This window comes from Triticum aestivum, chromosome 6B (assembly GCF_018294505.1).
Source record: "Triticum aestivum cultivar Chinese Spring chromosome 6B, IWGSC CS RefSeq v2.1, whole genome shotgun sequence".
NCBI classification, from domain to species: domain Eukaryota; kingdom Viridiplantae; phylum Streptophyta; class Magnoliopsida; order Poales; family Poaceae; genus Triticum; species Triticum aestivum.
In genome coordinates, this window is record NC_057810.1 from 495,914,096 (window position 1) to 495,986,184 (window position 72,089).

Below are 72,089 nucleotides of genomic sequence, written 5' to 3' on the forward strand. Positions count from 1 at the left end.
CGTGGGACATCCTGCCCACCATGGCGCCTCCGCACTCCGCTTGGCTGCCCTTCACAACCTTCGGCTTGACGCTGAAGGTCTTGAGCCACAAACCGAAGTGGGGCTGGATGCAGAGGAAGGCCTCGCACACGACGATAAACGCCGAGATGTTGAGGATGAAATTCGGGGCCAGATCATGGAAATCCAGGCCGTAGTAGAACATGAGCCCCCGGACAAAGGGATGAAGTGGGAAGCCCAGTCCGCGGAGGAAATGGGGAAGAAATACTACCCTCTCATGGGGCCTGGGGGTGGGGATGAGCTCTCCCTCGTCGGGGAGCCGGTGCGCGATGTTGCTGGACAAATATCCGGCGTTGCGCAGCTTCTGGATCTGCCCCTCCGTGACGGAGGAGGCCATCCACTTGCCTCCCGCTCCGGACATAGTTGGAGAAGGTTGAGGTGAGAAGTGCGGACTTGGGCGCTGGAGCTCGAGTTCGCGGAGATGGATAAGCCAAGGAGGAAGAAGGCGCAGGTAAAAGGGTTGGATCTTTATCCCCTTATATGGGCGGACAAAACATGCGTCCCCACCGGCCTGATAAAACTCGCTTATCCCCCAAGCGCCGCAATCAATGGCGCGGTTGGGTTACCCACGTCCGTATTGATGGGAATCCCGGAATAAGGGGAACACGATCTCTGCTTCGACAAGACGTGCCAAGGAAACCGCTTCGCTAAACGCGCTGAGGTGGTACAATAAAAACAATTCGAGTAAAGGCTTGGTAGTGGTGTGACGTCACGCCACAAATACGTCAGCAGATTGAACTTGTGTAATATTATTCTCTCTACGGTGGTACGTGGAATTTATTTTTGCAGAGCCGGACACTATCCTGGTGTTCACAATCTTCTATAAATTATTCGGAGGAAGAACCCGCCTTGCAATGCCGAAGACAACATGCGCGCCGGACTCGTCGTCATTGAAGCCTGGTTCAGGGGCTACTGAGGGAGTTCCGGACTAGGGGGTGTCCGGATAGCCGAACTATCATCATCGGCCGGACTCCAAGACTATGAAGATACAAGATTGAAGACTTCGTCCCGTGTCCGGATGGGACTTTCCTTGGCGTGGAAGGCAAGCTTGGCGATACGGATATGTAGATCTCCTACCATTGTAACCGACTCTGTGTAACCCTAGCCCTCTCCGGTGTCTATATAAACCGGATGGCTTTAGTCCATAGGACGAACAACAATCATACCATAGGCTAGCTTCTAGGGTTTAGCCTCCTTGATCTCGTGGTAGATCTACTCTTGTAACACACATCATCAATATTAATCAAGCAGGACGTAGGGTTTTACCTCCATCAAGAGGGCCCGAACCTGGGTAAAACATCGTGTCCCTTGTCTCCTGTTACCATCCGCCTAGACGCACAGTTCGGGACCCCCTACCCGAGATCCGCCGGTTTTGACACCGACACCCATCGTATTCGTTTGACACGTGGAGGCCGGGGCAATGGCAGCATAGAAGCTGAAGGATATGGTATTTAATGTAAAAGCCAAACTATACGAAGTACAATGGAGAACCCGCCTTACACAACCGAGGACACGAAGCCGGGTACAACATCGTCATGAAGGCAAGTTCTGGGGCTACTGAGGGAGTCCTGGATTATGGGTCCTCTAGGAGACGGCCTATGTGACATGGGTTGGACTGATGGGCCATGAAGATATAAGACAGAAGACCTTCTCCCGTGTCCGGTTGGGACTCTCCTTTGCGTGGATGGCAAGCTTGGCGTCCATATGTGTAGTTTCCTTCCTCTGTAAACTGACTTTATACAACCCTAGTCCCCTCTGGTGCCTATATAAACCGGAGGGTTTAGTCCGTAGAGGCAATCATAACCATACAGGCTAGACATCTAGGGTTTAGTCATTACGATCTAGAGGTAGATCAACTCTTGTAGCCCTTATACTCATCAAGGTCAATCAAGCAGGAAGTGGGGTATTACCTCCATTAAGAGGGCCCGAACCTGGGTAAACATCGTGTCCCCTGTCTCCTGTTACCTTCGATCCTCAGACGCACAGTTCAGGACCCCCTACCCGAGATCTGCCGGTTTTGACACCGATAACACCCACTTAGTTTTCTTTTTGAGCTTTCATACACTTATAGATCTTAGTGCATCCATTGCATGGTAATCCTACTTCTTGCATTGACATCAAGTGATGGGCTTCTCCGTCGCCCATTGATTAGCCTCGTCGATGTGATACTTTCTCCTTTTTTGTATTCTCCATATTATCTCTATCACCATAGTCTATCCACCCATATTGCTATATGCATGGCTTGTGTATGTATTGCATGAGAGTTGAAAGAGCTGAAGCGCGTTAAAAAGTATGTACCAATTGATCGGCTTGTCATCGGGGTTGTGCATGATAAATACTTTGTGTTAAGAAGATGGAGCATGACAAGGCTATATGATTTTGTAGGGATTATGTTCTTTAGCATTGATATTTTGAAAGACATGATTATTTGTTATTATGCCTTATTATTATTATTATTATTATTATTATTATTATTATTATTATTATTATTATTATTATTATGTCAAATTATTGACTACTACTTTGAATCATTCAGATCTTAATATTCATGCCACAAAAGAGAGATTACATGATGAACATTTTAGATAGCATTCCACATCAAAAAAATTGTTTTTATCATTTACCTACTCGAGGACGAGCATGAATTAAGCTTGGGGATGCTTGATACGTCTCCAACGTATCTATAACCTTTTATTGCTCCATGCTGTTATAGTATCTGATGTCTACTATGCACCTTTTCTTCTTGTAGACTCGTGCTTGGCCTCCAAGCATAGAGTTTTGTAGGATAGTAGCAATTTTCGCTCAAGTGGATGACCTAAGGTTTATCAATCCGTGGGAGGCATGTTGGGGAACATAGTAATTTCAAAAAAATTCCTACGCACACGCAAGATCATGGTGATGCATAGCAACGAGCGGGGAGAGTGAGTCCACGTACCCTCGTAGAACGAAAGCGGAAGTGTTAGCACAACGCGGTTGATGTAGTCGTACGTCTTCACGATCCGACCGATCCAAGTAGCGAACGTACGGCACCTCCAAGTTCAGCACACGTTCAGCTCGATGACGTCCCACGAACTCCGATCCAGCAGAGCTTTGCGGGAGAGTTCCGTCAGCATGACAGCATGATGACGGTGTTGATGATGCTACCGATGCAGGGCTTCGCCTAAGCACCGCTACGATATTACCGAGGTGGAATATGGTGGAGGGGGCACCGCACACGGCTGGGAGAGATCAATAGATCAACTTGTCTATCTAGAGGTGCCCCCTGCCCCCGTATATAAAGGAGTGGAGGAGGGGGGAGAGCCGACCCTCCTATGGCACGCCCTGAAGGAGTCCTACTCCCACCGGGAGTAGGATTCCCCCCCCCCCCCTTCCAAGTAGTAGGAGTAGGAGTCAAGGAAAGGGAAAAGACAAGAGAAGGAAGGAGGGGGCACAGCCCCTCCCCCTAGTCCAATTCGGACTAGGCCTTGGGGGGGCGCAGCCTCCCCTCTCTCTTTCCCCTAAAGCCCAATAAGGCCTATATACTCCCCGGCGAATTCCCGTAACACTTCGGTACTGCGATAAATACCCGAATCACTCGGAACCTTTCCGATGTCTCAATATAGTCGTCCAATATATCGATCTTTACGTCTCAACCATTTTGAGACTCCTCGTCATGTCCCCGATCTCATCCGGGACTCCGAACTACCTTCCGTACATCAAAACACATAACTCACAATATAAATCGTCACCGAACATTAAGCGTGCGGACCCTACGGGTTCGAGAACTATGTAGACATGACTGAGACACATCTCCGGTAAATAACCAATAGCGGAACCTGGATGCTCATATTGGCTCCTACATATTCTACGAAGATCTTTATCGGTCAAACCGCATAACAACATACGTTGTTCCCTTTGTCATCGGTATGTTACTTGCCCGAGATTCGATTGTCGGTATCTCAATACCTAGTTCAATCTCGTTATCGACAAGTCTCTTTACTCGTTCCATAATTCATCATCCCGCAACTAACTCATTAGTCACATTGCTTGCAAGGCTTATAGTGATGTGCATTACCGAGAGGGCCCAGAGATACCTCTCCGATAATCGGAGTGACAAATCCTAATCTCAATCTATGCCAACTCAACAAGTACCATCGGAGACACCTGTAGAGCACCTTTATAATCACCCAGTTACTTTGTGATGTTTGGTAGCACACAAAGTGTTCCTCCGGTATTCAGGAGTTGCATAATCTCATAGTCATAGGAACATGTGTAAGTCATGAAGAAAGCCATAGCAACATACTAAACGATCAAGTGCTAAGCTAACGGAATGGGTCAAGTCAATCACATCATTCTCTAATGATGTGATCCCGTTAATCAAATGACAACTCATGTCTATGGTTAGGAAACATAACCATCTTTGATTCAACGAGCTAGTCAAGTAGAGGCATACTAGTGACACTATGTTTGTCTATGTATTCACACATGTACTAAGTTTCCGGTTAATACAATTCTAGCATGAATAATAAACATTTATCATGAAATAAGGAAATAAATAATAACTTTATTATTGCCTCTAGGGCATATTTCCTTCAGTCTCCCACTTGCACTAGAGTCAATAATCTAGTTCACATCACCATGTGATTTAACACCAATATTCACATCTGTATGTGATTAACACCCATAGTTCACATCGTCATGTGACCAACACCCAAAGGGTTTACTAGAGTCAATAATCTAGTTCACATCGCTATGTGATTAACACCCAAAGAGTACTAAGGTATGATCATGTTTTGCTCGTGAGAGAAGTTTAGTCAACGGGTCTGTCACATTCAGAGCCGTATGTATTTTGCAAATATTCTATGTCTACAATGCTCTGCACGGAGCTACTCTAGCTAATTGCTCCCACTTTCAATATGTATCCAGATTGAGACTTAGAGTCATCTGGATTGGTGTAAAAGCTTGCACCGATGTAACTCTTTACGACGAACTCTTTTATCACCTCCATAATCGAGAAACATTTCCTTAGTCCTCACTAAGGATATTCTTGACCGCTGTCCAGTGATCTACTCCTAGATCAAAATTGTACTCCCTTGCCAAATCAGAGCAAGGTATACAATAGGTCTGGTACACAACATAGCATACTTTATAGAACCTATGACTGAGGCATAGGGAATGACTTTTCATTCTCTTTCTATTTTCTGCCATGGTCGGGTTTTGAGTCTTACTCAACTTTCACACCTTGCAACACAAGGCAAGAACTCCTTCTTTGACTGTTCCATTTTGAACTACTTCAAAATCTTATCAAGGTATGTACTCATTGAAAAATCTTATCAAGCGTCTTGATCTATCTCTATAGATCTTGAAGCTCAATGTGTAAGCAGCTTCACCGAGGTCTTTCTTTGAAAAACCCCTTTCAAACACTCCTTTATGCTTTCCAGAAAATTCTACATTATTTCTGATCAACAATATGTCATTCACATATACTTATCAGAAAGGTTGTAGTGCTCCCACTCACTTTCCTGTAAATACAGGCTTCACCGCAAGTCTGTATAAAACTATATGCTTTGATCAACTCATCAAAGCGTATATTCCAACTCCGAGATGCTTGCACCAGTCCATAGATGGATCACTGGAGCTTGCACACTTTGTTAGCACCTTTAGGATTGACAAAACCTTCTGGTTGCATCATATACAACTCTTCTTTAATAAATCCATTAAGGAATGCAGTTTTGACATCCATTTGCCAGATTTCATAAAATGTGGCAATTGCTAACATGATTCGGACAGACTTAAGCATCGATACGAGTGAGAAAATCTCATCGTATTCAACACCTTGAACTTGTCGAAAAACTTTTTGCAACAAGTCAAGCTTTGTAGATAGTAACATTACTATCAGCGTCCGTATTCCTCTTGAAGATCCATTTATTTTCTATGGCTTGCCAATCATCAGGCAAGTCCACCAAAGTCCACACTTTGTTCTCATACATGGATCCCATCTCAGATTTCATGGCCTTCAAGCCATTTCGCGGAATCTGGGCTCATCATCGCTTCCTCATAGTTCGTAGGTTCATCATGGTCTAGTAACATGACTTCCAGAACAGGATTACCGTACCACTCTGGTGCGGACCGTACTCTGGAAGACCTACGAGGTTCTGTAGTAACTTGATCTGAAGTTTCATGATCATCATCATTAGCTTCCTCACTAATTAGTGTAGGAATCACTAGAACTAATTTATGTGATGGACTACTTTCCAATTCGGGAGAAGGTACAATTTCCTTATCAAGCTCTACTTTCCTCCCACTCACTTCTTTCGAGAGAAACTCCTTCTCTAGAAAGGATCCATCTTAGCAACGAATATCTTGCCTTCGGATCTGTGATAGAAGGTGTACCCAACAGTTTCCTTTGGGTATTCTATGAAGACGCACTTCTCCGATTTGGGTTCGAGCTTATCAGGTTGAAACTTTTCACATAAGCATCGCAGTCCCAAACTTTAAGAAACGACAACTTGGTTCTTGCCAACCAAGTTCATAAGGCGTCGTCTCAACGGATTTTGATGGTGCCCTATTTAAAGTGAATGCAGCTGTCTCTAATGCATAACCCCAAAACGATAGTGGTAAATCGGTAAGAACATCATAGATCGCACCATATCCAATAAAGTGCGGTTACGATGTTCGGACACACCATTACGCTGTGGTGTTCCATGTGGCATGAGCTGTGAAACTATTCCACATTGTTTTTAAATGAAGGCCAAACTCGTAACTCAAATATTCTCCTCTACGATCAGATTGTAGAAACTTTATTTTCTTGTTACGATGATTCTCCACTTCACTCTGAAATTCTTTGAACTTTTCAAATGTTTTACTCATATCTGCTCAAATCATCTGTGAAGGTCAGAAAATAACGATACCCGCCACGAGCATCAACACTCATTGGACCGCATACATCGGTATGTATTATTTCCAACAAGTCAGTAGCTCGTTCCATTGTTCCGGAGAAAGGAGTTTTAGTCATCTTGCCCAAAAGGCACGGTTTGCAAGCATCAAATGATTCATAACCGAGTGATTCCAAAAATCCATCTTTATGGAGTTTCTTCATGCGCTTTACACCGATATGACCCAAACGGCAGTGCCACAAATAAGTTGCACTATCATTATCAACTTTGCATCTTTTGGCATCAATATTATGAATATGTGTATCACTACGATCGAGATCCAACAAACTATTTTCATTGGGTGTATGACCATCGAAGGTTTTATTCATGTAAACAGAACAACAATTATTCTCTGACTTTAAATGAATAACTGTATTGCAATAAGCATGATCAAATCATATTCATGCTCAACGCAAACGCCAAATAACATTTATTTAGGTTTAACACTAATCCCGAAAGTATAGGGAGTGTGCGATGATGATCATATCAATCTTGGAACCACTTCCAACACACATCATCACTTCACCCTCAACTAGTCTTTGTTTATTCTGTAACTCCTGTTTTGAGTTACTAATATTTAGCAACCAAACAAGTATCAAATACCCAGGGGCTACTATAAACACTAGTAAGGTACACATCAATAACCTGTATATCAAATATACCCTTGTTCACTTTGCCATCCTTCTTATCCACCAAATATTCAGGGCATTTCCACTCCCAGTGACCATTTCCTTTGCAGTAGAAGCACTCAGTTTCAGGCTTTGGTCTAGCTTTGGGCTTCTTCACGGGAGTGACAACTTGCTTTCCATTCTACTTGAAGTTCCATTTCTTTCCCTTTGCCCTTTTCTTGAAACTAGTGGTCTTGACAATCATCAACATTTGATGCTCTTTCTTGATTTCTACCTTCGTTGATTTCAGCATCACGAAGAGCTCGAGAATCATTTTCGTCATCCCTTGCATACTATAGTTCATCACGAAGTTCCAGTAACTTGGTGATGGTGACTAGAGAACTCTGTCAATCACTATCTTATCTGGAAGATTAACTCCCACTTGGTTCAAGCGATTGTAGTACCCAGACAATCTGAGAACATGCTCACTGCTTGAGCTATTCTCCTCCATCTTTTAGCTATAGAACTTGTTGGAGACTTTATATCTCTCAACTCGGGTATTTGCTTGAAATATTAACTTCAACTCTTGGAACATCTCATATGGTCCATGACGTTCAAAACGTCTTTGAAGTCCCGATTCTAAGCCGTAAAGCATGGTGCACTAAACTATCAAGTAGTCATCATCTTGAGCTTAGCGAAACGTTCATAGCGTCTGCATCTGCTCCTGCAATAGATTTGTCACCTAGCGGTGCATCAAGGACATAATTCTTCTGTGCAGCAATGAGGATAAACCTCAGATCACGGATCCAAAGTCCGTATCATTGCTACTATCATCTTTCAACTTAGTTTTCTCTAGGAACACATAAAACATAGGGAAGCAACAATGTGAGCTATTGATCTACAACATTATTTGCAAAATACTATCAGGACTAAGTTCATGATAAATTAAAGTTCAATTAATCATATTACTTAAGAACTCCCACTTAGATAGACATCCCTCTAATCATCTAAGTGATCACGTGATCCAAATCAAATAAACCATGTCCGATCATCACGTGAGATGGAGTAGTTCTCAATGGTGAACATCACTATGTTGATCATATCTACTATATGATTCATGCTCGACCTTTCGGTCTCAGTGTTCCGAGGCCATATCTGCATATGCTAGGCTCGTCAAGTTTAACCTGAGTATTTTGCGTGTGCAAGTCTTACATCCATTTTATTTGAACGTAGAGCTTATCACACCCGATCATCACGTGGTGTCTCGGCACGAAGAACTTTCGCAACGGTGCATACTCAGGGAGAACACTTATACCTTGAAATTTAGTGAGAGATCATCTTATAATGCTACCGTCAATCAAAGCAGAATAAGATGCATAAAAGATAAACATCACATGCAATCAAAATATGTGACATGATATGGCCATCATCATCTTGTGCCTTTGATCTCCATCTCCAAAGCATCGTCATGATCTCCATCGTCACTGGCATGACACCATGATCTCCATCATCTTGATCTATATCAATGTGTCGTCACATGGTCGTCTCGCCAACTATTGCTATCGCATAACGATAAAGTAAGGCAATTATTTGGCTCTTGCATCTTATGCAATAAAGAGACAACCATAAGGCTTCTGCCAGTTGCCGATAACTTCAACAGAACATGATCATATCATACAACAAATTATATCTCCTCACGTCTTGACCTTATCACATCACAACATGCCCTGCAAAAACAAGTTAGACGTCCTCTACTTTGTTGTTGCAAGTTTTACGTCGCTGCTATGGGCTTAGCAAGAACCGTTCTTACCTACGCATCAAAACCACAACGATATTTCGTCAAGTTAGTGTTGTTTTAACCTTCAACAAGGACCGGGCGTAGCCACACTCGATTCAACTAAAGTTGGAGAAACTGACACCCGCCAGCCACCTATGTGCAATGCACGTCGGTAGAACCAGTCTCGCGTAAGCGTACGGGTAATGTCGGTCCGGGCCGCTTCATCCAACAATACCGCCGAACCAAAGTATGACATGCTGGTAAGCAGTATGACTTGTATCACCCACAACTCACTTGTGTTCTACTCGTGCATATAACATCTACGCATAAACCTGGCTCGGATACCACTGTTGGGGAACGTAGTAATTTCAAAAAAAATCCTACGCACACGCAAGATCATGGTGATGCATAGCAACGAGCGGGGAGAGTGAGTCCACGTATCCTCGTAGACCGAAAGCGGAAGCATTAGCACAACCCGGTTGATGTAGTCGTACGTCTTCACGATCCGACCAATCCAAGTACCAAACGTATGGCACCTCCAAGTTCAGCACACATTCAGCTCGATGACGTCCCACGAACTCCGATCCAGCAGAGCTTTGCGGGAGAGTTCCGTCAGCACGACAGCATGATGACGGTGTTGATGATGCTACCGACGCAGGGCTTCGCCTAAGCACTGCTATGATATTACCGAGGTGAAATATGGTGGAGGGGGGCACCGCACACGGCTGGAAGAGATCAACAGATCAACTTGTGTGTCTAGAGGTGCCCCCCTGCCCTCCTATGGCGCGCCGTGGAGGAGTCCTACTCCCACTGGGAGTAGGATTCCCCCCTTCCAGGTAGTAGGAGTAGGAGTCAAGGAAAGGGAAAAGAGAAGATAAGTAAGGAGGGGGGGCAGCCTCTCCCCCTAGTCCAATTCGGACTAGGCCTTGGGGGGCGCGCAGCCTCCCCTCTCTCTTTCCCCTAAAGCCCAATAAGGCCCATATACTCCCCGGTGAATTTCCGTAATTCTCCCGTACTCCGATAAATACCCGAATCACTCGGAACCTTTCCGATGTCCGAATATAGTCATCCAATATATCGATCTTTACGTCTTGACCATTTTGAGACTCCTCGTCATGGCCCCGATCTCATCCGGGAAACTTTCGGTACATCAAAACACATAACTCATAATATAAATCGTCACCAAATGTTAAGCGTGCGGACTCTACGGGTTCGAGAACTATGTAGACATGACCGAGACACATCTCCGGTCAATAACCAATAGCGGAACCTAGATGCTCATATTGGCTCCTACATATTCTACGAAGATCTTTATTGGTCAAACCGCATAACAACATACGTTGTTCCCTTTGTCATCAGTATGTTACTTGCCCGAGATTCGATCGTCGGTATCTCAATACCTAGTTCAATCTCATTACCGACAAGTCTCTTTACTCGTTCTGTAATGCATCATCCCGTAACTAACTCATTAGTCACATTGCTTGCAAGGCTTATAGTGATGTGCATTACCGAGAGGGCCCAGGGATACCTCTCCGATAATCGGAGTGACAAATCCTAATCTCGATCTATGCCAACTCAACAAGTACCATCGGAGACACCTGTAGAGCACCTTTATAATCACCCAGTTACATTGTGACGTTTGGTAGCACACAAAGTGTTCCTCCGGTATTCGGGAGTTGCATAATCTCATAGTCATAGGAACATGTATAAGTCATGAAGAAAGCAATAGCAACATACTAAACGATCAAGTGATAAGCTAACGGAATGGTCAAGTCAATCACATCATTCTCTATGATGTGATCCCCTTAATCAAATGACAACTCATGTCTATGGTTAGGAAACACAACCATCTTTGATTCAACGAGCTAGTCAAGTAGAGGCATACTAGTGACATTGTGTTTGTCTATGTATTCACACATGTACCAAGTTTCCGGTTAATACAATTATAGCATGAATAATAAACATTTATCATGAAATAAGGAAATAAATAATAACTTTATTATTGCCTCTAGGACATATTTCCTTCAAGGCATTGGATGAAGATGGTCTGTCTCAAACAACCTTACAATGAAATACAAGAAATCTCCTGTGTCCCCAACACACCAAATACAATGGTAAATCGTATAGGTGCACTAGTTCGACGAAGACATGGCGATACAAGTTCAGTATGAATAGTAGATATAGGTTTTTATAATCTGAAAATTAAAAAACGGCAAGGTAGCAAATGATAAAGTGGAGCACAAACAACATTGCAATGCTTAGAACATGGCCTAGGGTTCATACTTTCACTAGTGCAATCTCTTAGCAGTGCTAACATAATTAAATCAGATAGAAATCCCACAATATGCGACAAAGAGTCACTCCAAAGTTCTTATCTAGCGGAGAACATAAGAAGAAATTGTTTGTTGGGTACGAAACCACCTCAAAGTTATTCATTCCAATCAATCTTTTGAGCTATTCCTATAAGTGTCACAAACAGCCCTAGAGTTCGTACTAGAATAACACCATATGAAAACACATCAATCAACCCTAATATCACCTAGATATTCCAATATCACCACAAGTATCCATGGGTCAATTATACGATATGCATCAAACAACTTCAGATTCATAATATTCAATCCAACACAAAGAACCTCAAAGAGTGCCCCAAGATTTCTACTAAAGAAACAAGGATGAAAACATGCATCAACCCCTATGCATAGATCACCTCGGGAATCCACGAGTTGAGTGCCAAAATATACATTAAGTGAATCAATATGATACCCCATTGTCACCACAGACATTCATAATCAAGACATGCATCAAGTGTTCTCAAATCCATCAAAGTATTCAATCCGATAATAGTGAAACCTCAAAGGTAAAAACTCAATTCATCACAAGTTCACAACAAGATAGAGAGGGAAGAACACCATAAGATCCAACTATATTAACAAAGCTCGCGGTACATCAAGATCGTGCCAAATCAAGAACACGGGAGAGAGAGAGAGAGATCAAACACATAGCTACTGGTCCATACCCTCAGCCCTGAGGGTGAACTACTCCCTCCTCTTCATGGTGGCTGCCCGGATGATGAAGATGGCCTCCGATGATGATTTCCCCCTCCGGCAGGGTACCGGAACAGGGTCCCGATTGAGTTTTCATGGATACAGAGGCTTGCGGCGGCGGAACTTCTCATTCCGGGTTCTTTCTGGGAGTTTCGGTATTTATAGGAATTTTTGCCATCGGTCTCATGTCAAGGGGGTCCACAAGGCAGAGACAAGCTCGGTCGCCCCTCCCTGGGGGGTAGGGCACGCCTAGCGATCTTGTCATGCCCTCATGGGTCTTTTGGTCCTCCCACGAAGTTTCGGGGCTCTCTTTTGATCCACAAAAAATCGCCGTAAATTTTCAGCCCATTCCGAGAACTTTTATTTTTGCATAAAAAACGACACCACTGTAGTTCTGCTGAAAACAACGTCAATCCGGGTTTGTTCTAATCAAAGCATACCAAAACCATATAAAATCGTTGTAAACATGGCATGAATACTTCATAAATTATATATACGTTAGAGATGTACAAGTATCAATCTTGCATGTTTTATATGCAATTATATATCATTTTTTAGGACTAACCTATTAACTTAGTGGCAAATGCCATTGTTGTTTTTTGCCTATTTTTGGTTTTCCAGGAAATCAGTACCAAACGAAGTCCAAATGCCACAAAACTTTTTGACGATTTTTTTCTGGACATAAGAGACACTAGAAGCTTTGGGAGGGAGGCAGTCAGAAAATGAAGGGTGTGGCCACGATCCATCAGATCGCGCCTTGGTGCCTCGTGGGCCCCTCATTGCTCTGTTTGACGTAATTCCGCCTCTATAAATCCTTTAAAATCAGGAAACCAAGAGAGAGCCACCCAAAACACTTATTCCTCCGCCGCAAGCTTCTGTTCTCACGAGATCCCGTCTGGAGGCCTTTTTCGGTACTCTACCGGAGGGGGATTCAATCACGGAGGGGCTCTACATCAACCTTGCTGCCCTCCCGATGATGTGTGAGTAGTTTACCACAGACCTACGGGTCCATAGCTAGTAGATAGATGGCTTCGCTCTATTGATATTCAATACAATGTTCTCCTCGATATTATTGGAGATCTATTCAATGTAATCATTTTTCTTGTGGTGTGTTTATTGGGATCCGATGAATTGTGGGTTTATGATCAGAATTATTCATGAATATTATTTGAGTCTTCTCTGAACTCTTTTATGCATGATTATTATAGCTTTGTATTTCTCTCTTATCTATTGATTTAGTTTGGCCAACTAGATTGATTTATCTTGCAATGTGAGATGTGTGATGGATTCGATCTTGGCGGTGCTCAATTCCAATGCAGCTCATAAGTAGCACAGGCGGGTGTGCCAGCAGTGCTTTAAGGCTGTTCGTCTCGCTTGTGCATGGCGGTGTGACGGGAACTTTTTCTGTGAGCGCACGCGACAGTGCATCGAAAGCGTCACGGAGATCGTGCAGCTCTGCGTCGTTTAATCCTACGATGCATGTGCAATTGGCAGAAAGTTGGGCCGATCGACCGACGGTTAGCAATCTCCCTTTGAAATGCATAATAGTTCGTTGGACATTACCTTGGGAGCTATATCTTGCCTACTGCGAGTCTGTACTCCGTCTGGCAATAGGCGAGCACGAGATGGGTCAGCCCAATAAGGGTTTCTGGGAGCGGGATTCTGCGGAGTTTTTCGTTTCTCTTTTGTCGGCTTCTTCTGTTTTTCTTTTTTTGTTCTAATTTGATATTTTTCTTTTTTTTCTTTTTGGTTTAAAATTTTCACTTCAATTTTATTTTTCCTTATTTTCAACACGTGTTCACTTTTTCTCACGCATGATGTACATTTTCCATATGCATCAGGGACACTTTTTGTGCACAGTTAATATTTTTTAAATACATGATTAATATTTTAAATATATGTTTTATTGTGTATTTTTTTCGTACACGTTGTTCATTTTTTATACATGTTTAACATTTTAAATACATAATTAATATTATTTATGTATATTTTTTCTTGCAGGTCTTACATTTTTCGTATGCATCAGTAATAATGTTTATACTTGTTTAACAGTTTTAAAATATAGGATTAACGTTTTTAATACATGTATTTAATGTCTACTTATTCCATACATGATTTACATTTTTAGTATACATCAGGAATATATTTTTATACCCCGCAAAAAAAGGAATATATTTTTATATATGTGTAACAATTTTTGAATACATGATTAACTTTTTTGTAATTTTCAGTACATTTTTTGAAACACATGAACGCATTTTCGTTACAATTTTTTTTTGAATGCTTTCAACATTTCTTTTAAACTATGGTAACAAATTTTGTACAACTATGTCCGACTCTTATGTTACAATCTTTTCGGCTTGTATAACTCCCGAACGTACCGTGTTTCTGGTGCTCGTCCCGAACGTGCCAGCAGTCGTTCGATGGTGGTACAAATCTTGAAGCAAGAGCGGTCTGACACGTCAGCGCAGGATTCCGTTTGGAAAATCATCGGGTTGTCGTGAACGCTTTTCATTTTCCCAAACGTATCTTATCCCACTGTCCTTCTCCACACCACACCGCCCACTCTCAGCCACACACGCCACTCCACTGCATCCCCCTCTCCTCGACACGGGTCTCGTGGGGAAGTGCGCCGGCGACGAGGCGGGATGCGCTGTCCATGAGGCAGGCGGCGGCGGCCAGCAGAGACGAGGAGTGGAGGCCTCAAATAACAAGCGGCGGTCGATTTGGGGGGCGGAGCGGCGGACGATTTGGGAGAGGAGATCACCGGTGGCGTCCCCATGGGTGTACTAGGATCTGGCCTTCGTCGCCTGCTTCCATATGTGACGCCGCAGGCGCGGGGCTTGGGCCAGAGCACTGTTGCTCGGGGAGGAGCTGCAGCAGGAGCTGGCCATGGACGGGAGCTTCGTTCAGAACCTCACGGCGGTTGTAGAAGGGGGTGTGGGGCGTGGGGGTCAACGACAGCAGGGCCACCAACCACCGGAGCTCTTCATGGATGGGTGTGTGTGTGTCCTGCATGGTCAGTACTTCGCCCGCCGTGTTGCTCGTCCCGTCCGACGGCTCTGGATCTGTACTCGAAGCAGGCGAAGATCTCTGAACTCCAAGCAGACGCCCAGGTGCCCAGGTGAACTTCAAGCAGTCGACTAGGCTGCTGGCTCTGAACTCCAAGCTAGGAGAAGAGCATGCTGATCCCATTTTCACTGGGAGTTCAAGGTGATATTCTGGCTATTCCCCTGTGTCGCACCTGCTACGCCCGGCCATGCACGGCTAGTGCTGCTATGTGAGCATAATTGTCACTTGTTTGCTTACCATGTAGAGGTCAAATGGCTAACCAAGTAGATGTTATGTGCACATGGTAAGATAACAATATACATGCAATCCATATTTCATGTGTTGCCATGGCAATTTAATTTCACACATCATGGCAAATAATTCATAAATAGCATGGAAATTCCGTCATAGAATTAGAATAATTATTGCCATGCTCAAAGTTTGTACCATGTACAAGTGGCCATGCTGATTTCTGGACAGATAAAACAGTCAAATGTTTTAGATAAAAATTTGCCATGCTATTTTACAGAACACACAAACATTTGCAGCCTTCGTATATAACTGAATATTATTACAGTTAAGTTCTCATTTGGAGCTATCACAACATTTTTTGTCTCCAATAGTGTGTCTCAAGTAGGTGTTTAGGGGGTGTTCAACCTCACGAATCGTGCCTTTTCTGCATGGTTGGTTTTGTGTCTCTAGGATGTCAAATTTAAGGTGTGTCATTTTTGTGGTTGATCGTGCTGCGAGTGTGGTGTTGGTAGGTCTACGTTCCACGTTGTTGGTCGTCTTTGGGGTGGTGCAGGTGCTGCCGTTGCTCCACGAGTAGCTCGATGTGAGTCTAATTTTCCCCTAGAATGTTGCCATATCTCCCATTTTGTTCGCCACAGCAAAATTGCCATGTTTTTAGTTTAAAAACATCTTGTATAGTTTTTTTTTTCATATCTCAACATGTCCAATGTAGCATCTTTTTTACATGTCTCCACATTTTTACACTTTGCCCTCTAGACCATTGCATTTTGCCGTGGTCATTCTTTAAATCCTCATAAACAACACAAAATTGCACATATTTTCATGGAAATTTATATGCTATTTATTTGACCTTTATTAACATGGCGAATTTACCTAAACCCCTGTGGCAATATTTAACTTTTATTGACATGACAAGTTTTACAATTTATTTGCCATGGCAAATTTACCTTTATTAACATGGCAATTTTCCTAAATCCCCATGGCGATGTTTAACTTTTATTCTCATGGAAAGTTTTACTGTTTATTTCACCTTCATTAATATGGCATTACCTAAATCCCCATGGCAATATTTTACTTTTATTGCCATGGCAAGTTTCACTATTTATTTCACCTTCATTAACACGACAAGTTAATCTCAAACCCCATGGCAATATTTATCTTTTATTGCCATGGCAAGTTTTATTATTTATTTTCCATGGCTAATATACCTTCATTAACATGGCAAATTTACCTAAAACCCCATGGCAATATTTAACTTTTATTTCCATGGCAAGTTTTACTTTTTATTTGCCGACGGCAAATTGACCCCTTATTAACATGGCCATTTTACCTGAATCCCCATGGCAATATTTAACTTTTGTTGCCATGGCTAATGTGCCTTCATTAACATGGCAAATTTTACCTAAATCCCCATGGCAATATTTAACTTTTATTGCCATGGCAAGTTTTACTTTTTTATTTGCCATGGCTAATTACCTTTATTAACAGGGCAAATTTACCTAATTTCCCATGGTAATTTGTAACTTTTATTGCCATGGCAAGATTTACTATTTATTTGACCTTATTAACATGGCAGATTTTACCTTTTTTTGCCATGTCAAATACATGCACATTTTAATATGATTTTGGCTATGGCATTTTTCTTTGTTGATTTTTTTGTTTTTTTAACTTTTTTGTGTATTTTCACACATGACATTTTTTGCATAAATTACATGTAATTTTAAGTAAAAATACCATGAGATAGTTTTTGCTATGAATTTACCATTTGCAAATTATTTTGTGTTGTATGATGGAAATTGCCATGATTTTCTTTTTCTTTTTCGGTTATTGTTAAAACATATTCACCCATGTCAATTTTCCAAGTTTGAAAGTTGATGGCATTTTTACTTAACAAAGCCAAAAAAATTGGTCTTTCTTTATCACAGCAAAAAGAAAAGAAATATATGTGCTTTTCTTCATTGTGCTTTTTATTCATCTTTTTGGGTTGTTAGGCGCTGGGGAGGCGTTCAAGCAGGGGCTTTTTTCACCCCGAACGAGTGGGTTCGATCGTTGCCCCTCCCATACCAACATTCGATCTGGGGTGCTCCTAGAACGATCGCTAGCGCCATACGGGGTCCTAAATTTAATTTTTTTTGCCATCACAATTTTCACTTAATTGGCATGGAAAATTTTAACTTTTATTGCCATGGCAATTTTACAATTTTTTCATGCCTAAATTACCTATATCGACATGCAAAACATTTAACTATTATTGCCATGGCATTTTTTAATCTTTTTTTTTGCCATGGAACTTTCACATTTATTTGCGATGGCAAAATTACCAATATTGCCATGGAAAATTTACTTAAACAGCCTTGGTAGTTTTTAAATTTTATTGCCATGGCATTTTTTACTCTTTATTTTTGCCATGGCAATTTACATTTATTTTCCATGGCTAAATTATCTATCTCAACATGGCAACATGGAAAATTTCAGTTTCATCTTTTTTCAAGGATTTTTACGTACAATGCAAGTTGCCATGACTTTTTTCCGTGCCATTGCATCTTTCTGTCCATGGCAAAATCTGTTTTGTTAAAGACGAATGACATTTTCTGTTTTGCATCACTGGGATTTTTTAGTTCTCAATTTTCCCCTTTTTAGTGGCAATTTTTTCATAGCATAGCAAAGTCTGATCTTTCTTACACAAGCTTAAAATATGTCTCTTGGTTACAGTACAAACTGGGCCATACTGGGCTTTCCTTTTTCTTTTTTTATTAGTCACAACAAAGGCCCGTACAGGAAGGATGTTGGGTGTTCGGGGTGGGGCTCATCTGGTCCCGAACTACTTTGTTCGATCGATGCCCAGATTCCTCCCGAATGAATCGTTCGGCCTGGGGAGGTCCCAAACCGAACGTTCGGCCGTTATCGGCGTCCATTCTTTTTTGTTTGTGTCTGCCAAAGGAAATAGAGAAACGTTCGCCTAAGAACAACCCCAACGCGCCAACTCAAACGGACGGCGTTTTTTTTTCCGCTTTTTGTCCGTTTGGATCTGCTGCCCGCTCGGCATCGGCCATGTTTGAGATTTGGGTCGGTAGTGCGCCGAATGCATCAACCCACATTTGCCGGCGTGGCTGGCTTGCCGCCCTTTTTCAACAAATAGCACAAATTTTGCATTATTTTACAAGCAAACATATAGTCCACAATCAAATAAATATCATAGTTTTACAAGCCGAATAAAAATAAAATAGCCTCACATAGTTTTGCAAGCCGAATAAGAAAGATACACCTATTGGTTGCCAACATAAGCCCACTCATTTTGTAGTTGCATGTGAGTTTCCTAATCAAGCATGTCATGATGAAATTGAGTGAACTGTTCAAACGTTGCTGCTTCTCCATGCTCAGGCACAACATTCTCACCCTGAAACTGAAACCTTTGATCATAGACATGTTCCGGGCGCTCATCTTTTACGATCATATTGCGCATGATCACACAAGCAATCATCACCTTCCACAGTTTCTTCGTGCTCCAAGTCCTAGCAGAATACCAAACAATGCCCCATCGAGATTGCAAAACACCAAAGGCACACTCGATGTCCTTCCTAGAACTCTCTTGCTCTTGAGCAAATCTTTTCCTCTTCTCTCTAACAGGGTTGGGGATTGTCTTAGGGTTGGGGATTGTCTTCACAATAGTGGTCCACTAAGGATAGATACCGTCACCTAGGTAATATCCTTTGTCGTAGTTGTGGCCGTTGATGTAACATTCACCGGTGGGTTGTTGCCTTGGCAAGCCTAGCAAACAGCAGCGAGCGTTGAAGCACGTTGATATCATTGTGTGATCCGGCCATGCCAAAGAAAGAGTGTCAGATCCAGAGATCTTGGGATGCCACGGCCTCAAGTATGACAGTGCAAGCCCTGGCATGACCCTTATACTACCCTTGCCAAGTAGAAGGGCAGCTCTTCCACTCCCAATGCATGCAATCTATGCTGCCAAGTATCCCTGGGAAGCCCCTGCTAGCATTCATCGCCAACAAGTCGGCTCTCTCAAGTACTCATGGCCAAACACAGCAATCACAGCCTTGCAGAACTTGTACATGGAATCTAGGCATGTAGACTCGGTCATACGGACGTACTCGTCAATGAGATCACCGGGCACTCCGTATGCAAGCATCCGGACAGCTACAGTGCATTTCTGATAAGAGGAGAAGCCAGTCTTTCCAAGGGCATCCTCTTTGCACTCAAAATAGTCATCGTAGCCGACCACCTTCTCTCTAATACGGTTGAAAAGATGCCTACTCATACAAAAACGACAGCAATTTTTTTTATGTTTGAGCAACGAATTCGTTGTGTCAAAATAGTCCTTACAAAGAAGGAAATGCCCGCTCTCTCGGTTGCGATTCAATGCCGGAAGGTGCCCCGAAATGGAGCCATGGAACAATGGCCGCTGGCTATTGAGGTGGTGATGGACCAACACGGTAGTCAAGAACTCCTCCTCATCATCGGACGAGGAATCGCCGGAGTTACAAAGGAAATTGTGAAAAAAGAACTCATCGACAGAGTCCATGTTGTACCTTGGCAAACTGTGGAACAACTTGTGGGCGTCGACGAAGGACCCGGCCGGCGAAGGGAGTTGCGCCGCCCTCGGACCAGCTAGCTGCCCTAGCGGTGTCCGACGAGCGTGGCGGTGTCAGGACAAAGGAGCTGGTGGGGCGACGAGGCGGTTTCTTGGTCACGGCTGAGTCGGTGAGTGAGGGTGGGAAGCTTTTGGATCCTTGGCGGCGAGACGACAGTGGCGGCAACGTGGGAGGTGGCGGCCTTGTAGGGGGTGTTGCGGCACCGGAAGCTAGCAGAAGGCACAGGAAAAATGGGCGGCGATGGCAACGACGAAGGAGTCAGGCGAGGGTTTGCTATTGGAATGGGAGAGGATGGAGAATGTGCCACCAACTAGCGGGCTAGGGGGAGGAGTACGCGGGCGCCACGCGCGTTCGTTTTGTGTCTGCGCCGACACAAATAAGGCTCAAAATTGGGCCGGGAATGAGTCGACAGGGGGACAAAAAGTGGACGCGCGTCTGTTTGAATCGGCGCGTTGGGCCGACTTTTCTGTCCGCGCCGACACAAAAGGACGGAGTGGACGAAATGGATCGACGTGTTGGAGTTGCTGTAAAGAGGCAAATAAAAGGATGGGGTTCATCTAAAAAAGGATGGGGCGCAACAACATTCTTGAAGTTGAGCATGTCCCTGATATTTTTTGTATTAGAAGTGTCAGCCAAGGCCTCAGCCTTGTGTGAAGGTCTGAAGCTGCCAAGCTGGCTAACCGGATGGGGTGAAACAACATTTTGTACACATGGATAATATCACAGTGGTTCAAGCCCTTAGTCGGGATGAAGGTTATTCTATGGTGGTAGCCTCTATATTAAATGATTGTCGTCCAGAGTTAGTGAGTCTGGCAAGGCTTGTATGGATTTATGTAATAGGGGAGTCTAATGTAGTAGCATATGTGGTGGCTGAATGGGGTCATGAGAACTTGCCCTCGGTTTGGTTTGATTCGCCCCCTGATTTTATCATTAAGTTCTTAACAGACGATAAGTGTTGTTTGATTTTTAATAAAGCTAGCCACGAAGATCTTCTAGTATACGATAGTAGTCTACAAATACACCAATTAGCTCCACTCATACGATTCCCACGGGAGACGTCCAGACTCGCACACGCGTCGCCTCCAAGGGGGGCCGCTCGGGCGAACCCTAGTCGCTGCCGCCCCCGACCCTTCGTCCCTCGCTGCTTCCCCTCCGCTGCTGGAGGAGGCTGGCGAGCGAAGCTCGCCCGGTGGACGGCGGCTATCCTCCTCTCTCCGCGAGGAGATCTCTGGCTGAAACGCGATGGCGGCCCTGGGCGCCCAGCATGGAGCCAGAGTTGGCAGGTTTCGGCGGCAGCCCGATGGGATTCCGACAGTGGCTGGGCCACCACAACTTCGGGGGTAGTGTGGGGCCGGCCATTGCGGCGGCACATATGGAGTTTCCCACTCCAGATCGGTTCTCCTCCGTCATCAAGCAGACGCCTTGGGTGGTGACCCTGGGCTTGATGGTGGTGGTTATCTCCTTCATCGGGGGTGTTCGGCAGGCTGGGTTGTCGGATCTCAGATCCGTCATCTAGTCTCGGCTGCGAGTCGGGGAGACGTAGTTGCCGGTGACAACCGAGCCAACGGCGGACGATGGCGGCATTCTGCGATCTTACCTTGATGAAGGCATCGTTGTGTAACTACTGTCCACCCACTCCACCCACTCGTACTGCTCCAGGGAAACCCTAGGATCTGGTCTTCCATATCGGATGATGGCGGCATTGTCGTGTTGTTTCTCTCTTGGGAGCATCGTTTGTGGAGTAGCGCTCCACGACAGAGGCAGGAGGTGCAGTGGCTTCGTCTTGCATGGAGCTTCGATGGAGATGTCAAGTCATGCTTGTCCGACATGTGCTACGCCGTGTCATGCATGTCCGGCAGGTGCTACGCACGACAGATCTTCAAGAGACTTCAAGTTGCGCCGGCTGGTGGTACTTGGCGGCATTGGTGCTGCGGTGTACCGGCGGTGACCGCGACGTGCTCATCAGTTTGCACGCAGGGAGATGGTGCCATTGGGCGCCATGGTGGCGTCGACAAATGGCCGGATTGACAAGAATGATGCGGATCTCTGCCCTGAAGATGGGTCAGCGGTTCGATGATGATGACGGCTTCTAAAACGTGCGCACGTGGTGTACGCTTTAGGTTTGCTGCACCTGTTGGAGGTTCCGATACGTTATGTGAATGAATCGGTAACGATACCGGTTTTAGATATGAGGAGTGAGAGCACTCCGCATTATCGAGTTTGTAGGTATGAATGATGGCTTCTGGTAGCTTGATGTATATTCATGTCAGATCTCTGTTGAATAATGAATAAAGATGGCTATATGAGTCGATTGATGCAGAGCCCAGGGTTTTAACCTCATTTTTCAAAAAATAAATAAAGATCATCTCGTCAAAAAAGAAGAAGAGAAGAAGGAAATAAAAGGAGAAAAAACAAGTGAAGACGCACCTTGTCTCCCGATAATCAAACCCGCACCAAAAACTAAAAAGAAGTCACGCCGCACGGGCAGATCTACGTTGCGGTCTCACTTTTACAGAGTGCACATAGAAATGCAGAAAGGATAGAAAAAACCGCGCGCAGATACGGACTACGGGAGTGGCCTGAACGAACGAACAAACGAACGAACACGTCGGCGCCCCACCCGCACCGACGAGAGCGAGCGATCCTGCCCGCTTGAGCTTGAGTTTGAGCTTGACTTTATTCCATCCACGGGCACGGCATATTCCCGCCCCGTCCTTGCTCCATCGGGACTGGCTGATGAGGAGGTGCTCGGTCGCTTTCCTCGTCTCGTTTACAGCCATTGTTGCCCCCGTCGCCATTGCCGGAAGCGGGCCTCCTTTCTTGGCCCTTGTGGCGTGTGACGGGGCACTTTCTTGTAAACTACGAAGAAATGAAGATAGTACCCCATCCATCCATCCATTGCATCGTTATCCCAGAGGAGGATAAGCACCACTTGCTAATAAATTGGCCATCGGGTTATCAACCCCACGACGACCAATAATGAGCGGCCCGGGCGAGCGAGAGCGCACATGAACCATCAGCTAGTGATCAGTCTCCACTCAAAAAAAAGAAGGAAAAAAGCTAGTGATCAGTCGGCCCAGTATACAACTACTGCTGCGACCTAGTCGGAACTACCCGAGCGAGACGCTGACAGGTAGAACCGGACGCCTCCCAAAGCTCCAAGTCCGCGCCTGTCGTGGTCACCTAGTACACGCCAGCGAGGAGCGCACGAACCAATTAAGCCCCGACCGGGCCGAGCTAGGCCGATTTGTTAAGCCGCAAGTGCCAAATTAAGCAAGCAATGGCCAATGAGGCCGATCGCCGTCCTGTTGGCGCCCCCGTGCGCTAGCAGCGACTCGCGATGGCTCTACGTGCGGTATCGCATCAGCCGCCACATTGCGCGACTGTCTTCTCTCTGCGCGCCAAGGAGACCAATGAGTGAGAGGGACGTACAGCAGGCGCCCACCCACCAGCAAATACAAATGCTATCTACCTATCTATAAGAATTATTAACAACACCAACGCCCGCATCGCATCGCATCTCCCCCCTTCACGTCTCCCTCCTCCCTTTCGTTTCATCGTCCGCTGCGGATTCGGGACCGATCTGCCATTGCTGGAGGCGGCCGGCCTGCCGGGAACTTTCGAGCGCGGCGCGGCTCAGCTTCGACGGCGTAACGCACCGCGACTATGGCCTCCCGGACGGACAGCGGGTACTCCCCCCATGATCAAGGTATGGATGCTTCGCATTTTACTTCCTGCGCATGGTTTTGCTCAGGCTGGCAGCTCTATTATGTAGTAGTGCAAATGGACTACGGGTACGATTCCGATGATCAAATAGTGTTTGCTGCTTCCTCTGTCCGCTTGCAAAACTGTCTGCGTTGTTTTGGCTCGTCGAGTCTCTACGAGATTGTCCGGGTGGTGCTGTTCTTGCTCGTCTTCTGATGGATGATCAGACTGTCAGAGGTTGCAAACAATACATGGACGCTGTTGATCTCCTGTCTCTTCAAGTAATAGCTGATTTGCGGATGCTGTCTTTTATCCGATCATGAGATGAATGACGTGCGAGATGGATCACGTAATCAGTTAGTACGAGCTGCTTTTCACCGCTGCCGCGCGTCGAGTGTTTCGATCGGTGCTAGACCGTTCTGATAGGATTGTCGTAGAAATAGAAAACTTACAAAATAAGACGACGTATATGGAATAGTAAAAGAAATGTCATTTGGTTCATGGGATAGATTTTTTTTTCCACTGATCTAGGCTAATATATTTTTCTTTAAAATATGGGAGATTTTTTTTTTTAGAAAAGGAGGATGACCCCCGGCCTCTGCATCTGGAAGATGCATACGGCCACTTTATTGATTATTCACGATGACCATACAAAGTATTACATCAATGTGCCTGAATCCACCATCTTGGCAACATATGCCACTACTCCTATCCAATATGATGAAAGAGAGCTAGCCGGGCCACTATCCAGACCACTCACGTAATCCTAACATCAATAGCCGGAAGCCGAAACACATTCGGAAGCCCCAGCCGAGCCACATAGAAACCAATCCTCATATGAACATGAATTCATTTCTATAAACCAAAGGACACCAAAGAATTTTTTTTCTATAGAAATTCTATCCTATGAAATTCCTCCCTCCCAAACGACGTTGACAGATCACACACCATAGTGTTACGGCTGAAAACAAGTTCAACCAGTTCGAGGTCTAAATGGTTATGGATTTATGATGTTGGGGCTCTATCCATGTCAGTTTCTCTTGTTTAGTGGAACTTTTGCATAGCACCCTACCAATTGCTCATGCTTTTTTAGTAAAGATGGTTATATGCATTGTGATGATGCAGAGGCCGGGGTTCTAACCTTCTTTTTCCTAAGGGCATGGCCATCGCTCCACTCTGGACAGATGCTCCAGCTATCCACGTCGGATTCTACAGTCCAGCTCATATGAACCTGATGCTTGCAGACCAAAGCGGTCTCCTGCAGAAGAACCCGTCTCTTGGCTGACAAAAGTGAGAGAAAGAGGAAAAAGCAAGAGAAAGTGGCCAGGATGACCTTGCTCGTGCCCCTTGCTTGCGTAAATAATAGAGGACGGGTCCCACTAAGAGGGTGGCTAGCGTTGAGTAAACAATGTCTCACAACGGTGGTCTTGTCTTCTCTCGCTGAGATGGAGTGCACTGGGGCAACACCTGGTGCTGCTACCATTGCTCGTGCCCTAAAAGAAAAAAATTTGCTCATGCATCCGTGCCGCAACCCCTAAAGATTCAGGGGATTTAATCTTCAACAATCCATCCTTTTATAATTTGTCCTCGAAACATTGCAGATGGATCATTTGCCCAACTTTACTTCGACATTTTGCCCTATGACAGGTTGGCCCTGCCCGAAATGTCGATAATACCACTAACACTATTTACTTGGCCACGCCCTTCCCTTTCTTGTTTGCTCCCCCCTCCCCCTCCACTCCCAACTAATCTTCCGATGACGATGAATAACTAGACACACTAAGATCAAGTGGTGGGACAATAAGCTAGGCGGCGACGTTCGTTGGTGCGGCGAATCGACCGACTATGAACTGCATAGAGGCAGCGGGTGTCTACACGACTTGGAGCGGCGAGGCGGCAACGTTCATTGAGGTGGTGAATTAGACGGACACGAACTACATAGAGACAACGACTTGTAAAACGATGCTGAGTGAGGTGGCGATTTAGGTGACCATTGATAGAGCAATCACAACCAGGATGCACCGACCAAACCACTTGGATGGAGACGGCTATATGTGACACATTTCGTTGAAACAAGGAGGTCTACTTCACCAAGGAGCTTAACTATAAGTAAAGGGCGCTTGTGCACAAGTCATTTGCTTCCTCCATTGCGAAAAAAATGGACATTATGAATAAGAAGGAGAATCAACTACCTCCAAAAAATCGACTGTAGGGGTATTTGGTCATCGAACTTTGATCCAAAACGTTCACATAATGTGAAAGGAATAAAAATATATTCAAAAAACTAAGAGATCGGATATAAAAAATAAAAAGGGTAAATTGTCAAGGTAAAAAAAGTAGGGCAAAGGATTAGATCCCAAAAATTCACAGTGTTTGCTATTACACAGGCGCCTCATTTGATGTGAAAAATATATATTCAAAAAGGCCAAGAGATCAAATATCAAAAATAAAAAGAAAGGTTGGGCAAATGTAATGTTATGTAAAGCAAAATGTCAAAGTGAAAGTAAGTCAAAAGATCAATTCCCAAATATTAATCATGTGTTGCTTTTATCATGCACGGGAAAAATTTCAGCATGTCAGTCAAATTTTGGAGTCGACGACATCGCAGCTAAATGCGACATCCTAGATGGAAGCGAGGCGAAGGTTTAAGGGGTACAAGTGCGAGGTTATCGATGCTGGAGCTGGTGTGCCGGATATGGAACGAAGGCCAGGGGTCGTGACACAACTGAGGTGACGATTTAAAGAGGACGAGGCGGCACGCGGAATTGCCGGTGATGATACGGTTGAAGATCGGGAGGAGGAAGACGATACCGCAGCCGTTGGATTTACAACGGTTGTGCACTACTAGGGAAAAACCTAGCAGCAGCGAGGGTTTTAGGCCTATCAGTAGCACGGGCTAGGGCGCTACTAGTACGGGCTACAACTAAAGCTTAGCAGTAGCGTGCCTCAACCCACTCTACTGCTAAATCGACTTAGTACTAGCGATTTCCCGGAGGAGCGCTACTTGTAATTAGTAGTAGCTCTTCTCCCTTCCCGCGTTGCTACTATTATTTCATATTTTATTTCTTTTTATTTCATGTTGTATTCATACACCTTCACACAAGTTTTCATACAACAGGAATTTAGAGATTGTTTTTACATCATAATAAGTTATTACATCACGGGGTGAAAGAACCGTGGACTAGTTTCAAATGGATGTCCATCCACTTAAAACTAATCTGCGGTTCTTTTATCCAATGATATAATAAATATCATCATCATCATCATCATATCATTAACAACTTATCATCATAATACATCATTGTCATATAACACCTCCTCAAGATCATCGTTTTCATCAATGACATCACATAGCAAATTGGTCACTAGTCGTAATCACAAGTACTCCTCATCATCAATTCTAACACATTGTACCACATAATAAACATATTGTACCTCATAAGACCTACTACATTCTCTAAGGTAAAATAGCAAAAAACAAGATAGCCCCTGACTCTCCATTATGGAGAATGGAGATTATCCTGTCTTCAATTCTTGCCTTTCGCTTAATGTTACTTCCAAGAACCTCGAATGTCCAAACATTTTTTCCATTCTTTGATGAGCATGTGATCACCAGTTTTAGAAATCCGATATGCACAGGTGAGCTTCCTAGATTGACCTGGTAGTATGTTCAGAACTCTAAGGCGACCATTCAGATACATCAGATGAGGCACACAATTCATCGGGATTTTCTGTTGAAAAATATAGTAATAACTTCATAGTTAGCAATGATGTACTAGTTTTAGAAGTATGCAAAAGATGCACGGATGTCGTAATAGTAAAAAATCTTACCAGGATATCTCCATAGAAGTTACCATGGTTCAACACATGCACTAGTGGCACGTATTCACCATAATTTGGAGGACTTCGATAATAGGTATTGTAATCCTCAAGATAAGTACAATAAGCGATCAGATGACTTTTCTCCTTATAAGTTAATTCGGAGCCTTCAGTGTAATGAGTTTTGTCTACCATCTTCCGCACATTCTTTGAAGAATCAAAATAAGCTGTCAATGGAAATAAGTTGTCAACTATTTTGAAATAAACAATATAAATTAGTTAATAACTATGTTTGAAAAACTCACATTGCGGTAGAATCGTAAGCGTATCAACAAGGACCCAAATGTTCATATTGTCTTGCTCAATGTCAGGATCACCAAGATCCATGGTGACAATCATACCCACATAAAAACCATACATTTTGCAAAGTACTTCCCAATTTTAGCAACCAAAATGGGTTATGCTCTGAGCATTGCACAGATTTACTTCAAAATCCATATCATGATGGGTCCTTAGGTGTATTTTCTTTGTTTCAAAATTTTCATGGTCTTCAAAACCCATCCTCTCCAAGACATAGCGTCTTGTATGGCATGAGATAAGCTAGTCGAATTATAAAAGATGAAAATTAGAAGTTGAAATAGTTGAAGTCATGCTTAATTACGAAAAAAACACTTGTCGTTGTTGCGTATCGTTTCAATATCGAATGTCTCCTCGAGCTTAATGCTGAAGCGCCGATCTTCGTCCAACTCAACGAACCTGTCGCACATACCTCGATCGTCGTGGCACCAGCTGCACTCCCCTGGGAGACCGTCGTCGTCCGAGTACGACATTTCCTACGTTCATAATTCAAAGATTAAACTTGTACATATTCTAGCACAAGTCATGCCAGAATTCACGGAAAAATCCGGCATGACCTTTGCTAAAAAAGGACATATCGAGCGCCTGAAATTTGCCGGAACGGAAATTAATCAACACTCTGGCAAAACATAGGCCACTCGGAGGTGTAACCTGAACATGACCGGCCACTTGGGCAACCACATATCCTATATGAGCAACACAAGATATACATGGAGATTTGGAAGGTCTCACCTCGAGGTCGGAGGGGGTCGATGACGGGGACGACGAAGGGGGTGATGGAGGGGCTCCTTGATTTATGCAAAAGCAAAAACCCTATAAGTTATCACTAATAAATTCCGAATAATTGCTTAAACTAAAAAAATAACAACAAATATGACATGTTCAACTAGTTCTATTAATTCAACTAGTTCTTACTAAATATAAACTTACTATAAATAGAAAAAACTAGTTTTTTCTAAAATAAAGCAGTTCAACTAGTTATATTAATTTACTTACTAAACTAGTTCAACTAAAACTAAACTAGTTCAACTAGATTATTAATTTACTTACTAAAAATACATTAGTTCTATTAATTCAACTAGTTCAACTGGTTTATTAATTTACTTACTAAACTAGTTCAACTAAAACTAAACTAGCTCAACTACTAAAAATCATTATCTATGAACCCTAAATTAACATCTACTACTACTAAAAAACATCTAGTACTAACTAATTAAGCAGAGAGAAAGGGGGTGGGGAGGGGTGGGGGGCTTACAAAGAGGGGAGAGACGGTGGCGGGGAGGTGCTCGGCGACGGAGAGGTAGGGGCAGCGAGGGCGGGCTCGGGATCGGGAGGCGGCGGTGCAGGGCGGGCTCGGGCGGCGGCGGTGAGGTCGAGGGCGGCGATGGTGAGGTCGAGAGCGGCGGCGCTGAGGTTGAGGGCGGGCGGCGGCGGTGAGGGCAGGCTCGGGCGGCGGCGACAGAGGAGTGGGGAAGGGAGGGGGGGGAATGGAGGACTTAGCCAAAATTTGAGCCGGCGGGTGGTTAATTCTGAATAATGATTTCTAGAAAGCGCGCTACTGCTACGTTAGCTACAACGCGTTCTGATATACACTCTACTGCTACTCTTTTTTTTTTCATTTATTTTTCTTCACATTTTTTTCCTTTCACCTTATTCCATTTCTTTCATTTTCAATTACCTTTCTATTTGCTTTCCATTTAATTTTATATCCTTTAGCAGTAGCGAGTTTAGAAAAAAACGCGTTGCTACAAAGGAAGTAGCGGTAGCGCGGTTGGATCGGTACTACTATGTGTAGCCTATCGGCTAAGCCGTGAAAATTATAGTGGTAACGCTTGTTTTCGAACATGCGCTACTGCTAACGTTTGAGCTATAGCGTGCTTTGAATGAACACGCTACTATAAATTAGCAGTAGCGCCCTATTTTAACCAGCGCTACTGCTATACCTATGTGTATAGGACGAGACTTGCCTGCTCCCCGCGTGTGTGCCCATCCATGCTCCCGCATACGTGGCATGATTTGATTGGAATAAAATAAGGCCCAGCCCCACCCCCTTAAATTCAGGATGGAGATGATTAAATTAGAAAGAAAAAAGGAAAAAAGACAACCGTAGAATGAAATGGAAGCACAGATGAGAGCATGGGGAGGAAGCAGGCAAGCCGGATCCATGTGTATAGGCTTTTTCCGGATAGCGGTGGTCAATCCAACGGACCGAAAAAAGAAAAAAATCAGTCGGCTAGTCAACAATCTCCAAAATTCCCCCCTCTGCGGTCTGCCGCCCGTGCACACCGCCATGGCGGCTCCTACCCCAGCCAGCGCGACCGGTGAGCCTCCTCCAGGCGGCCCCATCTCCCCCAAACCCTAGAGACCATGATGGCCGCTCCAGCGACTCGTCTTCTTCCCTTGACGGCTGGGGGAATGATTGGCGCCGCTCCACGTTGCCCTACCCCATGCCGTCAGCCTTCACGCCTTGTCCATCAAGGCCGCGCTTGGCCGCCATGACAGCGAGAGCGTGCCCCCCGACCTCAACAGCAAGGCCAACGCCCAGCGACTCCGCCACGGCAAGATTTTTTTTTCCTTTCCATACCTGCAGAATGAATTTCGTTCATTGTCACGGTTGAATAAGCCATGTTATGGACTTGTATCTTAACTGTGACTTCAATAAAGTGCCGCATGCAATTATTCATGTGAAAGTTCAGATATGAGTATCCTAGAATTTATTTTTTAGATTTGCCATGTTGGTACTGAAAATGGTAAATTTTCATGTTGAACTCACATGTTAAAATGTCATGTGGCTGTGATTATACTCAGTTTTGTTTGTGTTGCCATGTGCAAATTTTTGTGTTTCCATGGTGGTTTCATGTTGAAAACAAAATGCATTCATGTTTCCGTAGAAAAATGCAAGAGTTTTGCAGTTGCCATGTTCAAATTGTAAACAAAGTTCCATGAATAATTGCAACCAAGCACTGCTTGCACACAGCAGCAGGAGCAAGTCAATACATTAGGATACACGGCAGCAGCAGTACGATGCCACGAAGTACCAACACTAAACTTGTTTATGCACCACTGAGGGGAAAAGGGGACACTGATCCAATTAACTGAGGACTTCAACTTTTTTTTGAGGGATCAGAGGACTTTAACAAAGTGAACTATGATGGAAATAACGAGGAAGTTGGTGGCTGAGTGGAACATAAGCAATTGAGGGATTTCTAGTAGCGTATGATTTAAGTGGACACTGTTTGATGACATATAAACAAGTTTCTTTTTGTTAGTTTCGCTTTGGACAACAAGATTCAGTTTGTTTTTCCTTTTGATAAAGAATATGTTACTCTGCCCGCTGCTTCCTGAAAAGAATTGCAAATCCTGTCTTCCAGTTTAGGCCATAATATTTAGCACATGTAGTGCTCTTCAGTTCTACGCAAAATGCTAATCATTTCCCATTCTCTTTATTCTAGTTTGTGCTTGGTCATTGTGTTATCTGTCTTGATACTCTTTAGTCTTCATCTTTCTATGCCTTCTGGTTATTGTTTAGTCTTCATCTTAACTATTTGCTTCACCTTGCAGCTTTAACTATGGTGAAAAATAAAAGATATACCCCCCCTAGCGCGCGGGGAAGTACTGAAACTCGCAATGCTCCAAGAACCCCTGGTCAGGATCCATCGCAGCGGGTTGAGAGAGATCAACAGCATGGAGGTGGCGATTGGCTACATGCCAATACTCAATATTCTCAACAAGGTGGTCGTGGTGGTGGACAACACCTGAGATGTGGTGGACATTTTCAGGATCCAGCATCACATCATCCATTTGGTGGTCCTGTTAAGTATCAAGCACGTGAGTATTATGGCCATGGTGCCCCACGCCAAAGAGGAACACCACAACCATACCATGACGGGCATAGGAGTGGAAGTCATGGACGCGGAGTTCCTGCTACACCATCAGTAACACTTCCCGAACTGCACCAAGCTCCACAAATCCAGAACCAAGTTCCGGTGCTTACACCTTCACCACCCGAAACTGGCTCATCCTCACTACATGTTGAGATGAACACCGGACAAGTCCAGTTACAGTTTCAGCAACTTGATATCCCGCGTCAAAGTTCCTCTAGACAGGGTATCCAATCAGCGCCATCGTCGACTAAATCAGTAAGATTTCCAGTGCGGCCTGGCAAGGGTACATTTGGCAGTAGGTGCATCGTGAAAGCAAATCATTTCTCTGCTGAATTGCCTGATAAAGATCTTCACCAGTATGATGTAAGGCCTCATTCTCACAGAACTTCTTGAACATATAATATGTTCTTCTCATGAGTTTCATTTGATATCACATCAGGTGTCTATAACTCCAGACATTCCTTCCCGTGGCGTCAATCGTGCTATCATAGGACAACTTGTAACACTCTACAGGCATTCTCTTTTGGGTGGTCGCCTTCCTGCCTATGATGGAAGGAAGAGCCTATATACTGCTGGACCATTGCCATTTACTTCTAGGACCTTTAATATTGTTCTGCAGGACGAGGATGATAAACTTGGTGGTGCGCAAGTTGCACAAAGGTTTGCTATTCTGGACATATCCGTGAGCTGATACAGTTTATGTTCCTTGCTGATATATGTCCTTATCTTAAGGCGCGAAAAACATTTTATGGTCGTCATCAAATTCGCCGCGCGTGCCGATCTCCATCATTTAGCTATGTTTCTAGCTGGGAAGCAACCAGATGCTCCTCAAGAAGCTATTCAAGTGCTTGACATTGTTCTACGTGAATTACCTACTGCAAGGTAATCTTTTCCCCCATGTGGATGTATGATATTATTCTTTTTGCACAGCTGTTGAACATTTCTTCACTTTTCATGTTTAGGTATTCCCCAGTTGCCAGGTCATTTTATTCACCAAACTTAGGGAGGCGCCAGCAACTTGGTGATGGCTTGGAAAGTTGGCGTGGTTTTTACCAGAGCATACGGCCCACACAGATGGGACTTTCACTGAATATTGGTTAGATCCCAACTCTTTATCTTCACAATCCGTAGTACCACTATTAGAAGAACAATCATTGTTTTCACTTTAGAATAATGACCATTTTAAGAATACTTTCCTATCAGTATAACTCATAGTAGATGAAATAGTTAGCTACTGATAACTATTGCTTGCTTCTTGTGAATTACTATAACTTAAGGGGATGGCTATTGGTACATATAGCTTTTACTACAACGAAGTTTAAAATTTCCATCCGCTAAGATTTCCCTACTCTGGCCTCTTGCTTCTAGGATGATTAGTAGCTAGTGAACAAATGTATGTAAAGTTCATAAATTACAGATACATCAGCCGTGTTTGTTCCAATAGATTAATAATGTTGAGAGAAAAAATATAGGAGCCATCAATATCAAAAAATTGTCTGCAATTGTACTGCCCTCTCCGTCCGTGCCCGGTGCCCATATGGCCATATCCTTATAATCTCCTACAAATTTAATAGCATCTCTGTTCTACAGTTTTGCAGATTAATGGTTGAAAAAACACAATATCATATTTGAGTGTCATGGTAAATGGCAACCAATATTAGGAGAGTGTTTATTTTTTGGAAACCTTGGATCTTAGATGTCGTATTTATGTTTAGATGTTTTTGTCACTTGCCATGCTTGGTGGATAAAACTTTTTCCATGTTCAGTCCAGTCCCAGTCCTAAGATATGAATCATATAGTGTGAGAAGTCATTAAATTGATTCTTTAAATTGATTCTGGTCTTCTCTAGCATCTTGAAATAGCTTGACATTTTCGCTTGCAGATATGTCATCTACAGCGTTCATTGAGCCTCTTCCTGTGATTGATTTCGTTGCACAACTCTTGAACAGAAACGTCTCAGTCAGACCATTATCAGATGCTGACCGTGTGAAGGTAAGGTTATTCTATCGACTATCACATTGTTTTATGTTTTACTCTGTTTTCAAGTACATGCTTAATTCGTAGCTCTGTGCTCACTCTTTACTTGACAAGCTTCCTTCCTTTTCACCGGTCAGATCAAGAAGGCTCTACGAGGTGTAAAGGTTGAGGTCACACATAGAGGCAATATGCGCAGAAAGTATCGTATATTTGGCCTTACCTCACAAGCAACAAGAGAATTAACGTATGTAGTTCCCTTACCTAGATGTGAAGCCTCTATTATGTCCATTGCAGTGTTAGTTTGATTGTTGCGCTTCCTTGGTTTGGCATGTGACAGTTTCCCTATAGATGACCATGGTACTGTTAAGACAGTATTGAAGTACTTTCAGGAGACTTATGGATTTAACATTCAGCACACCACTTTGCCTTGCTTGCAAGTGGGTAACCAACAGAGACCAAATTTTCTTCCGATGGAGGTTGGTATCCTAAACAACCTGTATTATCTCATGTCATACTTTTCTAACATATTAAATAGTAAAAACTTTTGGCATGCTACGTAGAGTTAAAGAGTTATAGAAACATCTATTTCATGTCATATGCTGCCTCCTTTTACCTTGAAGGTATGTAAGATTGTCGAGGGACAGCGTTACTCGAAACGACTGAATGAGAAGCAGATAACCGCTCTTCTTAAAATGACCTGCCAGCATCCCCAACAGCGGGAGCTGGACATTTTGCAGGTAACTTTGCCGCATCTTGTGGTGTGAACTATTTTAAACTGATTTATTTCTGTTTCACTGTAGTATTATGTGGATTTCTTTGTTATTTTTAGCCATGGTCAGTTTCTGGGTTTAGCCACACATGCTTTCAGCTATGTATATAAGCTCGTCCAATTTCCTATTATTTATTTATCTACTCTACTGGACCTGTTTTCCTTTTTCTTACGCTAATTTGGACTTGGTAGTGATATTTGAGAACATGTCTATTGCAACTAGAATCTGGTTAAGGTGGCTTGATGGTAGTCAATTGCTCCTTGTGGTATAGCACTACAAATGGCCATGTATTTATCATTTTTCTTGCATATAATCATAGTCAGTTCTATTCTCTTCCTACAACAAGAATGGCTTCCATGTTGAACCTGTTTCTCGTTTTGTTCTGGTTACCAGACGGTGAATCACAATGCATACCATGAGGATCCATATGCGCGGGAGTTTGGTATAAGGATTGATGAACGTCTTGCATCAGTTGAAGCTCGAGTCCTACCTCCCCCTAGAGTAAGTTAAATGTTTCAACACATGTCCTACCTCCCCTAGAGTAAGTTAGATGTTTCAACACATGGTTGACATCTTTGAACTCACTATTTTATATGTTACACCTTTCCCTGGATGTCTGATTACTGTTTTTTTATCTATTAGCTTAAGTACCACGATAGTGGCAGAGAGAAGGATGTCTTGCCAAGAATTGGCCAGTGGAATATGAGGAATAAGGTATGCTCTTAAATCCTTCATTATAAACGGTATTCCTGTGTATCTCTTCCAATATTTGTTTCAAAATGCTATGCAATTTTATGCTTCCAATATTTGGCTGCAGAAAATGGTCAATGGTGGGAGAGTTAAGGAGTGGATATGCATTAACTTTGCTCGGAATGTCCAAGATAGTGCAGCGAGGAGTTTCTGTCGTCAGCTGGCTGACATGTGCGAAATATCTGGAATGGTAGGCCTATATTATCTAAACACTGTCTCCAGACATCTCTTTCTCAACGTGTTCATTTACATTCAGTTGTCTTAATGTCCTCTTTCTCATATGCTTCATATCCTCTCACCACAGGACTTCTCAAAGGAACCTCTGCTTCCTCCTTTATGTACGAGACCTGATCATGTAGAAAGAGCACTCAAGGCACACTATCAAGATGCTATGAGTGCTCTGAAACCACTGGGCAGGGAACTTGACCTGCTCATTGCAATTTTACCTGACATTAATGGTTCTCTTTATGGTACGCCTTCTAATTAAAAGATAACTAGTATATTATGTAATCAAAATACTAACTATTATTCTTATCAATTTTTGACGCTGTGTTGTTCTTATCATTCCCTCAGGTAATCTTAAAAGAATATGCGAGACAAATCTTGGATTGATCTCTCAATGCTGTCTCACGAAACATGTTAAAAAGACGACACCACAGTATCTCGCAAACGTCGCCCTTAAAATCAATGTTAAGGTTTGTCCTGTTCTGTGGCTTCTGTCTACTACCAACCTGGTCTTTGTAGTTATTTTCCTTCTATACCTGATGTTCACATTCCTTTACTCTTTAGGTGGGAGGGAGAAATACTGTACTTGTTGATGCTTTGTCAAGGAGAATTCCCCTTGTTAGTGACAGACCAACCATTATATTTGGTGCTGATGTTACCCATCCTCATCCTGGAGAAGATTCTAGCCCTTCCATCGCAGCTGTAGGTGCATAACATGTTAATCTTAAATCATTATGCATGCATTATTTTGTAGTAAAACTTATATTCTGGGCGAAAGTTTGCTCTTTCTATGCCAAGCATCCGCTTTTCAGTTTTACTGTTGTCATGTTCTCGTCATGCTGGGCATCCGATGATTTGTAAATGATTTTATGCTCATGCAGGTTGTTGCTTCTCAAGATTGGCCCGAGGTCACCAAGTATGCTGGATTGGTGAGTGCACAAACCCGTCGCCAGGAGTTGATACAAGATCTTTTTAAAGTATGGCAAGATCCTCAGAAAGGGACTGTAAATGGTGGAATGGTTAGGTATGATCTTGTTCACTTGTAATACCTGAATATTGTTTGAATGGTATGCGTGTAATACTTTACAAATTTAACACACAGAGGATATATAGATATTAATGCCCGTCGCTAGGAGTTAAGAGCTGAATCTTGTTCACTTGCACCTCAATACCTGAATATACATGTTCTATTGACTATGCAGAGAACTTCTCCTTTCCTTCCATAGATCAACTGGACAGAAGCCCCAAAGGATCATATTCTATAGGTACTATCTTAATTTAAGCATGTCCGATTGGCGTTATTGTATAGAACCTCACACATTTTTTTTTCAGGGATGGTGTTAGCGAAGGACAGTTCTATCAGGTTCTGTTGTATGAGCTTGATGCGATTAGAAAGGTGAGGTTGTGTTTTCTCTAAATATTCTCGCATGAGATCTGCATGGAGTCTGAACATTTTTGTTGTTTAACAAACCTAGGCGTGCGCATCCTTGGAGTCCAATTATCAGCCACCTGTTACCTTTGTGGTGGTCCAGAAGCGCCATCATACACGGCTATTTGCTAATAACCACAACGATCAGCGAAGTGTTGATACAAAAAGTGGAAACATACTGCCTGGTGAGTTGTTTGCCTTGTTAGTGAGTTTACTTTCTTTGTGTAGCTTCTCTACTCTATGCATGAAAGCTCAATTACTGAACTCAGAGTCCACTTTTAGTTACCATCTTATATCTTGTTTTATTAGGTACCGTGGTTGATTCAAAGATATGCCATCCTATCGAGTTTGATTTCTACCTTTGTAGCCATGCTGGTATTCAGGTCAGTTTTCCTGTACAGGTAGAAATGAGAGCATTCTTCACTTGATGGGATGGACTTGATCTAACCTTACATTACATTACTTTCAGGGAACAAGCCGCCCTGCGCATTACCATGTCCTTTGGGATGAGAACAATTTTACCGCGGACGGTTTGCAGACTCTCACGAACAACTTGTGCTACACGTAAGTTACCGTCACGCTAATCCTGTTCCGATTTTTATGCTTATGATCAGTAAACTTGACCGTTAATTGCCCCTATTGTTTGCAGCTACGCAAGGTGCACCCGTTCTGTATCGATTGGTAAGCAACGGATGCATCAAAACCTCCATTCGGCTAGATCTAGTTGATGTTGAAAATCATCGACTTTCTTGTATAGCATTATTCTCACTGTGCTGGTTTCATGTGCAGTGCCTCCGGCATACTATGCTCACCTCGCCGCTTTTCGAGCTCGGTTCTACATGGAACCGGATACCTCCGACGGTGGCTCGGTCCCGAGCGGCGCCACGACAAGCCGTGCCCCTGCTGGTGCACGCGGCGGTAGTAGAGCTGCAGGGAATGTCGCTGTTAAGCCTCTGCCCGACCTCAAGGAAAACGTGAAGCGTGTCATGTTTTACTGCTGATAAGTTTAGGATCCCAACTGAATTACATGCTGATTTGCCAATCCTTTCTTTGCGGCACAAAAGCAATCCTCATTCATCACATGAGTGTATATGTGTATCAGTGCTGCCATGTTTCCTGTGCAACCTGAACATCTCAATTCCTCTTCGCCCCCTACAGATTTTCAAATGACATTGCCCTGTTTGTCTTGAACACATTATTGGCCTGCACATTCAAACATCCGTCCAGATTTGTAACTTTGAAGATTCCATGTAATGCTACCACGAAGACCCTATATAATATTTCCCCACATTTATTTTTGCGAATGTATATATTTCCCTACTTGGACGGAAGACTTGTATAGACAAGAACTTATTACGCTGTGACCAGTAAGTACAGCCACGCTTCAGTCCAGACGGACCCCTACCAAGTACGTACCAGAGTAGTACTTTTATTTAGAAACCAGCACAATCTCTGCTCTGCTGTGCGTGCAATGCAGTACTTGTTTGTCTAAAGTGCCCCTGCAATACACGAACAAAATTGAAGGCCAAAAAGACCTACGGATCTACCCAATTTAAAAAAGAACGGGAACAGAACAAAGAACAATGGTAGCAAGAGGGATCGCACGTCTAGCTTCTCGTGCATGGTGTGCGCGCCGCACTGAGATCGATATCGCACAACTCGAATGCACCCGTGACCATGAGCGGTATAGATATTTTCCACACGCACATCTGGTAAAGGACTGAAAAGGTTCTCACCGTGTGCAAGCACGCAGTGACATGAAAGTTACCCGAAACTTTATTTTGGGCCAGTCGATTTTGTGTGCCCTTGATATTGCTTTGCGATTCGTGCTGTTAGTTTTTTTTCTAGTTGGTTCTCTGAGGTGTTTGGGCTGTGTTAAATTGATTGGCCACATGTTTTTTTTGAGAAACGACTAACCACATATTTGGGTCAGTCGATTCCTTAACGGGTCAAAGCCGATTACTAGGTACGACGTAGCCTTCTCCTTTCTCCCTTTGTTTTTTATGTTTTTAATCTGTTTTTTCTTTTCTTTTTTATTTTCTTCTATTACATGTTTTTATTATTTTGTGGATATTTTTGTGATGTTGGGCGAGTGTAAATATATGCACACAAATAGTATAGAATATGTGTCAGAATTGCACTATTATATGATTAATCTTTGCGTATTAAGTGCAATTTCAGTGCAAAGTTCTGTGCATGTTTCTTAAGTGGTAATACCAATGCTACTAACCAATTCTTTCTTATAACAATTTATTATTTAAAATTTTAGTTCTATTTCATTTCCCTTTTTTCTTTAAGGTGATATCAATGCTGCTAATTAATTCTTTCGTTGGAAACTTATTTTTTGCAAAAATTCTATACTAAAAAACCTCAATTTTTGTCTACAGTGTGGAGTTTCTATGATAGCATTTTAGATTTTATTTATTTCTTAAAGGGTAATAGCAATGCCACTAATTCATTCTTTCTTAGAAAATGTTAGTAATTTGATTTTTGTTTTAGATTATTTTTCTTTCTTCTTAAAGGGTAATATCAGTGGCACTAAATCGTATTTTTCTTAAAAAACCTTGTTATTTTATTTTTTTATTTTCTTCTTCTTAAAAGGCAATACCAAAGCCACTAATTCATTATTTCTTCAAACCTTCATTTTTTAATTTTCCTTTAGTTTTTATTTCATTTTCTTTCATCGTAAACGGTAATATCAAAGCCACTAAGGGCCTGTTCGGCAACTGCCCAGCTCCCGGAAATCCTCAAATCCGGCTTCTCGATCTCACCTCCAGCTTCCGGACGAAAATAGTGGATTGGAAAAACCGTTCGGCAACAGAATTCCTAGATCCCAGTTCGCTAGTCTTGGGCTGGTAGCCGGCTGGCCCATTAAGCTAGATTCTGGTCTGTTAGGGAGCGAAGGTATGTGCTGCGTTCTATTCTTCCTTGCACGAAGCGTTTTCTTTCACTTGGCGGTGGCATCTCACGGTAAATAACTCGAACTCCAGCTTCTGCGATTTCTGGGATCCACGAAACACTCGCTCCCAGTTTTTGTACTACGATCCGCCTTAGATCTGGGAAGCTAGCTTCTGGGAGCTGACCTGTTCGGCCCAGCTTCGCCCGCTGATTCAGAGAAGCCAGGAGCTGGGCAGTTGCCGAACAGGCCCTAACTCAATCTTTCTTAGAAATCTTCATTATTTTGATTTTGTTTTTATTTTTACCTCTTGGCACTAATTCATTCTTTATGAAAAAAATTATTTTGATTATTTTGTAGTTTCATTTTCTTTCTTCTTAAAGGGTAATACCAAAGCGACTAATTCATTCATTTTAGGAACCTTCATTATTTTTATTTTTATTTTGGTTTGATTTAATTTTATTTCTTATTTAATGGTAATACGAATGCATATAATTCATCCTTCTTAGAAAAAGGTTATTTTTTGAAATTACACTATTATATGCTTATCCTTGCATATTATGAAAAGGAAGAATTTTTTGTGTACGTTGTGGGCATAGTTTTTCATTATTCATTTTATTATTTTACATGGTCTTTCTTCTTAAAGGTTAATACCAAAGTCACTAATTTATTTTTTCTTAGCAAACTTCATTATTTCGATTTTGTTTTATTTTAATTTTATTTCTTCTTTAATCATAATATCAATTACACTAATTAATTATTTCTTACGAAAATTCCTTTTTCTTCTTAAATTCACTATGACATGTTTATTCTTCCATATAGAAAAAAGCAGTTATCTGTAAAATGTGCGCAAATTTTGTCAGTATATGTTTACTTTTACCATTTTCTTTTTTCTTAAAGGGTAATACCAAGTGCCACTAATTCATTCTTCTTAGGAAACTTTATTTTTTTAATTTTTTGTTTCATTTATGTCTCCTTGAACGGTAGTACCAATGCCACTAATTGATTCTTCCTTAGAAAACTGCATTATTTTGATTTTATTTTTATTTTTAATTTAATTTCTTTCTTCTTAATGGTAATACTAAAGCCACTAATTCTTTCCTTCTTAGGAATCTTCGTTTGTTGGAAAAAAATCCAATATTATATGCTTCTTTTCGCAAATTATAAAAGTGCAATTTCTGTGTAATTTGTGTGCAAAAGTTGTCATTATTTGATTTATTTTTATATTTTCTTTCCTTTTAAGGGTACTACCAATTCTACAAATTCACTCTTTCATAGAAAACTTCACTTTTTTCATTTATTTTTGAAGGTGTCACCAGCACAAGTATTAGAATTTTAGGCAACCAGCCCTTTTTCTTCGTTTTCTTTTCTCATTTTATTTCTTCTTAAAAGGTAATACCAATGTCACTAAATCATTCTTTCTTAAAAACTTAATTATTTTAATTTTGCTTTACTTTTTATTTCATTTTATTTCTTCTTTAATGGTACAAATGCAACTAATTCTTTCCTTCTTAGGAAACTTCATTTTTATATGCTTATTCTAGCTTATATAAAAACATGCAATTTCTGTTTAAATTGTATGTAATTTTTAATTTGACTATGCTTTGCACAAGGGCGGTCTTTCATCATTGTTAAAGGGCCATCTTAAATCAGTAAAGTTAAGAAAATGGAAGTGTTTCTTAGTTGTGACGTTTGTTTTTTAGAAAATAGTGAAATAATGCTTGTTAGCGTAATAAAAACAGTGAAAGTTGTGTTTCATAAAGCTGTTACGTCAAACACAACGAGCACAGGCTCGCTTGTATGTGTGTATGTACTATTCACTTTATTCCCAATCGCATGCATGCCTTTAGTAGTTCCCTCACGTGATTCTTAATCTCGGCCCTTTAATCCCAGACTGAATAATAAAAAATTGACTGACCAAATTGAAAATTTAGTCACCTCGTCGGTCGCTAGCCGGTCACAAAGAGAATACACCACAATAATGGCTGTTTTTCTTTTGACATCTCAATACCCCTTTATTAAGTACTCCCTCTGTCCTAATATAAGTGTTGTGGTTTCTTTTAGCACGGAGGGAGCAGTAATCAAAGTAGCATCATACAAGCATAGGGGTGATGGCACTAGGAGGCTCATCAAACCAGGTACTAGGTGTAGAAATTTAGCAATTATAGCAAATTCATGAGCTACGCTATTACCTTTTCTATGACAATGCTCACAACGAACATGAGAAAAATCCCGAGCCATATGATAACAGCCATCAATAATGGCAGCCGCGAACCCGGAGAAATTGCCACCTTCTTGCATTGCAAGTTTTAACATCAGAATTATCTGAGTTAACGATCAACTTTGAGCATCAACACATCCACCAGGTTTGGGCTAGATTCAGACCATATCGTAAGGGCAAAGATTCTGCCGTATGAACATCAACACATCCACCAGATTGATTATTCCTTGCCGCCAAGAAAACAAATTACTTCACCCACTATACCTTCGAGAGTATGTGAATCACAAGAGGCATCTACATTGAATTCACATATCCATTAATCGGTCTAGTCCAACCATTTCTTGTAATTTTGGCAGAAAGGGAGCATGTCGCAGAAAAAGTCGATACTAGCGCATGGATTGCCAAAATAATTTGCGCTGATTGTCGTGTCTGCTCACCATGAACAAATTTCATCCTTTCCCACCAAAAATACCTAGCCGCCACAACCACAATTTGGTTTGAACTGCCCTACCCAAGGACTGTAGCTTCATTTGTAGGGATAGATAGGAGATATTCTAACACTGCTTCTCCGCAAGATCAATAGTGCAGGCATGCTTAATAACATCCCTCGGGCCCATCCAGACCAGATTTGTTTTGCTTTTTGACATTGGAATAAAATTTGTTTGACACTCTCAACTCCTTCACATGCCGGGCATTTTGTATTAACCTTCATATACGTATCAGCGAGAGCAGCACAACACGGCAGGGTACCTTGAAGGGTCCTCCATATGAAGATTTTCACTTTTGACAGACATGCCATGCTCCACATAGTCTCCCAAATAAGGTTTATGGTCATAGCACCGGCAATGCTACACCTCGGGACCTTAGCTCCGTGCTGGTCCTTCCATACCGCATAGTATGCATATTTCAATGAAAAGGTCCCAGATTTAGTCAAGTTCCAAGCCAAATAATCTGACATTTCATATGTTGGCAACGAGATGGACAAAATATGTCTCATGTCTACCGGCCAAAATGTTTGCTAGATGAGTTGTTCATCCCATTGACCGGATGTTGGATCAATCAGGCCAGACACCTTGGATAATAACTGATTAGTACGTCTAGTAATTGGTAATCTATCGGGGGATTGCGAGATCCTTTGCATCTTTCCAAATATTAACGTTTTGTCCTTCTCCAACACGGCATACATATTCCAGTTTGAGTGTTTTCACCCCCTCCATGATGCTTTGCCAAGTGTAAGATGCCTTCTTCTTTAATGGGACAATTAGCAAATCACTATCAGGGTAGTACTTAGTTATGAGAATTGTAGCATATAGGGACTCCGAGTTATCCATCAAGCATCAAGATTGTTTAGACAATAAAGCTAGATTAAAACAGTGTATGTCCCTAAAGTCATCCTGCCTTTTTCTTGGGCGACAGGGGCTACACAGAACGAGAAAAAATAGGTGAAAGGGTTGCCTTCTATCTAGCACCGCCAGGGTAGAGATTTATGACTCGCGCAACAGGGGTGACACGGGCGACGCCCACGGCGATCGCCATGATCTGGATGCCGGCGTCCGTCGTCCCTGGTGCAAGGCACGTCGGCGGGAGGTTCTGGGCTCTCGCGGAGTCAGACGATGAGGACGAAGACGACGGGCATCGCGCCGGAGACTCGCCGGAGGTGTACTCGTTGACGCCTTCGGACGTGATATGTGAGGCGTTCAATCCCGGGTATTCGGAGGAGGAAGTGGCCACGATTGTGGATGATGTCATGCCGATTGATGATCCAGCGCGGCAAGGTCTGCGCTCCGAGGACAAGGTGGAGGTGGTTCACGGATTATTCACCGGAGGACGGCGGCTTCTGTGATCCGGCCCTGGAAAGGCCCTCTACCCAAGGTATGTATCAAACCAATCACTTTGTCAGATTTCTTCTTGCCGGATTCCTGGACTCGTGTGGTTAGAAAGAAGAAGAGGAAGGTTAGGTCGGTGGCGGCGCCGCCGGCGCCGGTGATCAGCACAGCGGCTGAGATCCGGGCGACCAAGGAGTCCCGTTTGAATCATATGCTGGGCCAACCTGGGCCTGTTGACAAGCGGGCCGTCTCGGATTTTGCATGCCTGGGTATGTGGCCTAGCATGTGGGTTCTGAGGTGGGGCGGATCAGACCAGATGCTACTGGGTATGAGGGACGGGGCTTGCCTGCTCCCGTCGGGTGCTCCCATCCGTGCTCCCTATCGCTAATTTTTCATCTAACGGCAGCGCCAGTTTCCCTTCCCCGCGTGCCTTTTCTGCCAAAAAAATACCCGAGCTCCCGTATTCCCGTATATCCCTCGCCCTCAGTCCCTCACGTAATATCCACAACTGTTTCTGGAGGGAAAATGTCCGCCAATCTAACTATTTTGGCGCCAATATAGAAAACAGAGGCACGAGGCAAAACTTTACAAACACAAGATCCTAAATACCAGGCGGAAGAGATTTCAATCTGGAGCCTGATTGCATCCACAAACCAAATTCAGGCAGATAGCAAAGTCTGCAAATATCAAGCGATCCGAGGTTTAAAGTAAGGAAATCATTGTCCTCTATGGCTTCTTCAAGCAGTGGTCATGAGAACCATGAACACGGCAATGGATCTTCAGGACCAAAAGTAAGAAATCTGACTCGTATTCTTCTTTATCTCCTCTTTTCATTATTCTTGTCCTTCTTGTTGAACTAGTTGCACCATTTCCTCTGCTGAAGAACAAATCAAAAATGTTGATGATTGTATAAGATCTATGCAAATCTGACACAAAAGGAATAGCAGTTCTGCACAACTTACTTTGTCAGGTCAATCATGTTATTTCACTTATATATACAAGAATATGTTATTCTTTCCAGGCCTACTGTACATAATAAAATCAGATGTCTGATTGTTGTTTTAGCCATAATCAATATTAGTTTCACAAAATCAACATTATGATCTTCTACAATTGACTTAGATTCTGGGAGTTGAAAAATAATTTAGTGTACACGTAGTATTCAATTAGTGTGTTGTTTCACAAATCTAACTGCCAAACATATGAGTATTAACTAAAGCTAATACTGATTCATATAGGATGTGCATGAAACTGCTCCTAGCAATGCAACAGATTGCGTTGATGAAAGGATACCAAAGGTTGGCATGCAATTTGTATCTGAAGAGGAAGCTTACTCCTTTTATAACAAGTATGCAAAGGCTATCGGTTTTAGCATCCGAAGAGGGAGTCACCATAAAGTAAAGAATTCTCCCGTGATACAACAAAGAACATTTACATGCTCCCGTCAAGGTATGGGCTGCTTGTATTTTGATTTGGTTATATTACTATTGGTATCACTAAGATACTTATTTCAATTGACAGGATTCCGTGCAGAAGATAAGAGAGAGGATTCTTTCAGTTACAGTAGGCCCGCAACACGATGTGGCTGTCAAGCCCATATGAAGATAAGTCTCAAAAACAGATTATATTATGTGTATGAATTTGAGGCTGCACATAATCATAATCTTGCTACTGGAGACATGGCCTTATACTTAAGATCCCAAAGAAAAGTGACGGAAGCACAAATAGCAAGCGCTGAGGTCGCAAAGTCTGTAGGCATTTCGAATAAAGCAACTATTGATCTTATGGCCAAAGAAGCATGTGGACTTCCAAATCTTGGGTTTGCACCTGAAGATATGCTAGACAGATATGGACTAGGTGACAATACGTGGCTGCAAAGGTTGTTTGAGAAAAGGGAGCAATGGGCACTAGTGTATGGCAGAAATACATTCTCAGCCCACATGAGCACTACCCAAAGAAGTGAAAGCATGAATAATGAACTAAAGCAGTACATTAGTATTAAATATGACATGCTTACTTTTTTCCAGCATTTTGAGCGCCTAGTTGCGGATAAAAGATTTGTAGAGGTCAAGTGTGACTTCAAGGCCTCACAAAGTACTCCCAAGCTGAAGGCAGAAGGTAGCTATGTGTTAAGGCAAGCCGCAACTACATATACTCCCGCAATATTCAAGATGTTTCAGGAGCAAGTGCTTCGGACCCTAAACTATGACACATTTCTTTGTGATTCAAGTGATAAAGAGAAGAAGGTTTATACAGTAAAATTTCATGGAACGCAACGTGAGCATGTTGTCAGTTTTTATCCAAACGAAGAAAAGGTCAATTGCAGTTGCAAGAAGTTTGAATTTGCTGGAATCCTCTGCTCTCATTGCTTAAAGATACTTGATATTAATAATATCAAGCATATCCCTGAACAATATATATTGAAAAGATGGACAATTGATGCGAAAGTGCTAGAGATAACAAGCAATCGCAATTTGCACGAGGATCTAAAAGCAAGAATTTCAAACTTTTACAAGGACTTGTGCAGAATGTTTATCCACATAGCTGCTCGCGCTGCAGAGTCCGATGAAACATATGATATGGCTGCTAAATGCGCAGAGCAGCTAGCACGAGATGTGGAGCAAAGCTTGAAAATTAGAGTTGATCCAGACCCAAATCCGGATTTGGGTGACTCCTCTGTTTCACAAGGTATATATTTATATACTATACTAGTAGTTGCATAGAGTATTTTCAAAGTAAGACTTGCATTTAATTTTACGGTTGCAGGTCTGAACATCGACTCCACTAGAGTTTCAAAGCATAACGAGGGGCTTCACATGCCAAGAGGTATGAAGGTAAAGGAGAAGACTGTACGAGGGTCAGTGAGACCCGTTGGTGGCTTGGAGAAAGCAAAAACAACGAAGAAAAAGAAGATAGATGATTCTTTACAACTACAACCTGAAATGCCTTTCTCAAATGAAATGCCTACGAATAACCCAATCTTAATGGTACAAGAAATCTAAGCTTTTTGACTTTATCTCCTTTTCAAACTGCTGCGACACTAAGCTTTGCTATTAATTTCCATAGTGTCAATTCGGAGAAAATATTGTACCAGGATCAGGAAGACCCGCTGGTGGCTCGGAGAAAGCAAAAACAAAGAAGAAAAAGAAGGCAGACCATTCTTTACAACAACGACCTGAAATGCCTTTGACAAACCAAATGCCTGGGTATCTACCACAGTACAACCCAACCCAAATGGTATAAGAAGTATACTTTTTAAAGTATTTTTCATTTTCAATCACCTATGACCTAAGCTTTGCTATTTATCTGCATAGGTTCATCTGGGAGCTTCGCCAAATCATGTGTACCCCTATTTAGCACATTACAACCCAAGTCTGCAACAATCCATTGGTCTGTCGACCCCTACGATGATGCCAGGACAAAATCTATTACTCTTCCAACAACAGACTCCTACCAGTGGTACTTGTACCCCTATGATGATGACAGGACAGAATCTACCATTCTTCCAACAACAAAATCCTACCATTGGTACCTCTAGCCCTACGATGATGCCGGAACAGAATCTATCATTCTTTCAACAACAGACTCCTACCGGTGGTACCTCTACCCGTATGATGATGCCTGGACAGAATCTATCATTTTTCCAGCAACAAAATCCTACCAGTGGTACCTCTACCCCGACAATGATGCCAGGACAAGATCCACCATTCTCCCAACAACAAAAGCTAGCTTAATCAATGTTATAAATTTTTGTTTCATGTACTTGTGTGCAATTCTATTAGAACCTATGAGTATATGACCATGTATTGAAGGAGACTATTTATATCAATCAGCAAGTAATTGAATAAGCAATTTGTGACTGTGATAAATATGAAAATAGTATTATCTGTCATGTATTGAATAGGCTTGGTTAGCATCATGTAAAAACTGTACTATTACCAACATCATAGATTTGTTTGTTAACCTGACAAACAGACCAGTAGTCGATGACCATGGTAATGGAGCGCCATTGTCACCTGGATGAGGATCAATCCAACCATATGACTTTGCATGCATCGATCTAAGGAGTAGTTTGTTCACTTAGTTGAACTGTGGTCTCATCCTGTATGCAAATATCACCATCAGTAGCTATATTAATTTCAGTTTATTTTCAACCAGTAAACGAAACCATCAGCATTTTGTGCAATGAAACATATTCCCATGTACGAATCCACTGTGTTTGAACTGTGTATCTTGTTGCCTCTAAAATTAAACGTCTTTAAAGAAATATCAAATTGAGCACCTTCAGCACGCAGAAAACAGTCAGCTAACTAGGTATCCAGGACATGTAGAAACTAATTTCGGTCTATAATTTTGCAATCACATAATTTGAGCTTATAACGAATCACTGTATGGAACAAATTAATTTGCAAGGCCCCGATTTGCATGTGCGCTTAATTGGTAGTAGTTAGCTGTTGACTTGGTCAGATGTGAACTGAATGGCAAAGAAACCAGAGGATACATCTGTATTCTGAACAAAACAGTAGAGAGGAGGGTGAAAGAGAGCTACGGTGAGTTCCCGTACTGACCATGGCGCGCAGCAGGCGAGGTCGGCAGCTGCGTGAATGGTGTCGGGGCCCCGAAGACCCGCTGGATGGCGGCCGCCCTCGTCGCTCGCCGCGGCCTCTGCACAACAGCCACCACCACTACCTCCACTATCCCGACCCGAGCTCCACCATGGCTGCCGGCAACTCCAAGACATGGCCTTTGGCGCGAGGACGAATCAAGATGGGGAGCCGGTCTTGCGACGGGAGAAGCCGCAATCCGGGACGGGCGCGGCGCCATAGCTGCGACAGAAGCTTCAGCCGAACTCGGGCTTGCCGCACTCCTCCTTTCACGCCGGCGGACCTCCCGCTGGAGGCCGCGACGACGGCACGGGGCGGTAGCAGATCCACTCGATGCCTCCGCTCCCCACGGTCGATTGTCGGCAGGGAAGGCGAAAGAGGAGGAACGAATACGTATTGGGGCAAACGGGAATACAGGAGCTTCGTGATTTTTTTTTACAGAAAAAAAGGCACGCAGGGAAGGGAAACTGGCGCTGCCGTTAGATGAAAAATTAGCGATGGGGAGCACGGATGGGAGCACCCGACGGGAGCAGGCAAGCCCCATCCGGGTATGAGGCCTAGGAAGCACCGTTCCCATCTTCTGATCACATTGCCGCATGCACGTTGCGAGATCGACGTGATCGTGATCGTAATTCACCGCTACCGCCGCCTAGGGTTCTTCCGCGTTGCGCCGTTCCTGGCTTTCCTAAGTGTGGACCTGGTCGCGTTGCACGCATCCCATCTCTCGCGGCCATGGCTGGGCATGGAGGTGGTCCGCCGAGACCGAAACCTTCGATTGCCGCCGGGGCCGTGCCGGCCGGGCGTGGGGGTGCTGCTCCAACGGGTCAGAGACCTCCGATGGCCGCCAGAACCATGCCGGCTGGGCGTGGTGGTGCTGCTCCGCCGGGTCAGAGACCTTCGGTGACCGTTGGGGCTACGCCGGCTGGGCATGGTGGTGCTGCTCTGCTAGGTCAGTGACCTCCGGTGGCCGCTGGGGCTGCGCCGGCTACTGCGGGTCACGGCGGTGGCGGGCTGGGGCCTAGGCCGCCGCCGCCCGGGATAGCCGTGGTGGCGCCTCGCAAGCAGTCGCAGGGCAGGGGTAGCAGTCTCGGGCTGTGACGCCTCCCCATGTCGTTGCAAGGCCGCCACAAAAGCGAGCTGGGCTGGTGCCGACTCACGCTCCGCCGCAGCAAGTGGGCGATGGTGGCGCGGGTCTTGCTCGTGTCCCGGTTAACCGTGATGGTAATGTTGGAAATATGCCCTAAAGGCAATAATAAATTAGTTATTATTATTATATTTCCTTGTTCATGATAATCGTTTATTATCCATGCTATAATTGTATTGATAGGAAACTCAGATACATGTGTGGATACGTAGACAACACCATGTCCCTAGTAAGCCTCTAGTTGACTAGCTCGTTGATCAATAGATGGTTATGGTTTCCTGACCATGGACATTGGGTGTCGTTGATAACGGGATCACATCATTAAAAGAATGATGTGATGGATAAGACCCAATCCTAAGCCTAGCACAAAGATCGTGTACTTCGTATGCTAAAGCTTTTCTAATGTCCACGCTTCCTCTCACCCACCCCTCCCCCTTCCCCACTGCGACGCTCCTTCGCGGAAGTTGTGTCGATGGGCTCCAAGCAAGACCGCCGTGGGGAAAAGCCCCCCATAGATCCGCCGCGGGACAGCAACCGTGGCCGGGCCGACGACGAAGGTGGCTGGGGGCCGCCGCCAGCGTGGTGGCTCAAGGAGCAGGAGCGCAAGAAGAAGAAGAAGGCGGAGTACAAGCAACGCGGCCTCGAGCTCAAGCGCAAGGGCCTGCAGCCTGCGGCGGGCGGCGAGCGGGGCGGCGAAGATCAAGCAAAGAAGAAACCCAAGCCTGCGGGAGTGGCGGCCTCCAAGCCGCCCCTCCCGCCCAGATCTGAGGCGTCGGGCTCGTCCAAGGGCACGGAGGAGGAACCCATCCCCATTGAGGAAGCCGATGGCCCGGAGTGCTTCAGGTGCGGGCGCACAGGTCACTACCAGAACCTGTGCACCTTCAAACCCCTGTGCGTGGTGTGCACCAAGGAGGGGCACACGTCGGCGCAGTGCCTGACCCGAGGCAAGCCCCTGCTTCTCCAAACTATGGGCCACGCCATCTCTGGCGAAGGCTTCTACTGCCTCCAGTACCCGGAAGATTCGCGGGAGGAGCCTCAGATCCAGTTGGGGGCCAACGCGGCGGTGCTCTCCTCCCCGTCCGGCGCGCTCACGTTCGAGATCCTTCAAGTGGAGCTGCCTCATCTGTTTGAGGGTGCGTGGGATTGGCAGATCTCACCAATGGAGGGCAGGGCTTTCTCGGTGGTTTTCCCGGATCCGGCAATGCTCAGGATGGCAACACGAAGCGGCAAACTTTTCCTCTCTCTCAACAATTTAATGGTTGATATCCATGATGCGGTTCTCGAAGCTCCCAAAGCCCTGGAGATGCCCGAGGTGTGGGTCAAACTGGGCGGAGTCCCACCAAAGTTGCGGCGCTCCGACCTTCTCATGGCAGCTACCACCATGCTCGGCCGCCCCCTGCGGATTGACGAGGAGACTCTCATCCGTCCGGGCCCTGTGCGCATGCGCTTCGCATGCCGCAGCCCCCGCAAGCTGCATGGACTGGTGCAGATCTGGTTCAATGGCGAGGGCTTCAACATCCACATCGAGCCCGAGCTCCCCCCGGAGCAACTCACGGCGCCCGCCTTGCCAGTCCCACCTCCTCAGCACGGCAAGGGCCCGGACGGGGCGGGGCGCGACGACCCCAGGGACGAAGATAAGGCGGCAGATGATAGCATGGGGGACGATTCCATCAACACGGCGGCCTGGGAGAAGTTGGGCATCAACGACAAGGGCGGCGCGGCGAACCGGGCGGCGATGCTCCCGTTGGAGTTGCCGTTGGAGGGGAGGTCCATGGAACTGGCGCTCTCAATCCCAAACCAGTATGGCTCTAACCTGGGCTCGGTCACGTCCCCCCCGGTGCGGGCGGTGGCGGTGGCCGATGCGGGCCATCTGGAGGAACCGCTAGGAGAGGCTAACACTCCAATCGCGGTGTCAGTGGACTCGCTGACTCTTGCCTCGATCTCCCCGTCCCAAGGAGGCCGCAGCTCCAACAAGCTCGGCGCGTCGCAGCAGCTCAAGAAGGTGGCCGTGCGCAAGGTCAGCGCGGAGGCAGGGCGCGCCGCGGAGCTCCTGGGTGCGCCGGAGACGCCCCATCAGGCGGTGATGGCGCTGGCGGTGCCCAGCCCGGCCCCGACCGCGCTGGAGACGTCCAAGATGGCGTCTTTCCCAAAGGCCAAGCGATCCAAGGCCATCGTGGAGGGGCAGGTGGCCCCTGTGCGTGCCAGCTCGCGGGCCAAGGGTGCCAAGGGGAACATGCCTTCGCTCCAACGCGCCCAACTCCTTCAAGCGCAGAAAAATCTGGAAACCTCAGGTAACCCACTTCCCCGTTTTGCAATCTTGGATGCTTTTTCGGACGATCATCTAGGTGAGGTGCTGACGGAGAGTGGGGTTGCCCCGATGGGCGAGGGTGGGGTTTGCGAGCTCATCTCGCTGGTGCGTGCCAAGGAAATGGCACAGGCGGCACTCGCAGCGGCGGCTGCCCAACACGCAGAGCGCTTGGCTATCGAGGGTGAGATCTTGACAGAGCCATTGCTCCAGCCCGAAGGGGAGACAGCAACAGGGGTTGCTGCTCCCCCCTCGCCTTGCTGCGGCAAGGTGAGGCACGTGGCCAAGGCGATCACCTCCAGAGGTGTGCGCCTGCGCAACCACGTTATTTAGATGCGGGCGTTGTTTTGGAACATCCGTGGCTACGGCCACGCGGGGAGGCGTACCCAACTCAGAGATTACATCCGCAAGGAAGGGATAGATATCGTAGGGCTCCAGGAAACCATCAAATCTGATTTTCGACACCAGGATGTCTTAGCCATAGACCCCCTTGAGCGTTTTTCGTGGCACCATAGTCCGGCAAACGGCCATTCGGGTGGCATGTTGCTGGGTTTCTGTGGTGCCACTTATGAGGTGCTGTCCTGGGAGGCAGGCACCTTCTTCCTCGCTGCCAATATACGCGTGAGAGCCTCGCTTTGCGAACTCGTGGTCGTGCAAGTTTACGGCCCAGCTGATCACTCACGCTCGACTGAGTTTCTGGGAGAACTCGAAGCCAAGGTGTTGGCAGTAGCCGCAACCCATGTACCTCTTATGGTGGGTGGTGATTTCAACCTTATCCGCTCCGATGCGGATAAAAGCAATGCTAATATCAACTGGCCAAGGGTGGCCATGTTTAATAACGCAATTGCGTCAATGTCACTTAGGGAAGTGACAAGGACTGGGGCAAGATATATTTGGACTAACAAGCAATTAGCCCCGGTTCGATCCGTTTTAGATCGCGTGTTCATGTCTCCGGAATGGGAAGTGGTGTTTCCACTTAGCTCGCTCCTGGCAGAAACACGGATCGGCTCGGATCATGCTCCTCTTATATTAGCTTCAGGGGAAGATAAGATTCGTCGGAGCCCACGCTTCTTCTTCAAAACAGCGTGGTTCGAAGTACCCGACTTTGACGCTATCTTTAGGGAAAGATGGATAAGAAGTGTCCAAGCCACGGGCCAGCAGCGCGGCCCTTTGGAGTTCTGGAACGCGGTAGGGGGACGCCAGCGCGCAAGCCTCAAGGGATGGGGTGCGAACCAGGGGTGGGATGACAAAGTTCTAAGGGCGCAGCTTCTTGCCGAGATTGCAACCCTTGATACACAAGCTGACGCGCGCCCTTTCTCGGAGCAAGAATGGGCGCAACGATACGCCTTAGAAGGGCAAGTCGAAGCGTTGCTTCGTTCGGAGGAGGAATATTGGAGGCGTAGGGGAGGCCTCAAGTGGACGCTCAAGGGTGACGCGAACACTGGCTATTTTCACGCATACGCGAATGGTCGCCGCAGAAAATGCCTAATTCTTAGACTGCAGACGGAGCAGGGGCTCCTTCTTCAGCAATTGGAGATCAGCAAACATATCTATGACTTTTACATCAGCTTGATGGGGATAGACGAACCTCAACGTGCGCGGTTGCGAGAGGATGTGTGGCTTCCAGCACAGAAAGTTTTAGATATCGAGAATGACGAGCTGGGGCTCGCGTTCCTCCCCAAGGAAATCGACGATGCTATCCAAAGTATGAAAACTAACACGGCACCGGGGCCCGACGGGTGGCCGATGGCGATGTTCAAACATTTCTGGCCACTATTGCGTGAACCCATCTTTGCGGTGTGCAATGGCTTCATGCGTGGATTAGTGGATATAGCTAGGCTAAACTACGGAGTGCTATCGTTAATCCCAAAAGTGCCTGGTGCGGACAATATTTGACAATACAGGCCAATTGCGCTCATTAATGTCCCTTTCAAAATCTGCGCCAAAGGGTGTGCCACTAGGTTATCTCCGATAGCTCACCGCACCATTAGCCGAACCCAATCTGCCTTTATTCATGGTAGAAACATCTTGGAAGGCCCGCTCGCGCTTCAAGAGACCCTGCACGAACTTAGACGCACGCACGAACCGGCGATTTTACTCAAACTAGACTTCGAAAAGGCCTACGACCGTGTAAACTGGGATTTCCTTAGACAAATCCTAATTAGCCGAGGATTCTCGTCGACATGGGTTCACAGAGTAATGCAGTTGGTCTCGGGGGGCCATACTGCGGTCTCGGTGAACGGAGAAGTAGGGAACTTCTTCAGAAACAAGCGTGGCTTACGCCAGGGTGACCCCATGTCACCGCTTTTGTTCAACTTCATGGTTGATGCGCTTGCGGCCTTGCTGCGTAAAGCAACGGAGGCAGGCCACATCAAAGGGGTGTTGGGGCACCTCATCCCAGGGGGGATCTCGCACTTATAGTACGCGGATTACACGCTTCTGTTGTTCCAACCGGACATACACAACGTGGCCACGATCAAAGCTCTATTGATCAGTTTTGAAATCATGTCGGGCCTCAAGATCAACTTCCACAAATGTGAAGTGATGCCCATAGGGTTAGCTTCGTCTGAGAGCAAGCGTATCGCGGACCAGCTTAACTGCAAACTTGGCAACCTCCCGTTTACCTACCTGGGCTTACCACTGGATGCCAAGCGTATCTCGATAGATGGTTGGGCCCCGCTTTGGACTAAGGTCGGTGGGCGGGTGTGTCCGTGGAGAGGGAAGTTCATGTCCTCCGCAGCTAGGCTAATTCTAACGAATGCGAGCCTATCCTCGCTGCCGCAATTTGCGATGGGATTGTTCCTACTGGCAGAAGGCGTTCATGTCAAGATGGACACGCCCAGGTCTCGTTTCTTTTGGGAAGGGACGGGACCAAAACACAAGTACCACATGGTCCGTTGGGATGCGGTGTGTCGTCCCAAAGACCTTGGGGGTTAGGGATCACTAACACTCGGATCCTTAACATTGCTCTAATGTGCAAGTGGATTTGGAAACTGTCGCAGGGAGCGACGGGCCTGTGGGCAGATCTGCTACACGCTAAGTATTTCCCGAGCGGCAATTTCTTTGAAGGCAGGGCATGGGGCTCTCCCTTCTGGAATGACCTTCAGGCGGTCCGTCCGGCTTTTGCGCTTGGCGCCAAATTCGGAATTGGGAATGGCCGCTCGGCCCGCTTTTGGCTAGACAGGTGGGTGGGTGGGGCGCCCCTCTGGGAACAATTCCAGGACTTATATGACCTGGCTGTCAATCCAGAATAGAAGGTTGCCTCGGCACTCGCCTCTAACCCGCCGGAGATCCACTTCCGTCGGGAGTTAACGGGTCCTGAACAAGCCCTCTTAGAAGAGCTGCTAGCCCTCATTCTTCCGGTGACACTGTCCACTTCTACTGATACGGTCACCTGGACTCTCACCTCGTCCGGCAAATTTACGGTTAGATCCCTCTACCGCAGGTTGTTCCAGGGTCAGGGCCCGACCTTCCCGATCCCGTCGGGACTGTGGGCTGCGCGTATGCCGCTTAAGATCAAGGTGTTTTTCTGGCAACTTTTTCGTGATAGACTTCCCACTTCAGCCAATATTGCCAAACGCAATGGCCCGTCTTCCAGCCTTTGCGCCATTTGCAACACCGCGGAGGATGCGAATCACGTGTTCTTCCGTTGCCCTCTCGCGCGTTTTGCTTGGAGTGCAGTCCGTGAGGCCACCAACTCCACCTGGGACCTGCACTCGGCTAGGGACCTAGCGGCCATAGTTGCAACGATGAATGGTGGCAATAAGCGCGTGCTCTGGAGTTGCCTAGGTGCCTTGGCTTGGGCGATGTGGCTCACCAGGAACAAACTAGCAATCGAGGGAGTTTTCCCTTCTCACCCTGCTAACATTTTGTACAAATGCAACATCTTTCTGCAGCAGTGGAGTCCGTTGGCGAGGTCTAAGGATGCGTAGAAAATGAAGCTAGCTCAAGATCGTCTTCGTCAAGTCTACCTTTTGGCTAGGGAGCCAACCGCCACTCCTTCGTCGTGAAGTGGCTTTTTGTCTAGCGAGCGAGCCTGCGTGCTCTAAGCTCTTGGCTTGTAGCCTGTATTAGACTCGCTGTGACCGCATGTGCCTTTTGGCCTGCCGCTACTCCTGTGCCTCCGTGCACGTCTCTCCTAAGCCTCCGTGCTTGTTCCGCTATGTTTTTATGTTTTCAGTACTGTTAACGCTGCCTATGTTGAGGGCTTTATTAATTTAAAGCCGGACGCTCCTAGCGTCTTCGTTCTAAAAAAAGTATCATTTCCTTAGACCATAAGATTGTGCAACTCCCAGATACTGTAGGAATGCTTTGGGTGTACCAAACGTCACAACATAACTGGGTGGCTATAAAGGTGCACTAGGGTATCTCCGAAAGTGTCTATTGGGTTGGCATGAATCGAGACTGGGATTTGTCACTCCGTGTGACGGAGAGGTATCTCTGGGCCCACTCGGTAGGACATCATCAAAATGTGCACAATGTGACCAAGGGGTTGATCACGGGATGATGTGTTACGGAACGAGTAAAGAGACTTGTCGGTAACGAGATTGAACAAGGTATCGAGATACCGACGATCGAATCTCGGGCAAGTACTATACCGCTAAACAAAGGGAATTGAATACGGGATTGATTGAATCCTCGACATCATGGTTCATCCGATGAGATCATCATGGAATATGTGGGAGCCAACATGGGTATCCAGATCCTGCTGTTGGTTATTGGCCGGAGAGTTGTCTCCGTCATGTCTACGCGTCTCCCGAACCCGTAGGGTCTACACACTTAAGGTTCGATGACGCTAGGGTTATAGGGAATAGATATACGTGGTTACCGAATGTCGTTCGGAGTCCCGAATGAGATCCCGGATGTCACAAGGAGTTCCGGAATGGTCTGGAGGTAAAGATTTATATATGGGAAGTCCTGTTTTGGTCACCAGAAAAGTTTCGGGTGCTATCGGTAATGTACCAGGACCACCGGGAGGGTCCCGGGGGTCCACCAAGTGGGGCCACCGGCCCTAGAGGGCAGAATGGGCTAAGTGTGGGAGGGGACCAGCTCCAGGTGGGCTGGTGCGCCCCCACCAGGGCCCAAGGCGCCTAGGGTTTGGGGAGGGGCCGCCTCCACCTTACTTGGGGGGCAAGTTTCCCCCTCTCCCCCCCTTGGCCGCCACCCTAGATGGGTTTTGGGGCTGCCGCACCCCTTGGGGTGGGAACCCTAGAGGGGGCGCAGCCCCCTCCCTCTCCCCTATATATAGTTGAGGTATATGGGGCTGCAAACACAAGAGTTTTGACCTCTCCCTGGCGCAGCCCTACCTCTCTCCCTCCTCGTCTCTCGCGGTGCTTGGCGAAGCCCTGCAGGATTGCCACGCTCCTCCACCACCACCACGCCGTCGTGCTGCTGCTAGACGGAGTCTTCCCCAACCTCTCCCTCTCTCCTTGCTGGATCAAGGCATGGGAGACGTCACCGGGCTGCATGTGTGTTGAACGCGGAGGTGCCGTCCGTTCGGCGCTAGGATCATCGGTGATTTGGATCACGACGAGTACGACTCCATCAACCCCGTTCACTTGAACGCTTCCGCTTAGCGATCTACAAGGGTATGTAGATGCACTCTCCTTCCCTCGTTGCTAGATGACTCCATAGATTGATCTTGGTGTTGCGTAGAAAATTTTGAATTTCTGCTACGTTCCCCAACAGTGGCATCATGAGCTAGGTCTATGCGTAGTTTCTATGCACGAGTAGAACACAAGTTGTTGTGGGCGTTGATTTTGTTCAATATGCTTACCGTTACTGGTCCTATCTTGATTCGGCGGCATCGTGGGATGAAGCGGCCCGGGCCGACCTTACACGTACTCTTACGTGAGACAGGTTCCACCGACTGACATGCACTTGTTGCATAAGGTGGCTAGCGGGTGCCAGTCTCTCCCACTTTAGTCAGATCGGATTCGATGAAAAGGGTCCTTATGAAGGGTAAATAGCAATTGACATATCACGTTGTGGTTTTGCGTAGGTAAGAAACGTTCTTGCTAGAAACCCATAGCAGCCACATAAAACATGCAAACAACAATTAGAGGACGTCTAACTTGTTTTTGCAGGGTATGCTATGTGATGTGATATGGCCAAAAGAATGTGATGAATGATATGTGATGTATGAGATTGATCATGTTCTTGTAATAGGAATCACGACTTGCATGTCGATGAGTATGACAACCAGCAGGATCCATAGGAGTTGTCTTTATTTTTGTATGACCTGCGTGTCATTGAATAACGCCATGTAAATTACTTTACTTTATTGCTAAACGCATTAGCCATAGAAGTAGAAGTAGTCGTTGGCGTGACAACTTCATGAAGACACGATGATGGAGATCATGATGATGGAGATCATGGTGTCATGCCGGTGACGATGATGATCATGGAGCCCCAAAGATGGAGATCAAAAGGAGCAAAATGATATTGGCCATATCATGTCACTTATTGATTGCATGTGATGTTTATCATGTTTATGCATCTTATTTGCTTAGAAGACGGTAGCTTAAATAAGATGATCCCTCGCAATAATTTCAAGGAAAGTGTTCCCCCTAACTGTGCACCGTTGCGAAGGTTCGTTGTTTCGAAGCACCACGTGATGATAGGGTGTGATAGATTCTAACGTTCGAATACAAGGGTGTAAGCCAGATTTACACACGCAATACACTTAGGTTCACTTGACGAGCCTAGCATGTACAGACATGGCCTCGGAACACGGAAGACCAAAAGGTGGAACATGAGTCGTATAGTAGATACGATCAACATGAAGATGTTCACCGATGATGACTAGTCCGTCTCACGGGATGATCGGACACGGCCTAGTTGACTCGGATCATGTAATCACTTAGATAACTAGAGGGATGTCTATCTGAGTGGGAGTTCATAAGATGAACTTAATTATCCTGAACATAGTCAAAAGATCTTTGCAAATTATGTCGTAAGCTCGCGCTTTAGTTCTACTGTTTAGATATGTACCTAGAGAAAATTTAGTTGAAAGTTGATAGTAGCGATTATGCGGACTAGGTCCGTAAACTGAGGATTGTCCTTGTTGCTTCGTAGAAGGCTTATGTCCTTAATGCACCGCTCAGTGTGCTGAACCTCGAATGTCGCCTGTGGATGTTGCGAACATCTGACATACACGTTTTGATAACTACGTGATAGTTCAGTGATGTTAAACGGTTTAGAATTGAGGCACCAAAGACGATTTCGAAACGTCGCAGAACATATGAGATGTTTCGATGGCTGAAATTGGGATTTCAGGCTCATGCCCACGTCAAGAGGTATAAGACCTCCCACGAGTTTCTTAGCCTGCAAACTAAGGGAGAAAAGCTCAATCATTGAGCTTGTGCTCAGATTGTCTGAGTACAACAATCACTTGAATCGAGTGGGAGTTAATCTTCCAGATGAGATAGTGATGTTCCTCCAAAGTCATTGCCACCAAGCTGCTAGAGCTTCGTGATGAACTATAACATATCAGGGATAGATATGATGATCCTTGAAATATTCGCGATGTTTGACACCGTGAAAGTGGAAATCAAGAAGGAGCATCAATTGTTGATGGTTAGTGAAACCACTAGTTTCAAGAAGGGCAAGGGCAAGAAGGGGTACTTCATGAAATGGCAAATCAGTAGCTGCTCTAGTGAAGAAACCCAAGGTTAAAACCAAGCCCGAGACTAAGTGCTTCTGTAATGAGGGGAACGGTCACTGAAGCAGAACTACCCTAGATACTTGGTAGATAACAAGGCAGGCAAGGTCGATAGAAGTGTATTGGATATACATTATGTTAATGTGTACCTTACTAGTACTCCTAGTAGCACCAGGGTATTAGATACCGGTTCGGTTGCTAAGTGTTAGTAACTCGAAATAAAAGCTGCGGAATAAACGAAGACTAGCTAAATGTGAGATGACGATATGTGTTGGAAGTGTTTCCAAGCTTGATGTGATGAAGCATCGCATACTCCCTCTACCATCGAGATTGGTGTTAAACCTAAATAATTGTTATTTGGTGTTTGCATTGAGCATAGACATGATTGGATTATGTCTATCGCAATATGGTTGTTCATTTAAGGAGAATAATGGTTACTCTGTTTATTTGAATAATACCTTCAATGGTCTTGCACCTAAAATGAATGGTTTATTGAATCTCGATCGTAGTGATACACATGGTTATGCCAAAAGATATAAGATAGTGATGATAGTACCACATACTTGTGGCACTACCATTTGAGTCATATTGGTATAAAATGCATGAAGAAGCTCCATGTTGATGGATATTTGGACTCACTCGTTTTTGAAAAGTTTGAGACATGCGAACCATGTCTATTGGTATGTACGCATGAAGAAACTCCATGCAGATGGATCGTTTGGACTCACTTGATTTTGAATCAGTTGAGACATGCAAATCATACCACATGGGAAAGATGACTGAAAAGCCTCATTTTCAGTAAGATGGAACAAGAAAGCAACTTGTTGGAAGTAACACATTTTGATGTGTGCAGTCCAATGAGTGCTGAGGCATGCACTGGATATCGTTATGTTCTTACTTCATGGATGATTTGAGTAGATGTTGAGTATATTTACTTGATGAAACACACGTTTGAATTATCGAAAGGTTCAAGTAATTTCAGAGTGAAGTTGAAGATCTTCGTGACAAGAGGATAAAATGTCTATGATATGATCATAGAGATGAATATATGAGTTGCGAGTTTGGTACACAATTGAGACATTGTGGAAATTGTTTCACAACTAACACCGCCTGGAACACCATAGTGTGATGGTGTGTCCGAACATCATAGATGCACCCTATTGGATATGGGGCATACCATGATGTCTCTTATCGAATTACCACTATCGTTCATGGGTTAGGCATTAGAGACAACCGCATTCACTTTAAATAGGGCACCATGTAATTCCGTTGAGATGACACCGTATGAACTATGATTTAGAGAAACCTAAGTTGTCGTTTCTTGAAAGTTTGGGGCTGCGACGCTTATGTGAAAAAGTTTCATCCTGATAAGCTCGAACCCAAAGCGGATAAATACATCTTCATAGGACACCCAAAATAGTTGGGTATACCTCCTATTTCAGATCCGGAAGCAAAAGTGATTGTTTCTAGAAACGGGTCCTTTCTCGAGGAAAGGTTTCTCTTGAAAGAATTGAGTGGGAGGATGGTGGAGACTTGATGAGGTTGTTGAACCATCACTTCAACTAGTGTGTAGCAGGGCACATGAAGTTGTTCCTGTGGCACCTACACCAATTGAAGTAGAAGCTTATGATAGTGATCATGAAACTTCGGATCAAGTCACTACCAAACCTCGTAGGTCGACAAGGATGCGTACTGCTTCAGAATGGTACGTAATCCTGTCTTGGAGGTCATGTTGCTAGACAACAATGAACCTACGAGCTATGGAGAAGCGATGGTGGGCCCAGATTCCGACGAATGGCTTGAGGCCATAAAATCCGAGAGAGGATCCATGTATGAAAAGAAAGCATAGACTTTGGAAGAACTACTTGATGGTCGTAAGGCTGTTGGGTACAGACGGATTTTATAAGGAAGACAGACAATGATGGTAAGTATCACCATTAAGAAAGCTCGACTTGTCGTTAAGATGTTTTCCGACAAGTTCAAGGAGTTGACTACGATGAGGCTTTCTCACTCGTAGCGATGCTAAGAGTATGTTACAATTATATTAGCAGCTACTGCATTATTTATAAAATCTTGCAGATAGGATGTCAAAATATAGTTTCCTCAACGATTTTCTCGAGGAAAGGTTGTATCTGATACAACCAGAAGGTTTTGACAATCCTGAAAGATGCTAACAAGTATGCAAAGCTCCAGCAATCCTTCTAAGGACTGGAGTAAGCATCTCGGAGTTGGAATATACGCTTTGATGAGATGATCAAAGATTTTGGGTTTATACAAAGTTTATGAGAAACTTGTATTTCCAAAGAAGTGAGTGGGAGCACTATAGAATCTCTGATGAGTATATGTTGTTGACATATTGTTGATCAGAAATGATGTAGAGTTTCTAGAAAGCATATAGGGTTATTTGAAAAGTGTTTTTCAATGGAAAACCTTGATTAAGGTACTTGAACATTGAGCATCAAGATCTATAAGGATAGATCAAAAACGCTTAATAGTACTTTCAAATAAATACATACCGTGACAAGATTTTGAAGGAGTTCAAAATAGATCGACAAAGAAGGAGTTCTTGGCTATGTTATAAGGTGTGAACATTGAGTAAGACTCAAGACATGACCACGGCAGAAGAGAGAGAAAGGACGAAGGTCATCCCCTATGCTTCAGACGTAGGCTCTATAGTATGCTATGCTGTGTACCACACCTGAAGTGTGCCTTGCCATAAGTCAGTCAAGGGGTACAAGAGTGATCCAGGAATAGATCACAGGACAGCGGTCAAACTTATCCTTAGTAACCAGTGGACTAAGGAATTTTCTCGGTTATGGAGGTGGTAAAAGAGTTGGTCGTAAAGGGTTACGCCAATGCAAACTTTGACACTAATCCGGATTATTCTGAGTAGTAAACCGGATTCGTATAGTAGAACAGTTATTTGGAATAGCTCCAAATAGAGCGTGGTAGCTGCATCTAGGAAATGACATAGAGATTTTCAAAGCACACACGGATCTGAAAGGTTTAGATCCGTTGACTAATAACCTCTCTCACAAGCGAGATATGATCAAACCCCATGGGTGTCGATTCATTACAATCACATAGTGATGTGAACTAGATTATTGACTCTAGTGCAAGTGGGAGATTGTTGGAAATATGCCCTAGAGGCAATAATAAAATGGTTATTATTGTATTTCCTTGTTCATGATAATTGTCTATTGTTCATGCTATAATTGTATTAACTGGAAACCGTAATACATGTGTGAATACATAGACCACAACATGTCCCTAGTGAGCCTCTAGTTGACTAGCTCGTTGATCAACAGATGGTCATCGTTTCCTGACCATGGACATTGGATGTCATTGATAACGGGATCACATCATTAGGAGAATGATGTGATGGACGAGACCCAATCCTAAGCATAGCACAAGATCGTGTAGTTCGTTTGCTAAAGCTTTTCTAATGTCAAGTATCATTTCCTTAGACCATGAGATTGTGCAACTTCCGGATACCATAGGAATGCTTTGGGTGTGCCAAACGTCACAACGTAACTGGGTGGCTATAAAGGTGCACTACGAGTATCTCCGAAAGTGTCTGTTGGGTTGGCACGAATCGAGACTGAGATTTGTCACTCTGTAAGACGGAGAGGTATCTCTGGGCCCACTCAGTAATGCATCATCATAATGAGCTCAATGTGACTAAGTAGTTAGTCACGAGATCATGCATTACGGATCGAGTAAAGTGACTGTCCGGTAACGAGATTGAACGAGGTATTGGGATACCGACGATCGAATCTCGAGCAAGTAACATACCGATTGACAAAGGCAATTGCATACGTGATTGCTTGAATCCTTGACATCGTGGTTCATCCTATGAGATCATCGTGGAACATGTGGGAGCCAACATGGGTATCCAGATCCCGCTGTTGGTTATTGACCGGAGAACGTCTCGGTCATGTCTGCATGGTTCCCGAACCCGTAGGGTCTACACACTTAAGGTTCGGTGACGCTAGAGTTGTTATGGGAAATAGTATGTGGTTACCGAAGGTTGTTCGGAGTCCCGGATGAGATCCCGGACATGACGAGGAGCTCCGGAATGGTTCGGAGGTGAAGATCGGTATATTGGACGAAGGGTATTGGAGTACGAAATTGTTCCGGGGGTACCAGGTGATGACCAGCGTGTCCGAAAGGGGTTTCGGAGGCCCCGACAAGCGTTGGGGGGCCTTATGGGCCAAGGGGAGAGGGCACATCAGCCCACTAAGGGGCTGAGCGCCCCTCCCACCCCATCTCACGTAACCAGGAGAGGTGGGGGCGCCACCCTAGGGCAGCCGCCCCTCCCGGCTTGGGGGGCAAGTTTCCTAGGGGGTGGGGGCGCCCAAACCCATCTAGGGTTTCCCCTGTGGCCGCCGCCCCTCCCCTATGGAACCCTAGGGCGCCTCCCCCTCCTCCCTTCCTCCTATATATAGTGAGGGAGAGAGAGGGCAGCCGCACCCTTCCCCTGGCGCAGCCCTCTCCCTCCCCGGGCTGTACGTGTGTTGAACGCGGAGGCACCATTCTTCGGTGCTTAGATCGGATTCGGCCGCGATCTGAATCGCTTCGTGTACGACTCCACCGACCGCGTTCTTGCAACGCTTCCTCTTAGAGATCTTCAAGGGTATGAAGATGCACTCCCTCTCTCTCGTTTCTAGTCTCTCCATAGATTGATCTTGGTGATGCGTAGAAAATTTTGAATTCTGCTACGTTCCCCAACATATACCCCTAGGGGATGTTGCCCCGATCGAGGATCAAGTTGTTAGATCCATGGAGCCCGGTTGTGAGGACCGGATGGAGGATCAGAACAAGCCTAACCGAAAGTGGAGGCGAAAGATCTATCCAGCATCCGCGGTGCGTAGGAGTGCTAGGATCCGTACTACTTAAAAATTGCATGATGAATTATGAGAGGAAACTTTTTTAATAGCAGAGGTCTGACTGACTTGGATAAAAGAGGTTTCTAGCAGATGCTTCCATTGAACATAGGTTGGATTTTATCGCCTTCTCTGAAACAGGAAGGGCCAATTTCTCTCCTCAGTTTCTAAGTACTTTATCGGGAGCTGTCAATTTTAATTGGCATTGCCTTCCCCCAAGAGGAAGACCAGGGGGATCTTACTTGGGGTTAGATGTGAGATGTTGGAAGTCCGAAGTGTGGTTATGGGTGATATCGCCTTGAAATTTCGGGTTAGATCCAAGGTCGATGGTTTTAATCGGGCACTGGTAGCGGTATCTCAAACCAGACTTTTTGGCGGATCTCATCCATATTTGCGGGTCTGAGCAGCTTCCAATCTTGGTTGGGGGTGACTTTAACATTATTGGAAGGAGAGAAGAAAATAACAATGATAATTTTGACGGCAGGTGGTCGTTCATGTTTAATACCATTATAGAAAGCTTGGATCTCAGAGAGATAGAGCTTTCGGGTAAAAAGTTCACTGGGGCTAATACCTTGCAAAACCTGACGTTTGAGAAGCTGGATCGAGTCCTCGCGAGTGTCGACTGGGAGCAGAAATTCCCTCTGGTAACAGTCCAAGTGTTATCTCGCGGAATCTTAGACCACACCCCTTTGCTGGTTGACTCGGGTGAGGCAACGCATGTGGGCAATAAAAATACCTTTTCTTTCGAACTAGCGTGGTTTGAAAGAGAAGGTTTCTCGGATCTGATAGCCAGGGAATGGGCGAAAGATGCAGGGGGGAGGACTTCTGTTGAGAGATGGCAGAATAAGATTAGGCACTTGAGAAGTTTCTTACGAGGGTGGGCTAAGCATCTCAGTGGGATTTATAAGGTTGAAAAGGATAGGCTCCTTACACTTATTCAGTCCCTAGATTTAAAAGCCGAGTCCACAATTTTAGAAACCACGGAGCTTCATGCTAAAGTAGACGCGGAGATGAGATTGAAAGAACTTCTGCGAGAAGAGGAATTGAAGTGGGCATTGCGAGCTAAGGTTCGCAAAGTTGTCCAAGGGGACCCCAACACTCAATTCTTTCATATGATCGCCAATGGCAAGCATAGAAAGAAAAGAATCTTCATCTTGATCAAGATGAGGGAACGATTTTAGGACAGAAAAACCTAAAATTATACATAACCAATTACTACAAGCAGCTATTTGGGCCTCCAGAGGATAATTTCGTGTCCTTGGATGAGTCTAGGATTGAGGATGTTCCTCAGCTGGCTGCGGATGAGAACGATGTATTAACCGCCCCATTTTCGAAGAAAGAGGTGTTTGAAGATATTTCACAGATGAAGAATAATAAAGCTCCGGGGCCGGATGGATTTCCGGCGGAGTTTTATAAAAAATGCTGGCACATAATTAAAGGGGATTTGTTACCGATGTTCCATGATCTATTCTCTGGACAACTTCAGTTGTTTCATCTGAATTTTGGAACAATAACTTTGCTTCCGAAGAAAACAAAGGTTGTGAGAATTGAGCAGTTCAGGCCTATCTGTCTTCTTAACGCAAGTTTCAAAAATTTTACCAAGGTTGGGACTAATAGACTCATGCAGATTGCGCACTGTGTGGTGCAGCCGTCCCAAACTGCTTTCATGCCGGATAGAAACATCCTAGAAGGAGTTGTGGTCCTTCATGAAACGCTCCATGAAATCCATACAAAAAAATAGACGGGGTTGTTTTCAAAGTGGATTTTGAAAAAGCGTACGATAAAGTCAAATGGCCATTTCTGCAACAGGCCTTGCGTATGAAAGGTTTTGATCAGGCCTGGAGACACCAAACATATAAGGGCCCGAGACAAGGAGATCCAATGTCTCCTATTCTGTTCAACATAGTAGTCGACATGTTGACAATTCTAATAGGAAGGGCAAAGGATGTTGGTCAAGTAGGTGTCCTGGTACCTCATCTAGTTGATGGAGGGGTGTCTATCCTACAGTACGCCAATGATAGTATCATCTTCATGGAGCAGGACTTGGCAAAAGAGAGAAACATGAAGCTGGTGTTATGCTTATTCGAACAATTGACCGGGTTAAAGATTAACTTCCACAAAAGCGAATTGTTCTGCTTCGGAAGAGCCAATGAGGAACAAGAGGCATACAAACAATTGTTCGAGTGTGAACTGGGGGCTTTACCTTTCACGTATTTGGGTATAGCAATTCACCATCGTAAGCTAACAAATAGAGAATGGAAGTGTATTGAGGATCGATTTGAAAAGAAACTGAGCTGCTGGAAGGGCAAGCTGATGTCATATGGGGCCAATAAATTCTCAATAATTCGGTACTCACGAGCATGCCTACGTTTATCTTGTCTTTTTTTGAGGTACCAGTTGCAGTTCGGAAAAGACTAGACTTCTATCGATCCCGCTGAGGGAGTCCTGGATTAGGGGGTATCCAGACAGCCGGACTATATACTTTGGCCGGACTGTTGGACCGTGAAGATACAAGACTCAAGACTTCGTCCCGTGTCTGGATGGGACTCTCCTTTGCGTGGAAGACAAGCTTGGCGATTCGGATATTATATTTACTTATTTGTAACCGACTCCATGTAAACCTAGCCCTCTCCGGTGTCTATATAAACCGGAGAGTTTAGTCCTTAGAGACAGAATCATAATCATCATAGGCTAGCTTCTAGGGTTTAGCCTCTATGATCTCGTGGTAGATAAACTCTTGTAATACCCATATCATCAATATCAATCAAGTAGGAAGTAGGGTTTTACCTCCATCGAGAGGGTCCAAACCTGGGTAAAACATCGTGTCCCTTGCCTCCTGTTACCATTAGCCTTAGACGCACAGATCGGGACCCCCTACCTGAGATCCGCCGGTTTTGACACCGACATTGGTGCTTTTATTGAGAGTTCCTCTGTGTCTTCACTGCAAGGCTTGATGGCTCCTTCAATCGTCAGCAACAACACGGTCTAGGGTGAGACTTTTCTCCTCGAACAGATTTTTCGTGTTCGGCGGCTTCGCACCGCGGGCCAATTCGCTTGGCCATCTGGAGCAGATCGACAGCTACGCCCGTGGCCACTAGGTCTGGTTCGGAAACCTGAACTGCACGACCAATATCCACGGAGACTTGATCTTCAACGGGTTCGGGCCTGCGCCAGGAGCGCCTGACAGTCACGATGAGCACGGCTTAGACCTGCTGTCGGACAATGCTCGGGATATCGCCCCTGTAGGAGCCCCGGACCTAAATCTAGAGCAGATCGCGTCGCCCGAGGACGGGTGGATGGACCCCGCCCCAAAGGCCACACACTCATCGGCGGTAGAGCCAAACACATGCTTCACCCCCTAGGAGGCATGTGACACCGGACCCCTGGACTCATATCCGGGTGTAGGTTCCAGTCCGCGCACTCCCGAGCCTGCCGAATCTGGTTGGGCTCCGATAATGGAGTTCACCGCTGTGGATATCTTCCAGCACTCGCCCTTTGGCGACGTACTGAACTCGTTAAAGTCTCTCTCTTTGTCAGGAGACTCTTGGCCGAACTATGTCCGGCTCGAGTGGGAAGCAGGCGACGAAGGAACTCATTGCCCACCCACCACCCCTTCATTGCCACGATCGATGATTTAACCGACGTGCTTGACTTCGAATCCGAAGACATCAATGGCATGGACGACGATGTAGGAGAAGAACAGGAACCACCGCCCATAGGGCGGTGGACAACCACCTCCTCATATGATATATATATATGGTGGACATTCTGAAGGAAACCAATGGCGATGAGGCAATGGAGGATAACCCCTCAGGGAAGAAAGCAAAGCATGGACGTCGTCGGTGCCACTCCAAGCCCCGCCATAGCAATACCGGCACAGGAAATGAAAACAATCCGGATTGTGCCGAAGATGAATACAACCCCGATCAGCCTGCCTTCAAGCAGGCCGAACAGGAAGACGGGCAGGTCAGCCCAGACGAACAGGTGACGGACGGATACCCGGAGGAGGACAACTACATGCCCCCTCCGAAGACGAGATTAGCCTCGGCAACGACGAGTTCGGCGTGCTAGAGGACCCCGTGGAGCAGGAGCGCTTCAAGCGCCGACTTATTGCCACCGCGAGGAGCCTGAAAAAGAAGCAGCAGCAGCTCCAAGCTGATCAAGACCTGCTCACTGACAGATGGACTGAAGTCCTGGCAGCTGAGGAATACGGACTCGAGCGCCACATGGCTGACCGACCACCTCGCGGCCGGGATAAAATGGCATATCAGCCCGAATATCAGCCCGCACCCCCACGCCAACACACTACGGCCCGAGGCGATGGGCAGGACCTGCAAGATATACTGGAAAACAAGGCAGGACAGCCAAGATCGATCTACGGATTGCGGGGGCGCGCCCCAACACGTAATGATGATCGTTACGCCGGATACACCATCAACAAGTCCGGCCGGGCCGAATACAGCCAACCGGACTCAGTCGAACTACGTAGCCACATAGCCCGGCATAGAGGCGCCGCACACCCCCTCTGCTTCACTGACGAAGTGATGGATCATGAATTCCCAGAAGGATTTAAACTCGTAAACATCGAATCATACGATGGCACAACAGACCCTGCAGTATGGATCGAAGATTTCCTTCTCCACATTTACATGGCCCGCCGTGACGATCTACACGCCATCAAGTACCTTCCCCTCAAGCTCAAAGGACCGGCAAGGCACCGGCTAAACAGCCTGCTGGCAAATTCCATTGGCAGTTGGGAAAACCTGGAGGACGCGTTCCTTGACAACTTCTAGGGCACGTACGTGCGACCACCGGATGCCGATGACTTGAGCTACATTACCCAACAACCCGGAGAGTCAGCCAGGAAATTCTGGACTCGGTTCCTAACCAAAAAGAACCAAATAGTCGACTATCCGGACGCCGAAGCCCTGGCGGCCTTCAAGCATAATATCCGCGATGAGTGGCTCGCCCGACACCTCAGCCAGGAAAAACCAAAGTCCATGGCGGCCCTCATGACACTCATGACCCGCTTTTGCGCGGGCGAGGACAACTGGCTGGCTCGCAGTAGCACCACGCCAATAAATTCGGGCACCTCAGATGTCCGCGACAATAACGGTAAGCCACAGTGCAACAGACACAAGCGACGGAGCAACGGTGACAACACCGAAGACACGACAGTCAACGCCGGATTCAGTGACTCGAAATCCGGTCAGCGGAAAAAGCCGTTCAAAAGAAACAATCAGGGACCGTCCAGTCTGGACCGCATACTTGAACGCTCGTGCCAAATTCATGGCACCCCGGATAAGCCAACAAACCACACTAACAGAGACTGCTGGGTGTTCAAACAAGCAGGTAAAATAAACACCGAAAACAAGGACAAGGGGCTGCACAGCGACGATGACGAGGAGCCCCAGCGTCCGAACACAGGAGGACAGAAGAAATTTCCTCCCCAGGTGAAAACGGTCAACATGATCTACGCCACCCATATTCCCAAACGGGAACGGAAGCGAGCACTACGGGACGTCTATGCGATGGAGCCAGTCGCCCCAAAATTCAACCCATGGTCAGCCTGTCCGATCACCTTCGATCGTAGGGATCACCCTACCAGCATCCGTCACGGCGGTTCAGCCGCATTGGTCCTAGACCCAATCATCGACGGATTTTCACCTCACGCGAGTCCTTATGGATGGCGGCAGCAGCCTGAACCTGCTTTATCAGGACACAGTGCGCAAAATGGGCATCGACCCTTCAAGGATCAAGCCCACCAAAACCACCTTCAAAGGTGTAATTCCAGGAGTAGAGGCCCGTTGCACGGGCTCCATAACACTGGAAGTGGTCTTCGGATCTCCGGATAACTTCCAAAGCGAGGAGTTAATCTTCGATATCGTCCCTTTCCGCAGTGGTTATCATGCACTACTTGGACGAACCGCATTCGCTCGATTCAATGCGGTACCACACTATGCATACCTCAATCTCAAGATGCCAGGACCGCGCGGGATCATAACAGTCAACGGAAACATGGACCGCTCTCTCCGTACAGAAGAGCATATTGCAACCCTCACAGCGGAAGTACAATGCGGCCTTCTCCGGCAAACCACCAATCCGGCGACAACAACCCCGAACACCGTCAAGCGAGTCCGGAGTACCCCACAACAAGATCGCCAGGCACACCAAGAGCGCGACTAGCAGTTCAGTATCCGCTCTAGCACCATCAAGGCAGCATTCGTGCCGCGCGTACACAATTACGCACTAAAAATACCATGGGCATAGGCGGAGGCACAATAAGGGACTCAGTCAAACAGTGCGGCTTAGCCGCAACATACTTTAATAACCCCCGTTTTTACCTTTCAGGATACTGCTTTCGGGCAGCCTCTTCAGAAGAGCCGGATTGTCAGACTCGCACAGGAGAAAAAACCAAGGAGGCAAAAGGCTTTGCGCACAAAGGGAATACCCAGGTGGAATCTGTTCACGATTGTTATACCTGTTTTATATACCTACATGCAGCCCGCCCTTGGATGGGACATGTCAAATAGCCCTATTTACTTCTGCATAACGCATTCATTGTAAACATACGCTTAGACGTATTATTTATTAATGGGAGATAATATATAGCATCAGCTTATTATTCCTATTTGCACATTTTTTCTATAAATGTTTCCGTACACCTTGGTACGTTTAGTTTGCCAGGGGCTCCTTATGGCACCACATAACACGGCAAGACAAGTCCGGACACTTTCAACAGTGCGGCACCCCGAACTTATAGCACTATATGCATCAGCTCTGAATCATGTCTTGGGTCAATAGTTGGGTTTGCCTGGCTCCCTTGTTTTGGTACCTTACGTTCCGTTATATCGGTTAAGGTAGCGCAGGGAGAACTACTGCGATTGTGTCCCGGTCTTCTGGACGAGCACCTCAGTAGAGAAAGCCAAAAACTGACCGGCATGATGCAGCGAGAGCTAGTCGCTGTTTGAGAGGTCTTAAAATCCTTAAAGATTTTTTCCGCTTTAGGCGAGGAATCGGCTTCCGTCCGATTTAGGCGTATATAGCGCCCCAATTCGGCTTTCCGAATTCTAGGGGCTTCGCCGAAATTTAAAATTGTAGACTTCTATGGCTAAGTGAAAGTTATAAAGCCGCATAGTCCGATTGCCTTGTTCGCTGCACCAAACACCTCCCTTAGGGACCAAAAAAATTGGGTAAAGAGTGTATGGGATTTTCCACAACACCCCGATACTAGTTATGTGGGGGCGAAAGCCGACAACTGGCCTACTTTCAGAATTTTATAAACAGCTGCGCAGAAGGTAATATTTTAAAT

General features: G+C 45.2%; 1 protein-coding gene and 1 long non-coding RNA gene across 3 annotated transcripts; one reads left to right on the plus strand and one right to left on the minus strand.

Annotated features, from left to right (window-relative positions):
• The first annotated feature begins 23,665 nt into the window (after positions 1-23,665).
• LOC123137655 (protein argonaute 1A) lies at positions 23,666-38,530 on the plus strand. The gene is made up of 23 exons (XM_044557479.1): positions 23,666-24,025; positions 31,759-32,444; positions 32,521-32,741; positions 32,814-32,963; positions 33,044-33,177; positions 33,964-34,073; positions 34,196-34,302; positions 34,396-34,534; positions 34,679-34,795; positions 35,222-35,329; positions 35,471-35,542; positions 35,646-35,768; positions 35,883-36,048; positions 36,152-36,273; positions 36,368-36,505; positions 36,685-36,827; positions 37,006-37,068; positions 37,136-37,199; positions 37,279-37,417; positions 37,542-37,615; positions 37,702-37,796; positions 37,882-37,913; positions 38,022-38,530. Exons 1-23 carry the CDS (start codon positions 23,983-23,985, stop codon positions 38,231-38,233), a joined length of 3,258 nt encoding a protein of 1,085 aa, XP_044413414.1. The 5' UTR covers positions 23,666-23,982; the 3' UTR covers positions 38,234-38,530.
• A 6,247-nt stretch (positions 38,531-44,777) lies between these two features.
• LOC123137656 (uncharacterized) lies at positions 44,778-49,206 on the minus strand. 2 transcript variants are annotated; one of them, XR_006468442.1, is made up of 4 exons: positions 48,744-49,206; positions 48,140-48,277; positions 46,193-46,280; positions 44,778-45,052 (listed from the first exon to the last, which is right to left on the minus strand). It is a non-coding gene; the product is annotated as an uncharacterized lncRNA (long non-coding RNA). The 2 variants fall into 2 exon arrangements; XR_006468441.1 differs by lacking the exon at positions 46,193-46,280 and having other exon boundaries at positions 48,744-49,205.
• Positions 49,207-72,089: the final 22,883 nt, after the last annotated feature.

What these genes read in the sequence shown, in the direction of transcription:
- LOC123137655 (XM_044557479.1), top strand. Translation starts at nt 23,983, where the DNA reads ATGGCCTCCCGGACGGACAGCGGGTACTCCCCCCATGATCAAG. An exon ending in AAGATCTTCACCAGTATGAT is followed by an intron (nt 32,445 to 32,520) that starts GTAAGGCCTCAT and finishes ATATCACATCAG; the next exon opens with GTGTCTATAACTCCAGACAT. An exon ending in GAGTCCTACCTCCCCCTAGA is followed by an intron (nt 35,330 to 35,470) that starts GTAAGTTAAATG and finishes TTTATCTATTAG; the next exon opens with CTTAAGTACCACGATAGTGG.